The sequence below is a fragment of the Pongo abelii genome, chromosome 1 (assembly GCF_028885655.2).
Source record: "Pongo abelii isolate AG06213 chromosome 1, NHGRI_mPonAbe1-v2.0_pri, whole genome shotgun sequence".
NCBI lineage: Eukaryota > Metazoa > Chordata > Mammalia > Primates > Hominidae > Pongo > Pongo abelii.
Window position 1 is genome coordinate 224959555 of NC_071985.2, and position 71243 is coordinate 225030797.

General features: G+C 50.5%; 1 protein-coding gene across 2 annotated transcripts; it reads right to left on the bottom strand.

The window, feature by feature from the left end:
• Positions 1 to 11734: 11734 nt before the first annotated feature.
• H6PD (hexose-6-phosphate dehydrogenase/glucose 1-dehydrogenase) lies at positions 11735 to 45333 on the bottom strand. Of its 2 annotated transcripts, XM_024256785.3 has the most exons (6): positions 45009 to 45333; positions 42881 to 42967; positions 34033 to 34669; positions 32530 to 32647; positions 15918 to 16187; positions 11735 to 14724 (listed from the first exon to the last, which is right to left on the bottom strand). In XM_024256785.3, exons 3-6 carry the CDS (start codon positions 34657 to 34659, stop codon positions 13364 to 13366), a joined length of 2376 nt encoding a protein of 791 aa, XP_024112553.1. In that variant the 5' UTR covers positions 34660 to 34669; positions 42881 to 42967; positions 45009 to 45333; the 3' UTR covers positions 11735 to 13363. The 2 variants fall into 2 exon arrangements, with proteins under 2 accessions (XP_024112553.1, XP_024112544.1); XM_024256776.3 differs by lacking the exon at positions 42881 to 42967.
• Between the last annotated feature and the right edge of the window lie 25910 nt (positions 45334 to 71243).

Here is a 71243-nt window from a genome sequence, read left to right on the forward strand (position 1 = left end):
GCGTGGAAATCTAGTGGCTTGGAGAGGGAGAGTTTAGAACCAGGCTGACATGGTTTGGCTGTGTCCCCACCCAAATCTCATCTTGCATTGTAGCTCCCAGAATTCCCAAGTGCTGTGGGAGAGACCCGTGGGAGGTCATTGAATCATGGGCGTGGTTTCCCCGGTACTGTTCTCACGGTAGTGAATAAGTCTCACGAGATCTGACGATTTTATAAGGGGTTTCCCCTTTCATCTGGCTCTCATTCTTCTCTCTTGCCTGCCACCATATAACATGTGCCTCTCACCTTCTGCCATGATTGTGAGGCCTCCCCGGCCACGTAGAACTGTGAGTTCATTAAACCTTTTTTGCTTTATAAATTACTCAGTCTGGGCTGGGTGGGGTGGCTCACATCTGTAATCCCAGCACTTTGGGAGGCCAAGGTGGGCGGATCACTTGAGGTCAGGAGTTTGAGACCAGCCTGACCAACATGGTGAAACCCTGTCTTTACTAAAAATACAAAAATTAGCTGGGTGTGGTGGTGCGCACCTGTAGTTCCAGCTGCTCTACTGGGGAGGCTGAGACAGGAGAATTGCTTGAACCCTGGAGGCACAGGGTTGCAGTGAGCCAAGATCGTATGCTGCACTCCAGCCTGGGCGACAGAGCGAGACTCCATCTCAATAAAATAACAACATAACATAACATAACATAACATAAAAATAAAATAATAAAATAAAATATAAAATACCCAATCTCAGGTATGTCTTTATCAGCAGTGTGAAAACAGACTAATACACAGGGGCTCAAGATCTCTTTAAAGGAGGATTTCGGGGTCTGGTGTCGTGGCCTCCAGCCCAGGGCAGCCTTTTCTCTCTCTCTCACTGTGGGTGCCCTGCATCCCTGCAGCTGCCTGCATAACAAGTGACCCGGGGTTTACGACTTTCTCCTGACCTAAAGCTTTTCTGGGCCTCCACCTGTGCCTGGGCTATCTCGAGAGTCTTCTAAACTCTCCCTTCCTTTCTTTCTTAGGCCATCGGCTGTTATTGTGATTTAAATTATATCAGCATTTGTCTTCCATTACAAAGAAATTTGTACTTACTGGGTCATTTTATTTTATTTTTTATTAGAATATTATATATACATGTATATTTTATTTCAATAGCCAACAAGTGGTTTTTGGTTACATGATGAATTTTTTATTTGTTTGTTTGAGACAGAGTCTCACTCTGTCACCCAGGTTGGAGTGCAGTGGCGCAATCTTGGCTCACTGCAACCTCCGCCTCCCGGATTCAAGCAATTCTCCCACCTCAGCTTCCCAAGTAGCTGGGATTACAGGCGTGCACCACCACGCCCAGCTAATTTTTTGTATTTTTAGTAGAGACGGGGTTTCACCATGTTAGTCAGGTTGGTCTCAAACTCCTGACCTCAAGTGATCCTCTTGCCTTGGCCTCCCAAAGTGCTGGGATTATAGGCGTGAGCCACCACACCCGGCCCAAGGTAATTTTTATACATAAATAGAAATCCAAGGGGAGAAAACTCACCCTTAACAAACTGCCTTCCCTTTGGGGTAGAAGTGAGAAGGCAGACAAACCTTGGCTATGTGCCCCCCATAATTAAATTCACAAAGAGAATAAAGGAAGAGGACGATAGAGCAGCCCAGGCAATAAAAATAAAAGTTACCCCTCTGGACTTGCTCTCAGGATTGGCAGACATTGTTCTAGTCTCCTAGATTTGGTGGCAGCCAGCAGGCCTTGGTGACAACTCCTGCCCCAACTGAATGATGTTCTCTGCCGTGGCTCAGTAGGAAGACGCTTCCCGGGGTAGAAGCCAGAGCCGAGCAAACTGGATCCCAATCTTGGTTGGAGTCCTGACCTGGGGGCCCTGGGGGCCTGATACAGACTAGAGATGTAACACAGCGTCCGGCAATGGGTTGGCTGCTGGTGGCTGGAGCTGCGGGTTTGCCCAGTGTCAGCTCTTCCTCTCCCTGGAGCAGCTGCTCCTAGCGTGACCTGCTGGTTACGGGAGTGCACTAAGGGGTCGGGCAGACTCTAGCAGCATTGCCACTTGGCAGCTGTCATCTCGGGCAAGATGGGTGACTTAAAGCCTTGGTTTTGCATCTGCAAACTGGGAGCCTCTTACCCAAGCTGTGAGTCAGCTGTTGTGGGGGTGGTGGCCTCTTACCCTCTTGTGGTGGCAACCTCCGAGCTGTGGATTTGTCCTGCAGGAGGGCAGTGGTGGCCTTTCAGATAGTGCCTTTATCGTCTTTAAAGTCTTTGGGTTAAAATGGTGAGAGCTGGCAGGGGCAGCAGAGGGTAAGGAAGACTCTTTTGAAGATGGATGGGTGAACCCCAAATAAGGGAGTAATGCAAGACTCAAGAGAACAAAAAGCATACGGCCCAGGAAGACCGGGTCTTGATTCCTTGGTATCCCCTGGAACAGTGCCCAGCCCTGAGCCAGCAGTCAGCAGTTGTTAGGACCTGAGCCCCGCGTGCTGGGCAGTGCAGGGCTGTGTGATCAGCCTGCCTGTCCACATGCGTGACGGACAGATGGACACAGCCCGAATATGGGGCAGCCCTGGCCCCAGTAAGAGAAGGACACAGAGAAGAAGGGTGCTCCACAGGCAGGAAAACAAATGAGACGTGGTCATACCTCTATCCTCCCAGACAGCAGACAGTGCCTGGAGTTTGGGCATTAGAAATGGGGGGCAGCCAGGTGGGAGCCCACAGGAGGCAAATCGGGCACAGCCAACAAAGAAGGAACAATGAAGGACCCTGGAGAATAGTGAGAAAAAATAATGTGCCTGCAAAAATCCAGAGCTGGGGCCGGGCGCGGTGGCTCCTGTAATTCCGGTGCTCCTGGAATTACAGTACGGGGCCTGTAATTCCAGCACTTTGGGAGGCCAAGACGGGTGGATCACTTGAGGTCAGGAGTGCGAGACCAGCCTGGCCAGTATGGCTAAACCCCATCTCTACTAAAAATACAAAACAAAACTTAGCCAAGTATAGTGGTGCACATCTGTAGTCCCAGCTACTTGGGAGGCTGAGGCAGGAGAATCACTTGAACCCAGAAGGCAGAGGTTGCAGTGAACCGAGATTGTGCCACTGCTCTCCAGCCTAGGTGACAGAGTGAGTAATCTCAAAAAAAAATCCAGAGTTGGAAGCCAGGAAATGCGAAGTGATGGAGAATCAATGTCTGTATTTGTCAAAGTCAATAGACACCCACAATCAAAACTGATTCAGGGAGTTAAAAATCACATTAAAACTCATTAAGGACTTCAGACTTAATGTTTTTCCATAAACTTTTTTTTTTTTTTTGAGACAGAGTCTCGCTCTGTCCCCCCAGGCTGGAGTGCAGTGGCGTGATTACAGCTCATTGCAACCCCCGCCTCCCGGGTTCAAGCGATTCTCCTGCCTCAGCCTCCCCAGTAGCTGGGATTACAGGCGCCTGCCACCACGCCCAGCTAATTTTTGTATTTTTAGTAGAGACGAGGTTTTGCCATGTTGGTCAGGCTAGTCTCGAACTCCTGACCTCCGATAATCTGCCCGCCTTGGTCTCCCAAAGTGCTGGGATTACAGGCGTGAGCCACCACACCTGGCTTTTCATACACTTCTAATGTTAAAGAGACCTTTTGGGAAATGATATTGATTGTGTGACAAAATATATTCCTGAAGTCCAGCAATTCCTTCAGTTTCTAGTAAAATTATTAATGCACCATTGTTTATTAAGTATTAAGATTAAAATTAGCATTAAGAGGAGGATCCCATTTTTACGAAATATTTTGAATCTTCTATTTGCATCTGTGTCTTGAAGGATGTACACCTGATGTTACTGTTGTTCGTTTCTGGAGGGCTGGACTACAGTAATTTTCTTTACACACATTTCTGTACTTTTCTGCACTGTTTGAATGTGTTTGTAACAAGCATGTGTGATTTTTACAAAAATATGTGTGTCCAGGTTTTTGCCGTCAAAAAATATATATGTGTTTTTTTCTTTTAAAAAAGCAAATATAAAACGACCTCATACAGTGAATGCTGAAGGGGGCAATCTCCATGGATTAATATTCTCATCCGAGTGCTTGCTGTATTTTATTTTTTTCAGTAAAAAAAAAAAAGACATACGGAGTAGGAGGAGAGCCTGACTGATAGCATGAGCTTAGTTTGATAATTTTTCCTCCCAACGATGCTTCTTCAGACAAACAGTACTCATGAGGCTGGGTTTCCGCAGCCAGTGAGTGGGGACGGGGGAAAGGAAAGGGCTGTAGTGAGGCCTCTCCAGCGGGGCAGAGCGGTCCTAAGCTGTTGGGGGGCCCCCTGGCTGCCATCCCTGCTGCAGCGTCCGGCAGTGGGCGCTGTCCCTGGCTTTGCTCTCCATCAGCAGCCAGTGGGAGCTGTCAGGAGTGGGGGTCAGACCTTGCCCTGCTTCTGCGTGGCCCTCCTATCCCACAGTGCCAACAAGGGTGGTGGCCTGCCATGGCTGGACCACATCCATTGCATCCCTAGGCCCCCGCCCACTCTGGGCACAGGAGACCCATGTGCTCAGAACCTCCCTCCCCTAGAGAGGATGACACATGCCAGGCTCACCGCTGGCCCCACACCTGCTCAGGCCTCCACCCCTCCAGCCGCCCTGCTGACCATTCTCTTATGGAAGCCCTGAGCCCGACCCACCAGCTTTTCTTCTCCTCATCCACAGACACTGGGACTGGCGCTGTGCCACCTGCCTCAGGTCCCACTCGCAGACCCTGCCTAAACCTTTCCTGGTGACTCACCCCTAGGTCGTGAGCACTGGTTGAGCAGCTGCTGGCACAGCTTCCCCTGGTGACCAAGGAAACAGCCCCGCTCCGCCCTCCTTCAGAAGAAGAGGTCACAGGGTTTTGGCGTCCAGAGCATCAAACCCTACAAGTGTCCAGGCGACCTGTGGATGATCACACCGAGACAATCCCAGAGCTCTCCCAGCTGCAGCTAACAGTTCTTGCCTTGCTTTCGTTATTGCCATTCACTCATTCATTCACTCACACGTTCACTGCAGGGCGGCGTGTAAATTGCCAGAAACATGAAAATGAGCAGAACACGTGGGGAGTCTCTGCCTTCGTGGTCCTCAGCCCGACAGGTGAGTGGGAAGATAGGGGTAACAGAGGGCATGGGTGGAGCCGCATCCCCTCCCCTTCTGCTGGGAGCTGGGTGGCGAGGGGCGGCTGGCTGACCCCACCCGGGCTCTGGCTGTCTGTAAAGAGCTTGTAAGAGACCCTGGAGAAGATGGACTCAGGCCAGCAGCTCCTGAGCTTGTCTTCACCACGGCTTCTTTTATGATTTGTGCAACTCTTCCCTTCCTGCCCTTCCATCTGTCCCTGCATCTCCAAAACTATGGTCTATCAGGAAAACAGTTCCAATTAAGCAAGAAGAAACCGAAGCTGCACAGCAGGGGCCACCCAACTGGTATTGCCACACTGGACTGCTGAAACCCTGACACCAAACAGAAGGATCTGTCCTCTTGGTTCATGTGAATCACCTTACTTAGGTCAGTGTGGGGTTTCTGCTGGGCTTCCGGAAATACGTAACAAAGCTCCTAGCTCCAGTTTCTATTAGGTTCTGCTGCTACAAGGTAGTTTAGGCATCCAGAAATGAGGCCCGCAGGCTGACTTCAGGAGACTGGAATCAGGTCCCAGAGATGGCCCCCGAAGTGGGATCCTGGAGCTCTCCTCTCCTCCATGCTGGCCTTGTCCTCACGCCCCTGCAGTGCTGAGATGACTGCTGCAGCTCACCAAGGCCTGAGTCCAGAGAAATGGTGCCGCTTCAGCCTGAGTCCTCGGGGTCACTCTGATTTGACCAGTTTGGGCCCTGAGCTCTCCCAGATGCCATTGCTGTGGCTGTGGGCATTGGATGTCCTGATCGGCCAGCACTGGGCCACACGCCCCATGCCTGCCATTGGAACTTCCCAGAACACATGTATGGGAGGGTCCCCAAATGGGGGCTGGACACCAGGTAACCCTCCAGTGCGGCCCTCACAGACGCTGGCTGGGACGCGCAGTCCTGCCCCGCCATGTTTCTGGGAGGACTGCGGAACCACAGCCAACACCACAGAGAAGCAGGGAGGGGACGCCCTGGGCTACCCCCCGGGAAGGAGCAGATCCCCCGCACGCCTCCCATCTGAGGGACAGGCGGGGACGGTCACTGCAGCTCCGGTTTCTGGCCTTCATACATCTTCCCTTGCAGGCTCTGGGCATGTCTCACCCGTCTCTGTCCCCTCCGCCGTGGGGTCCCTGCCCAGAGCTCACCTATTTCGAATGGGCGTGCTGCTCCTTTTGCTACCTTGTGGTGTCACCAAGCCTGCGTGGGTCCTGCATGCTGTTGGTGACAACCTGCAAATCTCTAACTCCTGTACCTCAAGTGGTCCTGAAGTCCTATTTGACTTCCCCAAAACACTTACATTCCTGGAAGTGTGACACAGCTTGGAGGTAGGACTCAGGCAGGGGACAGGAGAGAAGACAAATGAAGGCATCAGGCTCTGGTGTCCTCAAAGACCCTCCCCTCCTGACATCTCCCACTCAGGGGTGAGCTCCTTCCCCTCCAGGGGACTGCCGGGAAGGTTGGGGGACTCTTCTCAGACTGCTTGGGAGTCTATGAAATGCGATCGTCCTGCCCACCGCTGTCTCTCCCATGAGGCCCACAGACCCTCTTGCAAATGGAATGCACCGGCTTGCTCAGTCAGACACACTTACACTTGCAACGGGCACGCGGCTGTCCTCGGTTCACAGCCCTCACTCACCGCAGCCCTCCCCTCCTCCAAGAACACACACAGCATGATGCTGGGGCCCATAAACCCCTACACCTCATGCCCCAAATGAAGAATTAAAGCCCGGATTTTGGCAAATCAATTTTATTGTTTAAAAAAATAAATGTTACATTTGACATAGAAAAAGACATTTTAAAAATGTTTTTAAAAGGTTTAAAAAGGCATTTGTTCTGGCCAGACATGGTGGCTCCCGCCTGTAATCCCAGCACTTTGGGAGGCCGAGGCGGACGGATCACCTGAGGTCAGGAGTTCGAGACCAGCCTGGCCAACATGGTGAAACTCCGTCTCTACTAAAAATACAAAAATTTGCTGGGCATGGTGGTGCAATCCCAGCTACTCAGGAGGCTGAGGTAGGAGAATCACTTGAACCCGGGAGGCAAAGGTTGCAGTGAGCCGAGATCACGCCACTGCACTCCAGCCTGGGCGTCAGAGCGAGACTCTGTCTCAAAAAAAAAAAAAAAAAAAAAAAGCATTTGTTCTGAATGTGCCTCATCATCCCAGGCAGGCATCTGTAAGTTTCCATTGTTTCCATAAAAACCAGTGGGGTTCCCCTCTCTGAAAAAAAGCACGAACATTCTTGCTGCTTGGCAGTGGGTGGTTCTCATGCCCACGCCTCTCCACCCAAGGGAACAGTCTCTCTGCTCCTCGCCTGGCAGAAGGCCAGACCCTGAGTCCCTAGCGCGGGGCAGAGCACAGAAACATGATCCAGATGCAGCAGGCCCCGCCCGTCTAGTTCTCCTGCAACAGCCTCTTAGCACTGCTCCAATCTGACCTGCCCGGCTGGAAACACAGTTCCCACTCCGGCACAGGTAAAGATGAGCTCCCAGGACCCAGCAGGGGCTCTGCCCCTGGGATCTGCTGCCAGCCAGCTCTTCCCGGTGGACAGAACTAGGAGGGGCAGGCTGTACCCAGCACATCTCAGAGAGATGGAGGCAAGCTGGATTCCTGATGATTTCCAGCTAATACAGGTCCTTCCTCCTGCATGCAGGCGCCCCGTAACGCTTTATAACAGGCACCTCTAGACTTCTGTGGGGGTAAAGTGAAGGACCCAAAGTGACACAGGCAGTGTCTGTTCACACTTCCACTTTCAAAGCTAACTACTAGCTGTTCAAATATACTCCATACAGCTTTCAGCAAATCAAAGTGTTTACCTCTCCCACACCAAGGGAAGAAAAGATACAGACTGCCTTTAAAGCACCTGACAGCAAGGCGAGGGTTTTAAAGATCAGCCTTGAGAATCAAAACAGCAGCAGAAGTGTCATTACTCCAGTGCTCTCCCTTCCCGTGCGTGGGTCACACAGAGACAGGCACATCCCCAGTGCTTTGCAAACAGAAGCGCTCCCAAAAGTTGGCTAGAGGGAACGCTTCGGCAAAGGGATCATCTTCCCCCTGGCTTGCTGGACTCTCAGAAATGCATCTGAAAGCCCTTGCCATCCTGTCTTGTGCTGATGACAGCATGAGCCCGGTTGCACCTTGCTCAGCAACAAGCTGCAAGATCCTCAGCTTCTCACTCATACCCCACCTCGAGCTGCTGACGGCGGCCTGGAGAACCGTGTGTGGCTGTTCCTGGATGACATTTGCTGTCACTAGTCTTCCCAGAATACCCGCTGCCCAGGGTTTCTGCTGCCTTCCCTGGTGGACAGATTTTGCAGGGAAGACTGAGGAAATGGGAAGGGGAGCTCTGCTCTAAAGCAGAAGGCACAGAAGGTGGGGTTTTTGTTTTATAGGGAGACTGCCCAGTGCACTGCAAAAGGAAAACCAAGAACAGGGAGTGCCCAACTCACCCCCTCTGCATGAGCAAATGAAGATGGACACTGGACTGTGCCGACTGACACCGGGACTCACACTTGCTGGTCAGTGGACAAGAGGTAAAAGCAGGCAGGATTATAACAGGAATAAATCTGCACTTCCAACGAGGCAGCTCCCATGACTGAGTTACAATGCTTGGAGCCCCAGAGGGCACAGTGGCACCAGCTGGGAGGTTGATACTGCATCACCGCTTCGGATGCCCTCACAGGCTCTGATTCGCTGCCAGGTGCTGGTGAGGCTGGAAGAACTTCCTTCCTTCCTATGTACAATGCAAACAGCGCTGCTTCAAGTGCTACCCACACGGGTGCAGCCTCACGGGAGAGTTGCAGAGAGGGAATGCATTCAGTTCAGCCAGCGGACGGCCAGGGGTAAGCAGGCCCTAGTGGGTCACATGGCCTATGACGTCTGGAGACCGCAGATCTTCACCCTCTGGAGTCTCATTTGCAGGGTGGATGGGTGCTAGGGTGTCGTCCAGTCACTGTGGCCACCTCACCCTCGTCACCACGGGCCTTTCCTGTGCTGCGCTCACTCTGACACTGAGATGCTGCCAGGCAGTTTTGTTTTTTTTTTTAATCAGTGGAGTAAGTTCTAAGGGAGCCCCATGTGCTTAAGATAAAAACATAGCTGGTAAAGTGGATGCAGAGGCTGCTTCTGTGAGGCTGCATATATCTTACAGGACAAAAAGTTTTGTACTTGAAAACCAAATTCTGGGAAATAGCCCTGCAGGTTTTTGGGAAGCTTCTCCCTCCCTGTCGTGAGTTCCACCTGGGCCCTCCAGGAGAACAGGGACAGGAAAAACACAAGCAAAGCAGACAGGCCCGGAGTTGGGAGCCTGAGCCCTCCATATTTTGGAATGGAACCCCTTGAGGGACTAGTCTGGAATAGCAGGCCAAACGGTAGGAAGCTTTGATTACTCTGCTAATTTGGGGGCCCAAGAGTAGGGCTAAAGCATTGTCTGCAGAGAAACGAACAGGGAAATTCAGTAAGAAGGGCCTATTTTAACTTGCAGGTGGCAGAAGAATTTGTCCCCAGATTTTGATCTAGCTTAAAGTCCCTTGATTCCTTCCCCTCTACAAATGGCAATCATGCTTGCCCTAGAGATGCTGACTGACAAGGTCTCCCAAAGGAGGGGCCCTTCTGCCATTTATGGGCCCCTAAGTGCACACATGGGCTTCCATGCAGATGGAATCATCGGTCCCCACCAGGGAACCTAGACTGTGGGAACTGCCGCCACCAGAGGACCAAGGGCTTCCAGGTCAGGAAGAGGCAAGCAGCCTGCCTGGGAACACAGCGCTGGAACCTGGAACCCTACAGACTTGGGTTCTGAGCAGGGCTGCTCCCTGGGCTGTTGTCATCACTCTTTCTTTCCTTTTTTTTTTTTTTTTTTTTTTTCTTTTTTGAGACAGGGTCTTACTCTGTTTTCCAGGCTAGAGCGCAATAGTGCAATCACACCTTACTGCAGCCTCAGCCTCCTGGGCTCAGGTGATCCTCCCACCTCAGCCTCCTGAGTAGCTGGGACCACAGGTGGGCACCACCATGCCTGGTTTTAAAACTTTTTGTAGAGATGGGGTCTCACTATGTTGCCCAGGCTGGTTTCAACCTTCTGGGCTCAAGTGATCCTCTCACCTCAGCCTCCCATAGTGCTGGGATTACAGGCATGATCCGCACCTAGCCCAATTTAGTGAAATTTAAGAAGCATTTTAAAAAAATGAAAACTAAAAAATAGAGGATATCCGAGGTCCTAAGGGTAAGAATTTCTTTATGAAAGCTGCTTGGAACACAGTTGTAAACAAATGGACTGATTTATGATGGAAGGCACGTTTCTTGCTGCAGATCATGGTCTGAAGTTTGAAAGCCACCAGCCTAGAGGGTTCTGAAAACTTCTCCTGCCTAACACAGCTGAAGGGAAAGGGGTGGGTAAGGGCGGAGGCACATGGACATCTCCAGGTTTGGACTTTTCCAACGTGATTTGCAGAAGGCACTTGATTCTGGAAAGCAGACCTTTGGCATTTCGACCCTCACCCACACTCCCACACCCACTCCGCACAGATCGGTGGTGCATCCGAGGCAGGGCTGAGTTAGAACAGGACATCCTAGACTCGGCGGCGGCAGTGACTATTATTCAGAAATGGCACATCAAGGGCCGGCCTGCCCTTCATCCTGCAGGGGTACTTGGGCATGTGGAGGCCCCTTTCTCTCTGGTGTTGCAACTGGAGAGGAGTCGGTTCCTGAAGAACAGATGGGAGAGTGCTGGGGCCAGGTACCCTGGGAGAGAGGAGGGAAATGAAAAGAAATCCGGCACAGGAGCTGCGGGTATCGTGGCAGTCAGGAGGCGGCAGTGCGGTGCAAGGGCTCCTCCACGTGGCCAGCTGTGGAACTTCCACCACGACTCCCTGTCTTCTCCTGAGCCCGCCCGTCACGTGTAGCAGCTCAGATGCTGGGGCGCCAGGAGGGCGGCTTCCCGGCTCTGGGCACTGTGGTTCTGTCCTAATGAGGGGCGCTCTCTGGGTATAAAAACAGATGTTCTGGCTCACGCCTGTAATTCCAGCACTTTGGGAGGCTGAGGTGGGTAGACTGCCTGAGCTCAGGAGTTCGAGACCAGCCTGGGCAACATGGTGAAACCCTGTCTCTACTAAAATACAAAAATCTGACAGGCATGGTGGCCGGCGCCTGTAGTCGCAGCTACTCGGGAGGCTGAGGCACGAGAATTGCCTGAACCCAGGAGGCGGAGGTTGTAGTGAGCCAAGATCTCGCCACTGTGCTCCAGCCTGGGCGACAGAGAGAGACTCTGTCTCAAAAAAAAAAAAAAAAAAAAACAGATGCTCTGTCTGGCCTGGGTTGTTGTTGGTGGCCAGAATAAGTAGTCTGAACAAGAGCCCCAGCTTGGGAACCATGTCTTAGACTGGCATTGAAAATGAAAGCCAGGATTCCTTTAAATCCATAGCCTTGAAGCGTAAACAGTCCAGAGAGAAACTGACTTCGCCATGCTCCCTCACCCAAGAAAGCCCTCTCTGAATATGTGCTAGGAAGTTTGTATCTGCCTGATCCAGAGAGCAAGTGTAAGGTGCGGGAGAAGCCAGACAGAAAAATCGACCTTAACCAAGAGTTCCATCTCCCAGTCTTAAGTTGTGGGATGTTGAACAAACAAAACTACACATGTCCTGGGAATTTTGCTTTGTGTTGTTTTTTAAAAGCATGTCAGAGCCCTCCTTGGGGGTTTCAGAAAAGCAGGTATTGCTGGTCCATGGCTTCTCAAGATCACAGTCCCCAACCTACGCTCACCGAGAAGATACCGGCTTACTTCCCCAGTCTCAGGCAGAGAGTTAGTGGTGAAGTGAGAAGTAGCAGGAGAGACTGGCAGACAGGAAGCCACGGGGTCACCAAGGGGCAGGGAGAGAAGGCCTGGCTGCGGCCCTGTCACCCGCCAAGCGAGCCCCTGAAAAGGCTGTGGCAGCCCCCCTGCCAGTGAGGCCTGGCTCCTGTCTGGTGGGAGCAGAGCCGCCTGGATGGCCCAGTGTCACTCGATGCTCCATCTCTCTCCCCGCTAATGAGCTGTCACCTCAGTGGGTGATTTAACTGGATCTTTCCTGGTAAAACAAGACGGGTTACTGAGAGCGGAAACACCCACTCGGGAGCCCCTGAGACGGAAATGACCCTCTTAAATTGGGGCTCTCTGGAATGGCCTGATTATCTGCACCCAGCGTGCTTCATGGAGGAAGGCTAGCAGGACACAGGAGCAGCGGAGGGCAGGGGTCCTCCCTGAGGAAGCTGGGGGAATGAGACCCCACCTCCCCACGCAGAGCAAGTCATCAAATGAGAAACGGAGCTCCAAACAGCGCTGAGATTTCTGGGGCTCGGTGCAGTAGCTCACACCCAAGCACTCTGTGGGTGTGCAATCCCAGCACTCTGGGAGGCTGAGATGGGAGGATCGCTTGAGCCCAGGAGTTTGAGACCAGCCTGGACAACAGAGCAAAAGCTCATCTCTGCAAATATTTTTTTTAATTAAAAAAGAAAAAAAGATTTCTGGAACCCTTTCCACAGTCTAGTCTTTGCTGCTGTATTCCTGTTATCAGCCCTCATTCTCTATAAATGGAGTCTGAGGAACAGCAAAGACACAGGGAGGAGCCTGGAATTCCTGCTGCACAGCCAGGATGGAGGAGAGAGGGATGGCAAGTGGGAGCAGGTGGAGGCAGTGAAGAGGAGGGCCAGAGGCTAGAGGTGCAGAGGTTCTAGAAGAAGGGGCAGCTGGGGAAGGAGGGGCTTGACCCCCTCAGGGTCTAAAGACAGTCCCCAGTGCCCCTGCTTTGCACGGGGCAATATACTCCCCTGGGCGCCTCTGCACCCTTCTGTCCACCAATCATGCTCTGAATGTTCCCCGGGAGCCAGTTCAAGGATCACCTCCCCCAGGAAACCTTCCCTGATTAACCTCAGCCCACCACATCTCCTCTTGTGAACGCCGGAGTTTGAGCGCCATCCCTTGTTGTGCTGGCTGATATGAATGTGTAACTGCTGGAGGTCTTTTCTTAAGACTCTCTCCTGGCCTGGATTTGAAGCTTCTCAGGAGAAGACTCCATTTCTTCCTTGTTTCTGCATCTATCCACCACTACACAGAGCTGCCGGTCAAAGGCATTGGGACAAGGCCTTGTCCTGCCCTCTCTGGGGCCTGACTGTGGGACAGAAGGTTCTGGAGAGCCAGGGCACGCTGGGCAGGTGGTGGGGCCGAGAAGGGAGGGAAGACACGGGCGAAGGAAAGCACAGGAGCGGAGCGGGCAAGGGGCACAGGCGCCCTCATCCCAGGAAGGCGTCATAGTCCATGTACCATACCAGCTGGCCGGAGTGTGGCAGGACACCCGAGATGGGCCACTTCTTGGGCTCATGGCCCACCCGGCTCACCAGCGTGGTGATCTCACGCTTCATCCTGCCCATGACCAGGACAGCCACCTTCTTGGCACGGTTGATGAGAGGCAGGCTAAGGCTCATGCGGCGGTGTGGCTGGGAGGGGCTCGTGGTCAGCACGACCAGCTGCTCGCCGTCCAGGCCGGTGGGCGACTGTGGGAAAAGAGAGGCTGTGTGCCCGTCGGCACCCATGCCCAGCAGCACCAGGTCGAAGCTGCTGTTGGCCACCAGGGCTGAGATCTCCCTGGCGTAGATCTGGGCGCCCTGGTCCTCCTCGGCGCAGAGCCGCTGCTGCAGATGCACAGGCATGGGGTGGATGTTGTAGTAGGGGATCCGGACGTGCTGCAGCAGGTGGGCCTGCAAGCCCTGGAAGTTGGACTCCGGGTCCGAGAGTGGGACGCAGCGCTCGTCAACCAGCCACAGGTGCGTGTGGGCCCAGGGGAAGCCATAGTGCGCCGTGGCCAGCTGCTGGAACAGGGCCACGGGGCTCGAGCCCCCCGACAGCGCCAGGTGGAACTGGCCAAAGCGCCGCACGGCTCGCACAGCAGTGGCCTCGATGTCATTAGCCAGCTTAGAGATCAGCTCCTCGGACCAGGCGGAGACCAGCGGGCTCTCTCGGTACTTGGCCCTGAGGACCTGGAAGTCACTGGGCATTGGGGCCGGCCCTGGCCCTGGCACCAGCTGCTCCGGCTGCTGCTGGGAAAAGAACAACCGGCCGCTACTGAACTCAAAGTCCAACAGACGGCCGTTCTCAGCTCCTCCAGGGTAGAGGCGTGGGGCCTTATGGGCCAGGCTCTCCAGCAGAGGGGTCCAGAAGTCCCAGGAGGCCAGCAAGTTCTCTGTGGTGATGAAGGAATCCTTCCGGCCATGGAAGATATGGGATAAGAGGACGGAGTGGGCGTCCCGCTCCTGAACAGGGCTGTAGGCGTAGTAATCGGACAGAGGGCTGCCGAAAAGGCGGAGCCCAGGTGGTCCCTCCATTTCCTTCCAGCTGGAGGGCAGGGAGGGCCTGAACAGGTTCCTGCTGACCAGCACGGCAGGGCTGCCCAGGTCGCCGTGGCCGATGTGGAAGACGAGCTGCCGGGGCAGGCACTGGCTCTGCGCCGCGGCCCAGTGCTTTTCGCTCTGCACACAGCAGGCCTGGTTCTTGAACAAGATCCGAGCGTAGCCCACTCTCTCGTCCAAGGCTTTGCCAGACATCAGGATGAAAGGCACGCCCTCCCAGCGAAGGTTGTCGATGTGCACTAGGACGGCTGGGGCGAGGGAACAGCAGAGGGTGACTCTCTGGCACAGACCAGGACTCTCCAGCCAGCCCTCTCCTCTCCTTGCCGGTCCCTCTGGGTGTCCCCCTGCCTCAGGGAAGCCCCTCACCTTGCCATGCTCACCCCTCACCTGGCATCTCTTCCACAACCTTCTCTTCCCAGTCCATGCTTGAAAACCGGCCTCTGGGGCTATCTCTATGGCTTTGACACTATGGTTTTGACACCTGCCTTTGTTGAAGGTCCCTCTTAGAGTTATGGTCCCCCAGGAAAGGAGAACCAGGCTGACAGCATCCAACCTGGAAACTCTAAAGGATGCCCCACAGTGGGGGCAAGTAGGGTGGGGGACCCTGACTCTTAGGTATGTGAGGAGTCAGGGGGTCCTACAGAGAAACATGCTCCCCTCCTGTTTGTGAAGCATTCAGGACGCATCCAACGCAGGGTCAGAGGTGCGGGGTGAGGAGACAGTCACCAAGCAGAGGCCCGTGGGTGGGGTGTTGGCGAGGAGGGGCAAGGCCTGGTGGCAAGAGCCAGGGGCTGACAGTTCCATGCCCAGGTTCCAAGCCTGGTTCATTTTGACGACTTCACCGAGCCTTACGTTTCCTCACCTATAAAACAGGGCTAGTGGTCCCTGCCTCGTGGTTGGTGCGTGAGGCTTCTATGAGAGGCATCTATAAAGCACCTGGTATACGGCGCGTGCTCAACAGGCAGCTGTGGCTCTTACTGCCTGGCTGCTACCTGGTGAGAAGCCAGCCTCTCCCAGAGAGCCCTGGGCCTCTGGAACTGCCCAGAGGACAGCCCTGGCACGGCACTTGGCCGCTGGAAGTATCTCCAGCTGTGGCCAGGCAAAAGGCTTGTGGCCTCACTGGGGAGACCCTATGAGGCAGGAACCAGGTCTGTCTGAGCCTCGCATGACAAACCCTTGGGAAGCATCTAGGGCTGAACTGGGGCTGACACGAGGCTATGGCCATCGGGATGTTCTTCGCCCTGAGGGCACCACCAGCTGGCCTGCCACTTTAGGCTGGTAGGAGGCCAGGGAGACAGAGGAATGCCATTGTTGCCTCCGAGCATCCTGGGGGAAATCCCACCTCAAGTCCCCTCCACCCCACCCAAGGGCGTCTGCATTTGGAAAGCTGCTCCCGGCGAAGTGGGCAGCCCAGTGCCCCATGCCCGGCCCCAGGGCCCACCTGCAAAGGTCGGCGTCAGGCTGTGGAAGCTATCTGGCTTCTGCAGCTCTCTGCGCACCTGCTCGCTGTAAGACTGGTACTGGCCCACGATGGCACTGCCCCTCTGCAGGCCCCGCAGCGCCTGGAAGACTTGAAGCTTGTGCCGCAGCACAGCCTCCGCACTGCTGACATTGTGCGGCAGCTCCATGGCCACGAGGGTGAGGACCTCCGTCAGATGGTTCTGGAGGACGTCGCGAATGACACCGTACTCCTCGTAGAAGCTGGTGCGGCCTGGTGGAGGGAGGTGGAGAAGTGGGGAGGATGTAAAGACAGGCCAGAGCATCAGATCTCCCCGAGGTGCACCAAAACCCCAGCCCGCACATTCATCCTGCATCCTCTTCCCCCAGTCCACAGGGCCTATAAAAATGGTGCACACCAAAGCCAACCTCACCACGAAAAGGAGGACAGAAGTCTTGAAGCCACCTTTGTCACTGAGAACTACCGTAAGAGAAGGCGTCAAATCCGTGAGCCTCTCCAGAAATCCACATGAAGAAAGCTCTGTTCCCAGCAAAGGCCAGATTGCCTCTGCAGATACTGGCCAGCCCCTCGCCCCGCCCTGCCTGGCCACTGCCAGTAGGAGGCTCGGCACTGTGGGGGCTATGGCACCATGGCAGGAACTGCAGCACCATGGCAGGGGCTGGGGCCCCAGAATATGACTGCCGCCTACTAGCATGTGATCTTGGGTAAGTTACTCGACTTTTGTTCCTGCATCCTGCCCTTGGATGAGACTAACAAGTGCCTCACTACCGGGCACATACCTGTGCCAGGGAATGTGCCTGGAAGTGGGAGGGAGGGAAAGTGGGAAGAAGAGAAAAGGAAGTAAACAAAATTACAGAGCAGTTGTGACAGAGGGTAATGAAAAGGCCCCTCCGAGACCTGAAGAGCCAGCCTCACAAAAAGCCAGGGAGAAAGCATCTCAGCTGCAGGGACCCTCAGGTGCCAAAGCCCCGAGGCAGGAAGGAACTTGGTGTGCTGGGGGCCAGATGGAGGTAAGCAAAGAGCGGGGACAGCGGTGAGGCTGGAGAGGAGGAGATCAGGGGTCTTGCAGGACAAGGTGAAGAGGCTGGACTTTTTTCTAAGATCAGTTGTAGGGGGGGACACTGGAGGGTTTGAGGCATAAGACGAGACCTGACCTGTACTGGGGATTGACCCCTGGTCTTGCGGGGAGAATGGGTGCAGATGCCGGGAAGGCAAGGAAGAGGCTGCACAGCTGCCCAGCAGAGACAAGAGGGCCTGGCCTAATGGGCAGTACAGGAGCTGGAGGGGAGGGAGTGGCACCCCGGAGTCAGGATTGACTGGACCTGCTGACAGATGGGGTGGGTGTGAGCAAAATGGAGGCCCCAAACATGAGCCCTGGAAGTGGGGCCTGAGCAGAGGGACGGGCAGTGGAGGCGCTCACAAACACGGGGAGGCGGAAGCAGAGGGGTTTAGTGGACAATTTAGGTGTGTTTAGGCTGAAGACCCCCAGGCGCAGATGTCCAGTTGTCAGGTGTACGGGGTAACTGTGACGATAAAAGGGAAGAACACCTGGAGAACATGGAGCAGCACGCCTGGCGTAACAACAGCAACATAACAACACCAGCCTAACAACATAACACCAGCATAACAGCAGTGCAGCAACACCAGCATAACAACAACATAACACCACCAATGTAACAACAGCAACATAACACCAGCCTAACAACACAACACCAGTATAACAGCAGTGCAGCAACACCAGCATAACAACAACATAACAACACCAATGTAACAACAGCAACATAAGAACACCGGTGTGACAACATAACACCAGTATAACAGCAGTGCAGCAACACCAGCGTAACAACACCAATGTAACAACAGCAACATAAGAACACCGGTGTGACATCATAACACCAGTATAACAGCAGTGCAGCAACACCAGCGTAACAACAACGTAACAACACCAATGTAACAACAGCAACATAACAGCACTGGTGTAACAACATAACAACACGAGCATAACAGCTGTGTAACACCACCAGCATAACAACAACATAACACCAACGTAGCAAAAGTAACATAATACCAGCGTAACAATAACATAACAACAGCAATGTAACAACACTGGCGTAACAACATAACACCAGTATAACAGCAGTGCAGCAACACCAGCGTAACAACAACATAACACCACCAATGTAACAACAGCAACATAACAACACCGGCGTAACATAACATTAGAATAACAGCAGTGCAACAACATCAGTGTAACAACATAACAGCAGCAGAGTAACAACAGCAACATAACAGCAACATAACAACACTGGTGTAACAACAACATAACAACACTGGCGTAACAACAGCAATGTAACAACACTGGCGTAACAACAACATAACACTGGTGTAACAATAACACCAGCGTAACAACAACAAAACAACACCGGCATAACAACATAACACCACCATAACAACAGCAACATAACAACACTGGTGTAACAACAATGCAACACCAGTGTAACAACAGCAACGTAACACTGGTATAACAACAATATAACAACACTGGCGTAACAACAGCAACATAACACTCGTGTAACGACAACATAACAACACTGGTGTAACAACAACATAACACTGGCATAACAACAGCCACATAACACCAGTGTAACAACAACATAACACCAGCTTAACAACAGCAATATAACACCAGCTAACAGCAATGTAACAACACCGGCGTAACAATGTAACAACACTGGCGTAACAACAGCAACGTAACAACACCAGCATAACAACATAACACTAGCATAACAGCAGTGCAACAACACCAGCATAACAACATAACAACAGTAACATAACACCAGTGTAACAACAACATAATAGAGTAACAACAGCAACATAACAACACCAGTGTAACAACAACATAACAACACTGGCGTAACAACAGCAACATAACACTGGTGTAACAACAAAATAACACCACTGTAACAACAACATAACACCAGTGTAACACCAGCGTAACAACAAAACAATGCCAGCATAACAACATAACACCAGCAACATAACAACACTGGTGTAACAACAATGTAACACCAGTGTAACAGCAGCAACATAACACTGGTGTAACAGGTGTAACAACAACATAACAACACTGGCGTAACAACAGCAACATAACACCAGTGTTAACAGCAATGTAACACCACCAGCATAACAACAACATAACACCAGCTTAATAACAGCAATATAACACCAGTGTAACAGCAACATAACAATACTGGCATAACAACATAACAACACTGGTGTGACAATGTAATAACACTGGAATAACAGCAATATAATACTGGTGTAATAACAACATAACACCAGCGTAACAACAACATAACAACACTGGCGTAACAGCAATGTAACAACACTGGCATAACAGCAACGTAACAACACTGGCGTAACAACAGTGTAACAACACCAGCATAACAACGTAACAACACTGGTGTAACAGCAACATAACACTGGTGTAACAAGTTGTAACAACAAAACCAGTGTAACAACATAACAACACCAGTATAACAACAACACAACACTGGCACAACAATGGTGTAACCATACAACACCAGTGTAACAACAACATAACACTGATGTAACAACAACAACAACATAACAACACTGGTGTAACAACAGCAACATAACAACACCGGTGTGGCCAGGCGTGGTGGCTCATGCCCGTAATCCCAGCACTTTGGGCTGAGGCAGGCGGATCACGAGGTCAGGAGATCAAGACCATCCTAACACGGTGAAACCTCGTCTCTACTAAAAAATACAAAAAATTAGCTGGGCGTGGTGGCGGGCGCCTGTAGTCCCAGCTACTTGGGAGGCTGAGGCAAGAGAATGGCATGAACCCAGGAGGCAGAGCTTGCAGTGAGCTGAGATCGTGCCACTGCACTCCAGCCTGGACAACAGAGCAAGACTCCGCCTCAAAAACACAATCAAAAAACACTGGTGTAACAACAGCAACATACCACCAGCAGCATAACAACAGCAACATAACACCACCGGCATAACATCAATGTAACACTGGCATAACAACAGCAACATTAACACTGGCATAACAACATAACAACACCGATGTAACAACAGCAACATAACACCAGCATAACAACATAACAACACCAGCATAATAGCAGTGCAACACCAGCATAACACCAACATAACAACAGTAACATAACACCAGTGTAACAACAACATAACAACACCAGAGTAACAACAGCAATGTAACAACACCGGTGTAACAACAACATAACAACACTGGCATAACAACAACATAACAACACTGGTGTAACAACAGCAACATAACAACACTGGTGTAACAACAACATAACACTGATGTAACAACACCAGCGTAACAACAACAAAATAACGCTGGCATAACAACATAACACCACCATAACAGCAACATAACACTGGTGTAACAACAATGTAACACTGGTGTAACAACAGCAACGTAACACCAGTGTAACAACATAACAACACCAGTGTAACCATAGCAACATAACACCAGCATAACATAACAACACCAGCATAACAGCAGTGCAACAACACCAGCATAACAATGTAACAACACTGGTGTAACAACAACACCAGCATAACAGCAGTGTTATGCTGGCATAACAGCAGCAACATAACAACATTGGTGTAACAACAACATAACAACACTGGCAATAACAACATCAACATAACAACACTGGTGTAACAACAACATAACACCGGTGTAACAATGTAACACCAGCATAACAACAACAAAACAACGCCGGCATAACACTGGCATAACAACAGCAACAACGGTGTTAACAGCAATGTAACAACACCAGCGTAACAACATAACACCAGCTTAACAGCAGCAATATAACACCAGCATAACAGCAATGTAACAACACTGGCGTAACAACACTGGCATAACAGCAACATAACACTGGTGTAACAACAACATAACACGAGCGTAACAACAACATAACACGAGCATACATAACAACAACATAACACTGGCATAACAGCAATGTAACAACACTGGCGTAATAACAATGTAACAACACCAGCATAACAACGTAACAACACTGGCATAACAGCAACATAACACCAGTGTAACAACAACACAACACCGGCGTAACAATGGTGTACAACACCAGTGTAACAACATAACACTAGTGTAACAACAGCATAACAACAACATTAACAACAACAACATAACAACACCGGCGTAACAACAGCAACACAGCAACACCAGCATAACAGCAATGTAACACTGGCATAACAACAGCAACATTAGCACTGACATAACAACATAACAACACTGGCATGAGAACGACATAACACCAGTGTAACAACAACATAACACTGGTGTAACAATAGCAACATAACACTGGTGTAACAATGTAACAACCCTGGTGTAACAATATCGGTATAACAACGTAACAACACGGGCGTAACAGCAGCAACGTAACAACACTGATGTAACAACACCAACATAACACCACCAGCGTAACAACAGCAACATAACAACACTGGCATGACAACACTGGTGTAACAACAGCAACGTAACAACAGTGGCATAACACCAACGTAACAACACCAGCATAACACCAACGCTGACAGCAGCCCCGGCCCGCGCTGGGCCTGCGCCGCTCCTCCCCATACTCACAAAGACCCTGCACGCAGGCACTGTGATCACTCCTGCTCTGTGAGTGAGGAAGGAGGCAGGTGACCAGGCTGGGGGGGCAGAAGCAGACACTGCTTAACCACGAGCTCCACTCCGCTCCCTCCTCTGAGGCTCAACCCCAGTGAGCACTGATTATTGGTGACTCCAGTATACAGGACAGTCCCAGAGCTCAGGGTTCCAACGCGTACCACCTCACAGGAGAGTTCCAATGCCCAAGTCTCCTCACAACTTCACCTACAGAGAGAGCTTGGCCTTAGACACGAGGAGCCATCGTTTCTCAAAGGCTTCTGCACGCAGGACCCCTAACCTGGGATTCGTTTGTTCACCCAGCAAACTCCCACTCATCGTTAAGGGCTCAGCTTCTAGGAGCTTTGGCCTGCCCCTTCTGAGGGGCCCTGGCTTCTCCTAGCCCAGCTGACTGTAATTCAGGCTTGTTTCTCTTTCTTCCCCGCTACAAGGGAGGGGAAGAAAGGCTTGTTTCTCTTTCTTCCTCACTACGAGGGAGGCTCCATCTGAATGGTATCTGCCCTCTGCTGCATCCCTAGCCCCTAATACAGCCCTATGTTCAGACAGTGGACAGCAGAGAAAATGAAGATCCACACATTGTCATGGATAAACCTCCAAAACGTAATGTGGTGAGAAAGCAACATGATTACTTTGATAAAATAAAAATTAATTTGAAAATAGGATATAGGCCAGGCGGACTGGCTCATGCTGGTAATCCCAGCACTTTGGGAGGCCAAGGCAGGAGGATCACTTGAGCCCAGAGTCCAGGAGTTCAAGACCATCTTGGGCAACAAAGTGAGACCCTGTTTCTACAAAAAATTTAAAAAAAAAAAATTAGCCAAGTGTGGTCCCAACTATTTGGGAGGCTGGGGTGGGAGGATTGCTTGAGCCCAGGAGGTCAAGGCTGCAGTGAGCTGTGATCGTGCCACTGCACCCCATCTAGACAACACAGCATGAGACCATATCTCAAAAAAAAAAAAAAAAGAAAGAAAAAAAGAAAAAGAAAACAGGATATAAAGTGACCAAAATAAACAGAGCTTCAATAAATGAAAAATACAATTGGAAACTAGAAATTCAGTAGATGGGCCTTACAGATGAGAAACAGCTGTAAAGAGTCAGCTAGCAGAAGACAGAGCTGAAGCGATTCTCCCAAATGCTGGACACAGAAACAAAAAGATCCATGCTCGGACACATACAGGATGACTCTTGTTCAAAATTAAACAACAGGTTGTTTAGGGAACCAGGCGTGCATGGAAACACAAAGAGAAGCGAGGGAATAATCTATCCACAACTTGGAAGCGTAAGATGAGGAAATAGGTCAGAACGTGGGGAGGGACACGCAGGAGAATCAAATTCTTTTTTAAAAACGGGTGGTAGGTGCATTGCTGTTTGTTATCCCATAGTTCTGTATCTCTTCCATGCATTCTGTAAACTTTAAATTTACCTAGTATCTAGTTAACATTTAATTCCAACAGACAAAAAGCAGCAGATTCTAAGTTCAGGCGTGCCGAGCCCAGCATGCTCCCTCCCAGCAGCCACTCTGGGTCCATGGCGCCAGTCCTGAGCACCTGCCCTGACTGGGTTGGTGGTGTGCACTCTCGGGCCAACCAGACAGCAAGCATGTCCAGGTCACGGCTGGGGGAACAACCTGCCCTGAATCCAGCCCGATATGCCATTCCTGACAGCAGCACCAGTGCTGGGGGGCAAGAAATGAAGCCGGCAGCCACTCGTAGGAAGGCACCCTGTCCCCGGCCATAGCAACCAGGAGCTGGAGGGTGCAGCTCTGTCCAGGGATACTAAACCTTGAAATGAGCAGGAAGTCCAGCCCAACTGTGCCAACCAAAATGCCAAGAGTGGTCCCCACTGGGAAAACAATGGCTGAGTTCCCCCAGCTCTGTAGTGTTGTGGCCTTCAAATTTCTTGTGCTATTGTTGAGAAGACATCCAGAAAAAGAGAAACTGATGAAGCAATGTTTGTGGATCGGTCCATTTATCCTCAGAATAACAACATATAAGGAGGCCCTTCTATTTCCCCTATTTAAAATATAAGGAACCTGGAGTTCAGAGAGGTTGGATAACTTACCCAAGGTCACACACAGCTGGTAAAGAGGTAAAAATAGCTTCAAACCCAGGCAGTTGGACCCAGAGCCTGCAATTCTTACCACCAAAACATTTCCCTTTTAATTACCTACTACTCAACCCTACAACAGAATGGCGTGAAGTTGAGTGGCGTGGGCACCACTGGCCTTTAGAAACAGAGCACAGTGAAGAAGCTGGCTGAGCTTCTGGAAGGAGGGGTCTAGGGCAAAGCTCAGAGATTCCAATGCCTACCGGGGCCAGCAAAAGCGAAAAGGATGGAGTAAGGCTGGTGTCCCTCAGAGGTACAGTTAAGTACCTCAGCTGCATTCAGATGGTGCCTCACAGGAGTGTGGGCCCAGGGTGACCAAATCTTCCAATTCTCCTTTTCAGGAGAATGTAAAAAGACAATTCTTCCCTTCCCCTGCAATAATAGAACAGGAAAATTAGGAATATCTTGTATTTGAAAGGCACCTAAGGCCTGGCACAGTGGCTTATGCTTGTAATCCCAGCACTTTGGGAGACTGAGGTGGGCAGATCTCCTGAATCCAGGAGTTCGAGACCAGCCTAGGCAACATGGCAAAACCCCATCTCTACAAAAAATACAAAAATTAGCCAGGCATGGTGGCATACACCTGTGGTCCCAGCTACTTGGGAGGCTGAGGTGGGAGGATCACTTAAGCCTAGGAGGTCGAGGCTACAGTGAGCTATGATTGCACCACTGCACTCCAGCCAGGGCGACAGATCAAGACCCTGCCTCCAAAAATAAAAAATAAATGAATAAATAAATAAGAGTTCTTGGCCTCAAACAGTTAAACAGAGTCATGATCCTCCAGCAGCCCCACTCCTGGGTTTATACTCAAGAGAAATAAAAATGCAGGTCCACACGAAAGCTTGTACATGAACGCTCATTGGAGCATTATATGTAACAGCCAAAAAGTAGAGGCAACCCAAATGTCCACTAACTGGTGACTGGATAAATTACGGTATATCTATACAATAAGATATTATTCAGCAGTAAAACGAAATGAAGTGCTGGTACATGCTAGAACATGGGTGAACTCTGAACACAGGATGCTAAGTGACGGAAACCACACACTGTATGATCCTATATGTACAAAATATCCAGAACAGGCAACCCCGCAGAGAGAATGCATTTCTGTGGTTGCCAGGAGCTGGTGGGGGGGGGGGGAGTTAGGGGATGACAACTAAGGGGTACAGGACTTCCTTTGCCGTGATGAACATGTCCTAAAATTGATTGTGGTACTGACACACAACTCTGTGAATACACCAAAGCTCACTGGCCTGTCCACCTTAACTGGGTAAAGTGTAGTAGGATTTATGAGTTACAGCTCAATAAAACTTTTTTAAAAAGGTTTTAGAACAGGGAAGCAGAACCACGAAAGGGGTACTTCAGGAAGATGAAGCCGTCTGCGACCTCCAAGATGAACAAGATGGGACTGGTGGTAGTGAAATCAACGAGGCAGCCTTTGTTGCAATCAAAGGAAGTAACAAAGGTAGGAGGGAACGAAGTCACAGTGAACTGCAAAGAAGTTGTTATAGCAGATGAATACAAACTACTTGGTGATTGGCTGGATCCTTGAATGGTGGTACAGAGCTGTGATCTGCAGTGTGGTCTCTGGAGCCAGGCTGCTCCAGTTTATTTTATCTTATTTTATCTTATCTTATTTTGTTTTATTTTATTGGAGATGGAGTCTCCCTCTGTTACCCAGGCTGGAGTGCAGTGGCACGATCGTGGCTCACTGCAACCTTCGCCTCCCGGGTTCAAGCAGTTCTCCTGCCTCACCCTCCCGAGTAGCTGGGATTACAGGCACACACTACCAGGCCTGGATAATTTTTGTATTTTTAGTGGAGATGGGGTTTCACCATTTGGCCAGGCTGGTCTTGAACTCCTGACCTCAAGTGATCCACCTGTCTCGGCCTCCCAAAGTGCTGGGATTACAGGTATGAGCCACCGTGCCCAGCCTGCCCCGGTTTAAATACCGGCCCTGCCATCTTTCAGCCCTGTGATCTCCAGCAACTGACGTCACCTCACATGCGAACAAGCAACAATCCCCACACCTCCCTTACAGGGCTTCTGTGGGCCTGAAGGAGTTAATATCCACACAGGGCTTGGAACAGTGGCTAGCACGCAGGAAACACTGATAAAGACTGGTTGGAATTTTTCTTATGACGGATGCTGTAAGAGAAGGGCTACGAGCCTGGTCACTCAGAGAGCACTGTTCCCATTTGAAATAAAGAGGTTAGAAAACGCAGTTGGTATTTCATGAGAAAAATGCAGTGATGGTTTTCATTCTAAATCTGCTGAATCTGAAGGGATGGTGCAACACCCCATGAAACAATCTAAAAGGCGGCTGGAGGTATAAACTAGGGCCTGGGGAGACAACGCACACTGGAGATAAACTGGATTTCATCAAACCTGAAATGCCATCAGTGGCGGAAGCATCGCTGTTTTATAACCCCTAAGAAAGAAAAGGGTTTCCAGTTCCACTATGTCACCCCATTAAGGACAAATCCAACTTCGGAGACGTCCAAATATGAAAAATATGCGTCTTCCAATCAATGAATTACAGTGGATTTATATGTCAACAGCATAGTTAAAGCTTTAAAAACAGATGAATTTTTGATGAAGGGAACACAACAGAGTCCCTAAAAGCCCTGTTATCTGCTTACTATTCATTAATGTAGCGAATCCCTAAGCAGCCCCTTTCCTATTTTTATCCTCTCTCAATTCTCAAAAAGAATGCATTCCACGGGTTTACTACCTGCTGGGTAAAAGAGAGCTTCCTTTATTCCTTAATTTCAAGCTTCAGGGGGTGCGCCTGTGTTTAACACAGCCTGTAGATTTATGGACTTTGCCTGGTTGGCTCCAGCTTTCCCGAGTTTAATGCAGCAACCGGGACTGTGGCCTGGCACCTGCCCGGGAAGAGGCCATGCAGCTGAGTGCAAGGACAGGAGGCGAGGGGCTGGCCCTCCTGCTGATGTTGATCTTTTCTAGTTACTGCCCATTATTGTGGACTGATTTCTCCTAAAAATGATCTATATTGGCTCCTAGTATCTTTTCCCAGGTTGAAAGTTGAGGGTTGAAATGCATCAGTATATGAAAAGGATAGAGAAAAGCACAACCAGGGTGGACACTGGGAGGAAAGACCCCCTGTAAACTTGGCTCCCGCCTGTGCACATCCAGAGCTCGTCCAAGGTCAGAGGATGACAAAGCAGGGGGGGCCATGGCTGCACCCGCTGGCTATACTGCTCAGTCTCATAACAGAGAGTAACAGCTAGAAAGCACTTCTCCCCTTTGGCCCCGTCGTTCCACTGCCGAAGTATATACTTAAAGGGAATATATTTTTTAAAATGCTCATAAATGTTCTCGAATTAGATAGTAGTTGCATAACTTTGCAAATATATTAAAACCCACTTAATTTTATATTTTAAAAGCGTAAATTTTGTGGTATGTGCATTGTATCTCAATTTTTAAAAAAGCTCACAAAGTACTATCTAAGATAGAAGCTGGGGAGATGGGGCACTCCTGTAGTCTCAGCTATTTGGGAGGTTAAAGCAAGAGACGATCACTTGAGACCAGGCGTTTCCTGGGTAACATAACAAGACTCCATCTCTAAGATAATAATAATAAAATAACAAAAAACTAGAAACAACCAAAAAGCTTAATAAAAGAGTTTATAACACATATTCTGTGGTATGAACAGAACTGAACAGAAATATAAATATTAAAAGGTATATATTGTGCAGTCTGCTAATACATAGAGATTTAAATACATATACGACTGTGTGTGTATATGTGAAAGAGAAATATGACATAAAGAATGGATATAAAAGTATGACAGATCAATTACAGGATTTATATAATAATCCAATATAAGTCACGTGGAACTCAGACACACTGCAAGAACACTGCCGCTGCCTCTCCTTGTAAACTTGGAAGAAGAACAACACTTCCATTTGTACCGTATTTCCGTGTGCATTATCTGATTTAATTCTTAAAACTACCCAAGAGAGAGAGGTACCGGAGCTATCAGCATTGTATAGATGTGTGCTGAAGGTCACAGCCTTCAGAACTGGGACCAGAAACCCCTTCCTCGTTGCTTCCACACTGTGGGAAATCCAGGTTTTCTCAACAAAAATAGATTCAAAAAAAAAAAAAAAGACAACTAAGAGCCAGCTGCAATCCCTATCAACACCTTCTGGGATTACTAAAAATAAAGAGAGGTGAGGGCCAAGGAGAGCGCAGTGTGCTTGCTGATGCTCTCTCTGGACAGGAGATCCGGCAGCTGCCCTGGGTTCACCTTGCAGACATCTCTGCAGATGTGGCGGGAAGGGGAACCGGCCCTACTGAGCGAGCTCCTGGCCCCTTCTGGCACACCAGGCTGGAAGGCGGGACAGCTGGTGTGTGCCTGGAAGGACCCTGGATGCCCTGGTCCCTCGGTGAGAGGCATTGAACGGTCACTCCAGCCCTCAGAGGTGGGCAAGCATCAGGCTCCTTTCCCCATGTCAGGACAGGGACCCTCCCAGCAGTGACATCCTCAGGAAGTCTCCCTCCTTCTTTCTAACAACAACAACAACAACAATGGGCCTTCTACACAGAGGGGAAACTAGGGCAGCAGGGAGACTGGCCCTGAGTGCGTTCCAGGAGGGAGACCAACTGCTGAGGGCCTGGCCAGCTTGGGAGGCTGTGGAGCTCAGTGGTTAGAGGCTCGGGCTCTGAGGTGCCAAGACCTCAGTTCCAATTCCAGCACTCCCGACAGAAAAGGCAGCTGGACCCAGACAGCTGAACACAGCCCATTAATCACATGGGCCCGCCTGTCTGCAGAGCCCTCCCGATGCCATGATGAGGGCCAGCCAGGGTCATCTCTGGGATGAAGGAGGCTCAGTGACTCTCCTTTTATGGCCCATGCTGCTTCGAGACCCCAGCCAGGGTACCCAGGGTGGCTGTGACTCTCAGGGGCTCACAGACTGGGACGCACAGGAGGAGCACCCCAGGTCAGGCTGAGAGGGAGCTGGGTACCAGATCGCGTCTTCCTTTCCTCCTCCCCACCCCCTCCGGCCTGTGCAGCAGCCTTGACTCTGCAGCAAACTCCTCTGGGCCAGAGGCTGCAGCAGGAAAAAAAAAAACCACTCACCCAGCATGGAGGATGGAGGGGAGGGAGCCGGGGAAGCCGGCCTCCACCCACTTAGATGCGTGTGATGCGGGTGGGGGAAGACATCCCAACGACCTTGCAGCTCAGAAGTCTCTTTCCTGGGGCCTGCAGCAGCTCTGGACCAGGAACACTCCATTTCCCAGGCCTAGCTTGCAGCCCCCTCCCTTCCCAGCACTCAGGGTGCTGGCTTGGGTTACGCAGGTGCCACTCCTGCCTAGGAGTCAGCTAGGGTTGCACCACTGTGGGGGTGGAGGGCAGCTGGGATCCACTGGAACCCTTGGCAGGGCAGAGCACAGGGTAGGGAGTGAGGGAGAATGGCCTGTGGTGTGTGTGGGGTGGGGAGTGGGGGAGAATGGACTGCCGTGCACTTTGCCCCTCTGCTTAGTAGTCAGACCGCGGGGCTCTGAATCCTGCCTTGGAAACGTTCTGCCCATGCTGAGCCCCACTGCAGCGGCACTCGCCTGCCAAGTCCACCAAACTCCAGTAGGAGGCAGCATTTACTCCTGCCTGTTTCCCGCCCTCAACCGGGGCAGCAGTGGCAGCCTAGGCCTTGCTGTGCTGGGCACAGGGCTCCTGGCCGTGCTGGGGTATGCTGCAGGTCTGCGGTGGCTGTCCCCTCTTTCCAGTCTGAACCACAGGCGGGATGCCCCTGAAGGACTGGCTCCAAAGCAGGACCCAGAGAGGACAGCACAGAGCAGTGCTTGGGCCAGCAGGGCTGTACCAGGCCACCTTCTTGGGATGCAGAAAGAATGTGTCCTCTGGCACACAGGCACACAAAATTGAGAGAGATAGCAAGCAAGCTCATTCTGTTGCCAAAGCACCCTGTGTCCAAGGCCCACTTGCTGGGGGGCTGGGCTCAGCAGCAGGCAGTCCCTCCCTGCTACGAGCTATCAAGGACCTGTTTGTAAATGGCAGGTAAACAAGCCAACCAGTGAGGCCCAAGCCCCAGGACAGTCGCAGTCCTGCTGGCCACCTCTGACAAGGAGCGTGGACTGAACTAGCCCCACTCTGGTCTCACTGCGACAGGCTGCAAGCCTCCAGGACTAGTGGATCTCCCACTGCCTGTCCTGTGCTGAGGCTCACTTTGCCCCTGGGCTGAAGGTGCAGGGACCAGCTGTACTAAAGGCCTTGGACTCTGGAGCTTAGGAGCAGCGGACCCTCCCCCAGAGCCCCACATGGCAGGCAAGGCTGGGCCTCCTTTAGTCCCCACAGCTGTGACAACAGGGCTCCACGTGCCTCTCCCTCCTGGACCTTGAGGACAGCCAGCCCAGGTTGTTGTGTTGCTGTTCAAACCCAACATCCTCAGACTGTCCCGGCAAACAGACCTGCCCAGAGCTCCACCTGTCTTTCTTTCATATCTTCCGTGTTTCTTTCTTCAAAATCCGAAAGTACCTTTGCTAGGATAATCGGGCCTGCAATCTGCCTGGTCCCTGGCTCCACGGGACCTACGAACAACCCACAAATGACACGACATACCAAGAAGGAAACAGGGTGGGAGGGCTGGAAGAACTAAGAGGCAACAGCACCAACAGGTAACTCCAGACATCATGGCTCTTCCCCAGCCCAGGGTGGGGATAGGAAGGAGTTGCCAGAAAGGGGAGAGGAGTCCTGGTCTCCCAGCCTCGCTGGGGATGGGGCCAAGTCCAGGTAGAGAAGTGCAGGCGCCGGCCCGCCGGCTGCAGCAGGGGCAGGACCCCCTCCCATTCTGCTCCAGGCTCTCTGCACCAGGTGCAGGTCACTTCTCTGAAGAGGAAGCAGGCATAGGCCCAGCACACGTGCCTGCTGGGAGATCAGGCACAGACAGGCACAGACAGGCACTGGGGGGAAACCCACAGCCGGCGCCCTGGCTGAGGACTGGAAGGGAAACTTGGAAGGGCTGGAGGATGATTCCTTGAGACCCATGAAGGCTCACTGCAGGGGGCAGGGCCTCTTTTCTGCTGTGGGTTCTGGAGTAGAGAAACCCAGTGCCTTCTCGAGCCCAGAAATGTCCTTCAAGGCCTGGCTTGGGAAGTCCTGCCTGGCCTCCCGCCCACCCCCCACATTGTCCCCCCACCACGCTGCCTGCCTGCAACACCCATCACTCATTTTGTTTTCTTTTTCAGAGACGGAGGCTCACTATGCCGCCCAGGCTGGTGTCCAACTACTGAGCTCAAATGATCCTCCCACCTCTGCCCCCGAGTAGCTGCCCCCGAGTAGCCGGGTGTGCCACTGCGCCCAGCTCCATTTTGGAGTTTGTCCCACCAGCCAGTGTGATGAGATCATCACCCCTCCACAGCACCCGTGAATCTGGGCAGTATTAGGGAGCCATATCTGAGAGGCTGAGTTTTGTACCTCACTGTGGCATCTCGGCCCTGCAGAGAGCTTGTGGCACTAAACACACATTCAGAGAGGAATGGAGAAACAGCTGAAGAGAGAAACCAAGGGGCGGGGGGGAAGAAAAAGAGAAAATGGCCCAGAGAAAGAGCAAGGTAGAGAGAAAAAGAGGAGAAACCTCCTGGCCCATCCCTGCGTCCAGGGCTCTGGGCCCTGCCTGTGGCGGGCATGCGCTGGTGGGGGCAGTGGCCTCGGGTGCTCCCACTGCAGCTGCAGAAAGCGACCGTGGGGATGAGCTGGCCACTGACGCAGCACTGGCAGCACAGGGCAGTGGCACCAGGCCTGAGTGCTGGGGCCAAACTATTGCCCCCAGGATCAGGCTCCACCACCTTCTACTGTGGGGCTGTGGGCTCGCCACCATCTTCATCTGTAAGGACGCTAATAACAGCGCCCACCTCACCTGGAGGCGGGGACCGGGGACACAGTAAACTTCAGGTCTTATCATTACTGGGCAAGAGCCAGTGCTTTACATCTTCATGATCAATACTCCAAAACTTTGCTACCATCACAGAATGCCAGGTCCCAAAGGGACCTTAGCTGTCCTCATCGACAGGACGTGCTCATCTCACAGCTGCAGGGAGTGACATGCTGAGGCCACCCAGCTGAAGGCAGCGGTGGGCGTGACGCAGGGCCCCCCGCCTCCCGGGTGTATACTCAGTGTGTCTGAGGTGTGCAGCAGTACGGGAGAGGCGGTGTCCTCCTGAAGCCTACAGGCTGGCAGGAGAGACAGGGTGGACAAGGACGAGGCAAGGGTAACACCGTGCAGGGCAGGGGAGGGAGGTGTGTGGTGCCGTGAGGGTGAGGGGAGTGGGCCTGCAGGGCTCAGAAAGGCTTCCTGGAGGGCCATGGAGCTGAGAACTAACAAGCGAGAGAGGCGTCAGGAGGTGGGGGGACACGAGGGGGAGTGCCCCAGGCAGGGGGCGCCATGGCTGCAAGCACCACAGTCAGGGAAGCCCTCACGCAGCTCCCATGTTCTCTACGCACTCAAAAGCTCAGGGGACCTCAGGCGGACTCCAGCCTCTACTGCGTGCCAGTGGTTTCCCGCCTCTGTGCCACGTCTACTTCTCTGAACCATACGCTCCCCACGGGCAACAATGGCTACTTGGACTTTGCCAGTCAGCACCCTGGGGTTTAGCCCGGTTCAGAGCTAGGCACATGGCAGGCTCAAAGGGAGACCACACACCCACAGAAAACCTCCCTCTGAGAAGCGCCCCACGCCTCACCGCAGACAGCGGGCAGGCAGAGGCTAGGGGACCGAGCGCGCAGGGCCACGCACACACCTTCGGCATCCACGGTCTCTTTCATGACGATCTCCACCCGCTCCACGTGTTGCCGGTTCCAGAGGCTGCCCAGAGCCTTGCGGTTCTGGTCTCGGAAGGGCAGGATCTGCGCCACAGCCTGTCGGAGGGAAGACTGGGCGTGCTGCAGGATCCTCTCACGATGAAGGAGGAACCCTGACTCCCGGGAAGGGCTCTGACCTCTCTATTCCCTGCTCAGAGCAGAAGATGCACGATCTCACAGGCCAGTAAAAGTTCCAAAAACTTGCAAGTGACCTCCAAAGGGTTACCAGATTTGTATTTGCCAAGAAAAAAATAGTCAGAATTACCTATCTTCTATTACAATCAATTTTTAATAAAATAAAGATAGGTTTAACACCAAAAATGTAGCAAGAAAAGCTCTGAATTGAGCACATTCTGTATTTCTTCTCATCTAGCCATAAACAAGTGAAAACCTCCCCAGGACTGGCCCAGTTCTGAGGACCACTACTTAGGAATCCTACTATGGGCAACTCCAGGCAGGGTGGGATGGAAAGCCATGTCTCTGTCCTCAACAACTGCCTATGCCCACCCGCACCATGTACCAGAACACAGGGCTGCTGTGCTCTCTGCCAGGGTTCCTGGGGCAGGATGCCCCCAAGGGCCTCCAAGGCATTTTGAGTGAACTGGTCAACGGACATGTGTCACCCAGGAGGTTACCCCATGCTCCTGCCCAGGGCTTAAGGTCCTACTGCTCCCTGGTTTAAGCTCTTGTTGCCAATCTTCTGGCTCAAAACAGAACTCAGGAAGAAAAACATTTTGAAAAAAGGTAGATGGGGCAGGGTGCGGTGGCTCACGCCTGTAATCCCAGCACTTTGGGAGGCCGAAGTGAGCGGATCACTTGAGGTCAGGATTTTGAGACCAGCCTGGCCAACATGGTGAAACCCCATTTCTACTAAAAATGCAAAAAATTAGCCAGGCCTGGTGATGCGCGCCTGTACTCCGAGCTACTTGGGAGGCTGAGGCGGGAGAATTGCTGGAACCCAGGAGGTGGAGGTTGCAGTGAGCCGAGATCATGCCACTGCACTCCAGCCTGGTGACAGAGCAGACTCTGTCTTAAAAAAAAAAAAAAAAAAAAAGGTGGACAGGTGCAGGAGAAGGAAGCTCGTTCTAATTCCCACAGCACACCCAACAGGAAGCCAGATCCAGACACCAGAGTTGCTGAGCTACCTCTACAGAGGATGCAGGGCAACCGTGAGAAGCCAGAGCCCAGACTGGGAAACAACGAGAACGGGGGCTTTGCAAAGGACAAAAGAGGCCAGACACATGGACAAGGACCCAACGGTCCTGCCCTGCTGCTGTCTTTCCTTTACCCCCTCGCCTCCTGCCCACCTTCAAGGAGACCATGGGAGCTCCGAGTTCACAATGCCTTGGGGCCTAGCTCCACAATGAGCGAGTGGCCTTGTTGCTGGGGTCTACCAGCGCCCAGCTCACCCCAGCCCTGGCAGGCTCCACACTGATGCTCACCTGCTTGCCTAAGTAATGGTCCACCCGGTACATCTCCTCCTCCTGGAAAAAGGTCCCGAGTTCTGTGGCCAGCTGCTGGGCTGAGAAGTGGTCATGGCCAAAGGGTTTCTCAAGGACAACCCGCAGCCAGGTGCCCGGGCCTGGCCGGCAGCTGCTGTTGATGTTGCGGGCAATGTCTTCATAGGCGAAGGGTGGCACCGAGAAGTAGAAGATTCTGCCAGCCTCCCGGAGGCCTGCGTGCTGGAGCTGTGCCTCGATGTCCTTGTTCAGGGCCTGATAGTCCTCAGCCGTCTTCAGTTGGCGGTACCGGCTCAGCTGCAGGAACTGATCCTTGTGCTCTGCACAGTGACTGGGTGCCATGTCCTTGGGGCAGGAGAGGGATTCCAGGGCCTTGGCCATGAGCTCTTGACCCTGCTTGGGGGCTGTCAGAGCAGCTCCATGGAAGCTAAAACTGTGACCCCTCCCTGCTTCATCCAGGTACAGCTGGAACAGTCCCTGCCATAAGTACTTCTTAGCCAGGTCCCCAGTTGCTCCCAGCAGGATTATGGAGACATGTCCCTGGAGCTCCTGGGCTTGTAGGCAGCCCAGAAGGGCCAAGCACATCGCCACTATGAGCATATTCCACATGCCTGGGTGCCTGGGGTGCACAGAGAGACAGACAAGGAACAAGGAAGGATCAGACATGGTTCAGGTGGCTATGATGTGGAAACAAACACTTCTTGCCTGGCAAGAAACCACCACGTTTCTTAAGAAAATGTTATAGGCCCACAGCTTGTCCCTCCCTCCTGACAGCTTGGCCTCTGTTCCAGGAAGTCAGTGGGTAGAGAGCCTGCCCTGTAGACAGGGACTCTGCCTGGGAAAGTTAGGGGCCACTTGCTAGAGATGAACCACTTTGCTGCCAGCAGCATAGGAAAGTGGCAAAGGCCACCAGGGAGGGCCGCAGGCCTGGGAGTGGAGCTGTCCATTTTATGACCAAGGCCGGTCTCCTCCAGGAGCACAGGTCACCTGGACAAGCAGGGCAGCCCCAGCCTAGGTATAGTGGCAGGTCCTCAGGCGACAGTTGGAACAGTGAGAGGGTAGGACCACCTCCTCTCACCTGTCACTTGCCTCTTCTCCATGTCTACTGGGCTCCAACTACCAAATGATGACTAATAACTGCTACGGCATAGTGACAGAAAACATGGACTCCAGACTAACTGCCTGGTTTGAATCCCAGCTCAACCCCTTAGTAACTGCACAATTATTTAACCTGGCTGTACCTCAGTTTTCTCACCTGAAATGGGGGTAATAGTGGTACCTACACCAAAGAGTTGTTATAAGGATAAAAGGAGTTCATGCTTGTAATGAGCTGAGGCCTGTACCTATCACCTATTAAGCACTGAGTGGTAGGTGTCATCCTGGAAGAGTGATATCAGCAAATGCTTAGTGCTGGCACTAAGTACTTATGTGTATTAGAGATCAATGAATCCAGACAAGAATCCTGAAAGAACCACATGGGGTGGGTTCTGTGACAGTCCTCCCATTCTGCAAATGGAAAAGCTGAGGCTCGGGTCAATGAAGGTCCCAGGGTAAGAAAGCAGGGGAGCTGGGACTGACTGTGCAGCCACTACACGACATGCCCAATGACCTCTCCAGTAAATCTGCCTCTTGACCCTGACGTCAGACCCCCTCCTCCCACCGCCCCCTCCGCCTCTTCCTCATCTCTCTCAAAATCCATGTCCAAGAGGGTCCTAGTGAGTGACCAACCCAAGGTGAGGACCACCAACAGTGTCTGAGCCAGTGGCTACAACCTCCCCCAGGTAAGCAAACCGCCTGGGCTAGTGTTCAGCCTAAACTGAGGCGCTCACATGCATAAGAAGTAGAGGCCTAGGGTGGGTCACAAACACACCAAGTATTTGTTTGTTCTGGCCTTCTGTTCTAACCAAGGTCGTAGGGCTTCCTGCGCTGAATTCTTCCTCCACAGCTCTGGCTCTCTAGCTTCCAACCAAGGCCAGTGTTGGAGGGAAGGGAAGAAGGAAGTGAGGGGGAAAGTCATCATGGCCGGCATGCCCACGGGAACTAGTCAGAAATCCACGGTGGAAATGGGGCTCAGCCTGCAGGTGGGAGCAGTGACGAAGGAACTGAATGGCTGATTTAGCGCCTATTATATGTCAGGCATTTTACCAGGTAAAGGATTAACAAAATCTTTAACAACTTTAGGAAGCTATAATCTGGTAATACAAATGGGGAAGTTGAGGTTTAAAGAGATAACTTACAAAAGGCCCCACAGAACCGGCCCAATGACCTCTCCACCATCCCTATACAGAGGGGACCAAATCTGCCTCTTGACCCTGAGGTCAGACCCCCTCCTCCCACTGCCCCCTCTGCCTCTTCCTCATCTCTCTCAAGATCCATCTCCAAGAGGGTCCTAGTGAGTGACCAACCCAAGGTGAGGACCCAACCACAGAGTCTGAGCCAGTGTCTACAGGACACACGACACGTCCATCACTGGAGCTTTAACTAGAGGATCAGGGCCACACGGGTGGCTCCCCAGCCTTCTTCTCCCACTCTCCCTGTATCTGCCCTCACCCCTAAATACACACACGGACCACAGGACCATTCTGCTTTTTCCTCCTGCTTTCCAGTCCCTGTCCTTGGCCCTTCAAGAGTTTTTTCCTCAACCAGCAATCGCTCGTCTGGAGGGAAGGAGAAGCTGCAAGGTCAGTGCAGGAGAGAGGCAGCGAGAAATCTGAAGCCCAGAGAACAGCCTGGAGAAGGAGGAGCCGCCAGCTGGCAGGCTGCGCTTCAGAGCTGCTGATCGGATCCTGGTAGCCAGGGCTCTGGACGTGCCTGGTACAAAGGGAGGAGCTAAGCCTCCAGAGTGCTGGCATGGGCAGGTGGGGGAGCCCCAAGGGCCAGCACCTCTGCCCCCGCCCCAGAAGACTGCAGACAGCTGTGATGGATGGCCACCTGGCCTGAACTGACTCGGCCCTCTCTTTAATCCTGTTCTGACTCTGAGGTTTGCCACAGTCCTCCCTGACCAGTCCTGTTCTGGGTCCCCGGTTCTCAGGTTGGCCTCCCTTATCTGTTATGTTGCCAGCACTCCTTTAAACAAATCCAAGACATTGGGTATTACAACATGATTGCTTACTCTGTGGTTGCAAAACAACTAGAAAACAACTCTTTCCTAAATGGGTGTGGGTAGTATGCGTGGGTATTTGTTTTTTTATTATTATTTTTTAACCTTTACAGTGTTTCTCAAACTTTAATGAGCATTTGAATTTCCTGGGGATCTTTTTAAAAGGAGATTTTGATGCAGAAGGAAGGGGACCTGAAGTGCTGACAGCTGGTCCAAGAGCACACTTCGAGTAGCAAGACTCCGGAATACTGAGCAGTGAGTACCAGAGCAATGATTCTCATCAAAGGAGGGCATCAGAACAAACACGCGGGCCTCGCCTCCTGCTCCCTTTCTCAAGACAAAGACATTCTGATCCAGTAGGTGTAGGGTAGGTCCTAACACAGGTATTCCAAAACAGTCTCGTTTCATGTGCCCATCCCCTTGTAAAAACTGGTTGTTCCTGAATCCAGTAATAATACCTATGTTAACCAAGTAGTCAGCGTGTGCCCGATGACTTAAACGCACCTTTCCAATCGTTCCTCACAACAGTCTTGTGGAGGGGGTTCTGTGAGGAGTCTCATTCTACAGACGAGGAAACTGGGAGGTGAAGGAAACTGTCAAGCCACAAAGCCTGGACCCTCAGTCATGATGCTAAACAGCTTCCTTAGTCAAGTAGAAGGAGGAGGCATTTGGGTCCAAGGACCTGGGATCAAGAGTACTGCCTAGCTTCGTGATCTAATTAAGTCAGCTAATTAGGCCAGGCACAGTGGCTCATGCCTATAATCCCGGCACTTTGGGAGGCCGAGGCAGGAGGATCACTTGAGCCCAGGACTTCCAGACCAGCCTGGGCAACATAGCGAGACCCCCATCTCTACAAAAAATATTTAAAAATTAGCTGGGAGTGGTGGCACATGTCTGTAATCTCAGCTACTCAGGAGGCTGAGGACTGCTTGAGCCCGAGAAGTCCAGGCTGCAGTAAGCCATGATCGCACCACTGCACCCCAGCCTGGTGACAGAGCAAGATCCTGTCTCAAAAAAAGTAAATAAATAAAATAAATAAATAAATCAGCTAATTAAACCAGGGAGATGCCCTCCACCTTTCCATAACGGCGGGTAGGTGATTAGAGCCTTAGCGTCCACATTTCTTCATCTACAAAACAGGGCAAACACCATCAACCCAAGGCGGTAGGTGATTAGAGCCTTGGCGTCCACATTTCTTCATCTACAAAACAGGGCAAACACCATCAACCCAAGGCGGTAGGTGATTAGAGCCTTGGCGTCCACATTTCTTCATCTACAAAACAGGGCAAACACCATCAACCCAAGGCGGTAGGTGATTAGAGCCTTGGCGTCCACATTTCTTCATCTACAAAACAGGGCAAACACCATCAACCCAAGGCGGTAGGTGATTAGAGCCTCGGCGTCCACATTTCTTCATCTACAAAACAGGGCAAACACCATCAACCCAAGGCGGTAGGTGATTAGAGCCTTGGCGTCCACATTTCTTCATCTACAAAACAGGGCAAACACCATCAACCCAAGGCGGTAGGCGATTAGAGCCTTGGCGTCCACATTTCTTCATCTACAAAACAGGGCAAACACCATCAACCCAAGGCAGTAGGTGATTAGAGCCTTAGCGTCCACATTTCTTCATCTACAAAACAGGGCAAACACCATCAACCCAAGGCGGGGGTGGGAGGAGGGGCAGTGAAGACTGAGATGATACATGTGACAAAAATGCTATAGAAATGTTAATTAATTAATCAAATGCAAAGTTCCTCCTGGCCCCCAAGGGTGGTATAATACCATTGCTCTCAGGAAAAACATTGTGAGCCTCCCGCCTCTCCTGGGGCTACAGAGCCAAGCCCTGCAGACAGCACTGGAGAACCAACCCTGGTTCCTAACTCAACACTCCCGACTAGTCTGGAAGCAGCAGGAGGAAGGCTGGCTTGGTCATCCTCCCTGCTGCCCTGACAGGGAAAGAAGCAGGCCCAGAGAAGCCCAGTTAAGTCAAAGTCAGGGTCAGGGGGACCCCAGCCTCTGGAGCAGAGGCACCCACGGCTCCAAAACATCTCCTGGGCTCCAGGCCTCCTCCTCATGCTGCACGGCTCTGCTTCAGAAGGTTTTCTTCTGAAGCACTTCTCCCCTCTGCCTCCTTGCCTGCTCTGAAAGGAATGGGCTGTGAAATAAACCTTCCGAAATTACATACTTGAAGTTAGCCAAAGAGCATGGAAGTAGCCTTCCAAAGGCTTATCCAACTACGAATCACTTTTCAAAACATTAACAAATCAATGAGAAAATCTTTAGTGAAAAGTTTGAGCAGCTGTAAGGGGAGGGGGCATTAGACTGGGAACTCGAATGTGTGGTGGCTCTTGTCTGGGCCCTGCCTCTAAACAACCACATAACCTTGAACAAGTCATTTAGCCTGGCTGGGCCTCAGTTTCCTCATCGAGGAAATGGGAGGGTGAGATAAAGGATCTGTGTGGTCTTTTAGTGTCCCTAAGTCCTGTTTTCTGAGGAAAGGTGATCCGCACCCTATTATCTGGGAACTGCCCTCCACTTTTCTATAAGGCAAATGAGTGCTTCGAGCCTTGACCTCTGCAGCCAGGCAGGGAAACAGAGAACTAAAATATGAAGCCAAGAGCTGAGAACTGTGCGTCATTCAGCAGTTAAGACAAAAACTCTTGAAGCTATGACTTACGTGTGTGGAGGATGCAATTTCATTTACAATTCTTATTTAAGATACTTGCCAGAAATACACTCACTACGAAACAAAGTGCTGTGGGGGCATCCTGTAGGGAGGTGGAAAAGGCCTTCTTCTGTTGGCTCATCTTAGAGCCAGGGCCGACTGCGGGCACATGAACCCAGTCCTGGGTACCCTTCACTGTCTCCAACTCTAATCCTGAGAGGCTCCTACGAGTCAACCTGGGAGAGACTTACCAGTTAAAAGGCTCTGCTAACATCCCAGAAGGTGGGGGCCAGGGGGTTTGGATCAGAATGCAGGTTCCGGCCTTTGTTCTCCCACAAGTGGAAGAGGCGTGCAGCTGTCCCCAAACAGACCCGGCACTGCAGACCCAGCCTGTGCTGAAGCTCCAGCCGCAGAGCGTTTTCTGGTAAACCACAGGAGGAAGCAGTTCTAATCCTCTATGCCCAGCAGAAAAGGGGTGGGAGAGAGGAGCTGGGAGGTAAAGGTCAATGTCTGCTTGCTGCCCTGTTCCCTGTCCCAGCTTTTGACGTTACCTTGTGCGCCAGGCAGGAGGAAGGGAAATTTTCTTCAAATCATGACCCATGAGTTTGGAATTTTTTAAAAAGAACATGTGGGAGTAAAACAAAAGTTCAAACTAAAGATCATTTGAAACTAAAGCACAAGGTGATGTGCCAGTCTTTTTACAATAGCCAACCCAAGGGTTGTGTTTTTGTTGTTTTTTGTCTGTTTGTTTTTTGCACTCTTACTGTTCTGGTCCATTTATGCTGAACCCATCAATGCAGATAAAAATCAAGCCTGCTATCAATGACCTCTGATCTGCATTCACTGCCCTCAGGGCCAGAATGAGGACAAAAGCTTCCAGATCGGGCTCTGGGGTCCCTGTTACTCTCTCATCTCAGAGAATCCTCATTCCCATCTTTAGGTACCTGTCCTGTAATCCCAGCACTTTGGGAGACCGAGACGGGAGGACTACTTGAGCCCAGGAGATTGAGACCAGCCTGGGCAACATGGCGAAAACCCGTTTCTACTAAAAATACAAAAGTTAGCTGGGTGTGGTGGTGGGTGCCTGTAATCCCAGCTACTTGGGAGGCTGAGGCAGAAGAATTGCTTGAACCCAGGAGGCAGAGGTTGCAGTGAGCAGAGATTGCACCATTGCACTCCAGCCTGGGTGACAGAGTGAGACTCCATCTCAAAAAAAAAAAAAAAAAAAATCATTAAATAAATTAAAAAGAAAGGTAATAAATACTCAAAACTCATTACTTCCTAATCATCTGACTACGTTTCACTAATATCTATGCTCTTGATATTATTTATATCCACTGCATCTATGAGGTGAAGATATTCTATTATAGTGTATTTGAAGTTGGCCAACGTCAGAATATTTACACCACAGATATAGGCAAAGGCTATAAATCAGGTTCCCCACTACCAACCCCACCCCTCAGAGTCAGTTGGTAAACATTACCAGCACACAACTGCCTATCTGTCCAAGTCTTTATTTACAGCCCGAACTTCCCCTAAACTCCAGACTCATGCAGTCAATTGCTATTCTGAGAGCATGAGTGGGATGTTTGCCAGACTTAATATGTACAAAACTGAACTGATTTCTCTCCCAATCTGCTTCCAATGTAGCTTCCCCCATTCTCAGTAAATGGCAATTCTATCTTTCCAGGTGTTCAGACCCAGAAACCTTGAGGTCATCTGATCTGTCAGCAAATCCTGTAGTTTCTATCTTCAAAATTTATCTAGAATACAACTGCTTCTCACCACCTTCCACCACTCCACTCCAGTGCCAGCCACCGTCATCTCCGTCTGGATTACTACAGGAACTTCCTAATTGGCCTCCTCTATCTGGACCCTCTATGGCTGAGCCTCAACATGGCTGTCAGTGACCTTTTTATAGCTCCAGCTGGATCATGCCATTCCTCTGTGCAGACGTCTGCAGAGTCTACACATTCTGGCCTCCCACCCATTACCTCTTTGATCTCTTCTCTTGCCATCCTGCCTATCTAGGCTATGGCTGCCCAGCCTCCTGCCTCAGGGCCTTTGCACTTGTTCTCTCCGCCTTGCCGACTCCCCCATGTCCCCCACCAGGTCCACGTGGTTTACTCCCTAACTTCAGTTCTTTGCTAAAATGTCATCTTCTCAGTGAGGCTTACTCAGACCACTCTAAAATTGTAAACCGCCCACCCCCATCCTCCTCTCCTGCTTTATTTCTCCCCACAGTACATCGCTTTCTAATATACTGTATGATAATTACATTCATTTTGCCTATTGTCTGCCATTCCTTTTCCCAAGAGTGTGTGTGCCAATGAGGACAGGGACTTTTGTTTGTTTTGTTCTCCGCAGTACCTCCAGTATCCAAAACAAGGCCTGGCATACAGAAGGCGCTCTATAAATATCTGCTAAATGAACAAATAAATCCCATTTGCACAGGACCACTGTCATTTCTGCATCTGAAATACGGCACAAAGGAATATATCTCTAATGGTGACTTCAAGCACTGTGACACAGCACACATTAGCAGCAGCTTACTACTTGGAACAACACTTTTAATAATAAAAGAGCTATTTATGGAGTATTTAACTATATGCCAAATGCTAGGCTATCAGTGTGACATGCATCACACCATTTAAATCTTGCCACAACCATATGAGGTAGGTAACATGATTATCCCCATTTTAGCAGGGAGTAGAGAGGAAACTAAAGCAAAGAGAAGTCAAATAACGTGGCCAGGCGCAATGGCTCACGCCTATAATCCCAGCACTTTGGGAGGCTGAGGCAGGAGGATCATTGGAGGTCGGGAGTTTAAAACCAGCCTGGCCAACATGGCGAAACCCGTCTCTACTAACAATACAAAAGTCAGCCAGGCGTGGTGGCAGGTGCCTGTAATCCCAGCTACCTGGGAAGCCGAGGGAGGAGAATCACTTGAACCCAGGAGGCGAATGTTGCAGTGAGCTGAGATCACACCACTGCACTCTAGCCTGGGCAACAGAGCGAGACTCCATCGCAAAAAAAAAAAGAAGAGAAGTCAAATAACTTACCAAAGGTCAAGCAGCTAGAGGTGACAGGATTTGAATACAGGCAGTCTGGTCCCAGAGCTAACCTTCCTGTAAAATGTGACTACATCCCTGAATGGCAAAATGTAAAACACTGTATTAGTATAGATACTGAACAGTGGTTTAAACTAGACAGGGTGTTTCTCTGCTCCATGAAGTCAAGCTGTTCCGAACACTAACTGCGGTAACCAGCCTCGGCCTCCCGGGTCCGCTTTGCCTTTCACAGTTCTTCCTTCCGACATCAAGACATCACACATAAGCCTCAGTTGCTTTGTTGAAACCTGGAAGACCTTCAAGGGCTAGTTTTTGGAGAACTGGTTACGTGAGAATATTCTGGATTCAAATCCCTGCCACTCAGTAACTATGTATCCTCAGACAAGTTATTTAACCTCTCTGTACCTCAACCGCAGAATAGGAAAACAAATCGATGGGAAGCATGTAAGGCACTTAGCACAATGCCTGGCATACAGTAAGCACCCAAGAAATCCTAGCTGCTTTTTTTTTTTGAGACGAAGTCTAGCTTTGTCACCCAGGCTGGAGTGCAGTGGCACGATCTTGGTTCACTGCAACCTCCGTCACCAGAGGCGGGGTGGTTCAAGCAATTCTGCCTTAGCCTCCCCAGTAGCTGGGATTACAGGCATCCACTGCCCCCATGCCCAGCAAATTTTTGTATTTTTAGTAGAGACGGGGTTTCACCATGTTGGCCAGGCTGGTATTGAACTCTTCAAGGGACCTACCCGCCTTGGCCTCCCAAAGTGTTGGGATTACAGGCGTGAGCCACTGGGCCCGGCCAGAAATGTTAGTTTCTATCATTAAACCATTAGCATCACGAATGAAGTCCTTCTTGCTAGCTTCTTGAACTGCTGTTAAAACCAACTAACCAGCTGGGCGCCGTGGCTCATGCCTGTAATCTCAGCACTTTGGGAGGCCGAGGTGGTGGATCACCTGAAGTCAAGAGTTCAAGACAAGCCTGGATAACATAGTGAAACCCCGTTTCTACTAAAAAATACATAAAATTAGTCGGGTGTGGTGGCACGCGCCTGTAATCCCAGCCACTCAGGAGGCTGAGGTGGGAGAATCGCTTGAACCCAGGAGGAGAAGGTTGCAGTGGGCCGAGATCGCGCCATTGTACTCCAGCTTGGGCAACAAGAGTGAAACTCCGTCTCCCCCTCCCCAAAAAAAAAACAACCAACCAACTAACCATCCACCACAGAAAAAATGCCAAGGAAAAACTCAGACAGCTTTTCATGACCTTCCAATCATAATGACGAAAAATGAAAGGGATATGATGCATAATTTAAAATACGCTGTCTGGGCGTGGTGCTTCACACCTGTAATCCCAACACTTTGGAAGGCTTCAGCAGGAGGATCGTTTGAGCCCAGGAGTTCGAGACCAGCCTGGGCAACATAGTGAAACCACTGTCTCTACAAAAGGTTTAAAAATTAGCCAGGCGTGGTGGTGCGCGTCTGTGGTCCCAGCTACCCAGGAGGCTGAGGCAGGAGGATGGCCTGAGCCCAAGAGGTGGAGGCTGCAGGGAACCGTGTTTGTGCCACTGCACTCCAGCCTGGGCCAAGCAAGACCCCATCTTTTATAAAAAAGTAAAAAATGAAAATAAAAAATATGCCCATGTGACACCAGTTTTCCCTCATCTGCTGCCTTTCATGAGCCATGGGCCTGTTGGGGGTACAGGGGGAGTGGGCAAGGACACTTCTTTCCAGAAGTTCTCACTTCTGGCTAAGCTTTCAAGGTTGGGTGAGCTGATTTTCAGAGATCCAGAGAGGTTTGCCTCCAGAAAACCGTTCACTGGATCCGGGTACGGGAAACGCTATGTGAAACCCGAGGGCCAATCAATGCCAAAGATTAAGCAGGTCCCGGGGAAAAGCACGGAGTTCCCCCTCTCCTGGAACTCAGTTCCGGGAAGCCCACGGAAAGGACAGCTCGGCCGCTCGGGGCGACCCTGGAGGGAACCAGGCCGCCTCCTGAGCAGTCCCAAAACCGCCAGCCGCAGGCTCTGGGGCTCGGCGCGGCCTCGGGCCCGGTGGCAGCGCAGGTTGGAGGCGCTGGGGCCGGGCGGCGGCGGGGGCGGCGGCGGGGACGGCGGGGGGCGCTTACTTCCTCTCGCGCGGTGGCGCAGGCCGCTCCTCCGGGTCACGACCGGGGCGGCGCTGAGGGCCGGGCCCGCTCCGCAGGGCTCCCCTGCGCCCCGGGCCGCACCTCCTCTTCCGCAGGGCCTGTCACCCCTACAAGTGCTCGTGTCACGCGGCCACGCGCCTCACGACACGCCTATACCGCCCGCGGAGACCGCGGCGGCCGCAGGGGAAGGCGCGAGGCCAAGTCCAGCCCGGCCGGCCGCCACCCCGCCCCAGGCCTCAGGCCTCCGGCCTCCACGGCCTTGCGCGCAGCTAGACTGGGGCCCGGGCTGGGGGCGCGCGCGGCGGGGGCGGGGCGGGGGCGCCGGCGAGGCCACGCCCCCCGCTGGCGGCCGCCGGGGCGGGGCCTCGGAGCTTCCGGGACGAGGCGGTGGGTCCGCTCCGAGCCTCCGCCCCCGCCCTTCCTTTCGGCCCCCTGGTGGCCGTGCGTCCTAGAGCTGCCCTGCCGCGTGCGAGACGCGCGCGGGACCCAGAAGTGGCCGAGGGACGTGGTTGTGTAGTGGAGGGGACCCGGGGTGCTGGCTGCTCCCTACGATCTGGCACCCGCTCTGGGACTCCCCAGGCCTCGCTTTTCCCCATCTGTAGAATGAGCGGCTCGGTCCTTCCCGTCTTCAATATCCAGAGTAGGGATTTACAAGTCGGAGCGCACACGCTGGCCACGCCTCCGCGCACAGCTTCAGATCTCTGCCACCCCTTATCACTTGTGTGACCTTGAGTTTAGTTTCTTCATCTGTACAGTGGGGACAATGGGAGTACCTGCCTCCAGGGCTGTCTGGCACTTGGGTGCTTAGTAAGCGAAAGCTTGGACCCGTGTGACAAATGGAAGACTTTGCTAAGACATGCTAAGCGAGCAAATGGAATCAGGGCTTCTCTGTAGGGTGAGAGGTATTTAAGTGAGAAAACGGGATCAACTGCCTCTCAGAGCACTCAGTCCCCTTCCTGTCCCCCACCATTATCAGGCAGTAGGTGGCCCTCACCCTGCTCCCCAACCTGCTCCCCACTTTTTCTTTCTTTTCTTTTTTTTTTTTTTTTTTTTTTTTTTGAGACAGGGTCTGGCTCTGTCACCCAGGCTGGAGTGCAGTGGCGCTATCACAGCTCACTGCAGCCTCCGCCTACTGGGCTCAAGTGATCCTCCCGCCTCAGCCGCCCAAGTAACTGGGATCACAGATGTTCGCCACCACTCCTAATTTTTCAACTTTTTGTAGAGACGGGGGGGTCTCACTTTTTTGCCCAGGCTGGTCTCGAACTCCTGGGCCCAAGTGATTCTCCCACGTTGGCCTCCCAAAGTGCTGGGAGGAGATTCTGACCTGAGAGAGAAAATGTGCTGCAGCTTTTTATTTCCCGATGGTTCCATTAGAGGTGGGAGCGTCTGGAACTAGCAGAGGGAACTTGGCAGTGGCCAGCAGGACTGAGTGGGGCCAACAGGCATGATTACCACACAGGATGTTAGGCAAGGGGTTCCGGGAAGGCTGGGAGCTGAGGGGGGCTGGGCCTCACTGTCACCAAGGCCAGGGGCCATCCGGGCACCCGCAGAGGGCTGCCAAGCCTCGGCAAGGATTTAGGTCACACTGAGTGGGCCTGGCGGAAGGGGGAGCCAGGGAGCCAGGCACGCTGGGCTGCCTCCACAGCTGGAAGTGAGCAGGAGGGCTTAGGGCAGGAGCGGGCCAGAGCAGACTGGAATGATGCCGGGACTCTTGGCCTAGAGCCCTTCCCATGTTCTGTGACCCTGAGTGTGTCAGGCACCCACATAGCTCTGAAAACCGGGGCCCAGGAAGGCACAAATAGAAGTGGGCAGGTGTCCAGAGGCATGACTGGGGGGTTGTTTCCCAGATCTCCATGTGGCCATCAGAGGGTGATCTGCTACCTTGAGGGCTTCTTTAAAAATAGCCCCAGGCCAGGCCTAGTGGCTCATGCCTGTAATCACAGCACTTTGGGAGGCTGAGGCAGGTGGATTCCCTGAGGTCAGTAGTTTGAGACCAGCCTGGCCAACATGATGAAACCCCATCTCTACTAATAATACAAAAAAAAAAAAGCCAAGTGTGGTGGCGCACCTGTAGTCCTAGCTACTCCGGTGGCTGAGGCACGAGAATCGCTTGAATCCAGGATGCAGAGGTTGCAATGAGCCGAGATCGCGCCATTGCACTCCAGCCAGGGCAACAGGGTGAAACTGTGTCCAAAAAAAAAAAAAAGCCGGGCACAGTGGCTCACACCTGTAATCCCAGCACTTTGAGAGGCCGAGGCGGGTGGATCACCTGAGGTCAGGAGTTCGAGACCAGCCTGACCAATATGGTGATACCCTGTCTCTACTAAAACTACAAAATTAGCTGGGTGTGGTGGTGCATGCCTGTAATCCCAGCTATTCAGGAGGCTGAGGCAGGAGAATAGCTTGAACCTGGGAGGTGGAGGTTGCGGTGAGCCGAGATCGCGCCATTGCGTTCCAGCCTGGGCAACAAGAGTGAAACTTGGTCTCAAAAAACAAACAAACAAACAAAAAAACAAAAAAAACAAAGCCCCAAACCAAGTCAGTTGTAACCTGCTTACTAAGAAAACGTCCACCTGATTAGGTAACATTGGGGTGGGGTCTGAGGAGGGAATTAGCCTAGGGTGTCACAATGCCCTCCCAACCCTATGTCCACTCCCACACCACCCTGAGATGTTTCATTTCTCTGCCTGTCTTTCCTCGCCTTACCTTCACCTCAGTCTCATCCTGCCTCTGAACCTTCCAGTTTTCTCTGGGCAATGAATTGCTTTGCTTTCTTTCCATCATGAAGACGATTAGGTCGTACTAAGCCCCAGTCATCCTGGTGTGAGAGTACTGCCACCCAAAACACAAAAATCGAAAACCTTGTGCCCCTGGGCCCTGGCATTGGTTTCTGCACCTTTGCCTGTCTGAAGCTTTTCTTGTTTCTGTGCTGACCGCAGCTACAAGGGACCAGGTGTGCCCAGAACCCCGTGACGGAAGCCGGGAGAATGAAGGAAGCCGGGAGAAAGGAATGATGCTCCATGGATGGGCCTAGGGGTGTCCTGTGACCAGAATTCTGTCTGTGGTTTATCTCATGCTTTATAAGGAGCGCCCTGGGGGTCTATTTATGAAGTGGATTTTTGGGGATTTTTCTTCCTAGCCCTTTAACTGTGGGGTAGGTAGAAGTCAGGGTGAATTCAGCCTGCCTTACAGACAAGGAAAGTGAGACCCAGAGAGATGAATGACTCACAGAGATGCCTGTGGAGTTAGAAATAAAATCCCATTGCAGTTTCTATTTTCAGGTGTCACTCCCTAAGGCAGCTCTGTTGGCTTCCTCTTGCTTCTCGCAGGAGGTGGGGAGGGAGGGGAACAGGTAGAGATTTTTCGGCCATGAGTACATCTTTTCATCCTCAGACATGAGGAGCCTCTTTTTAAAAATTTGTATTTTATTTTTTGAGACAGAATCTCACTCTGTCACCCAGGCTGGAGTGCAGTGGCACGATCATAGCTCACTGCAGCTTCAACCTCCTGGCCCACATGATCCCACCCCTTAGCCTCCTGAGTACCTGAGACTACAGGTGCATGCCACTATGCCTGGCTAATTTTTTTCTTTCTTTTTTTTTTGTAGAGCTAGGCCCTCACTATGTTGCCCAGACTGGCCTCTAACTCCTAGGCTCAAGGTATCCTCCCACCTCGGCCTCCCAAAGTGTAAGGATTACAGGCATAAGCCATTGTAACAGACCTTTTTTATTTTTTAAGATTAGCTTCCTAAAGTCCACATAAAGTAGTTATGTAATGGTTTCCATTGTTGCCATAACAATATACCACCATTTAGTGGCTTAAATAACCCAAATTTATTATCTTACAGTTCTGGAGGTCAGAACTTGGGGCTTACCAGGCTAAAATAATGGGTCAGCCTAAATTCCTATCTGGAGGAGCCATTTCTGGTCAAGGCATAATTCAGGACCTTGTGGTTTTAGGACGGAAATCCCCGTTTCCTTGCTGGCTTCAGCTGAAGGGCATTCTCAGCTTCTAGAGAGTACCACACTCCTTGGCTTGTGGCCCCTTTCTTCCACCTTCAAAGCCAGCAATGGGAGATCCAGTGATTTCTCTCTCACCTGTACCCTTTTCAGGGCCATCTCTCTGACCCAGCTGGGGAAGGCTCTCTGCATTTTTTTTTTTTTTTTTTTTGAGACAGAGCCTCACTCTGTCACTCAGGCTGGAGTGCAGTGGCGTGATCTCGGCTCACTGCAACCTCCGCCTCCCGGGTTCACGCCATTCTTCTGCCTCAGCCTCCTGAGTAGCTGGGACTACAGGCACCTGCCACCACGCCCGGCTAATTTTTTGTATTTTTAGTAGAGACGGGGTTTCACCATGTTAGCCAGGCTGGTCTCGATGTCCTGACCTTGTGATCCACCCACCTTGGCCTCCCAAAGTGCTGGGATTACAGGTGTGAGCCACCACGCCTGGCCGGGTCTCTGGCTGGGTCTCCGCTTTTAAAAACTCATGTGAGCCAGGTTTGGTGGCTCACGCCTGTAATCCCAGCACTTTGGGAAACCGAGGCGGGTGGATCACCTGAGGTTAGGAGTTCGAGACCAGCCTGACCAACGTGGTGAAACCCCGTCTGTACTAAAAAAAACAAAAATAAGCCGGGTGTGGTGGTGGGCGCCTGTAATCCCAACTACTCGGGAGGCTGAGGCAGGAGAATTGCTTGAACCCAGGAGGCGGAGGTTGTAGTGAGCCGATATTGTGCCATTGCACTCTAGCCTGGGCAACAGAGCAAAACTCAGTCTCAAAAAAAAAAAAAAAAAGGTTAGCAGGATGACATGATGCGTGCCTGTAATCCCAGCTACTTGGGAGGCTGACACGGGAGAATAGCTTGAACCTGGGAGGCAGAGGTTGCTGTGAGCTGAGATCACACCACTGCACTCCAGCCTGGGTGACAGAGCGAGACTTCGTCTCAAAAAAAAAAAAAAAAACCCTCATGATTAGATTGGGGGCATTTATATAATCCAGGATAATCTCCTTATATCAGGGTCCACACGCTTAATCACATCTTGCAAAGTCTCTTTTGCCACTTAAGGTAACAGACACTAGTTCAGGCATCGGGGCCTGTTTTTTTGTTGTTGTTTTGTTTTGTTTTGTTTTGTTGAGACAGAGTCTCACTTGGTCACCCAGGCTGGAGTGCAGTGGCACAATTATGCATCTGTGACCTCGTGCTCAAACAGCCCTCCTGCCTTAGCCTCTCCAGTAGCCGAGACTACAGGCACACACCTGATTTGCTTTTTGTAGTGACAAAGCCTTACTCTGTTGCCCAGGCTGGTCTTGAGCTCCTGGGCTCAAGCAATCCTCCTGTCTCAGCCTCCCAAAGTGATTACAGGTGTGAATCACTGCACTCAGCTGGACTTTTTTTTTTTTTTTTGAGGCGGAGTCTCTCGCTGTCATCCAGGCTGGAATGCACTGGTGCAATCTCGGCTCACTGCAACCTCCGCCTCCTGGGTTCAAGCTATTCTCCTGCCTCAGCCTCCCAAGTAGCTGGGATTACAGGCACCCGCCACCATGCCCAGTAAATTTTTTTGTATTTTTAGTAGAGGCGGGGTTTCACCCTGTGGCCAGGCTGGCTTTAAACTCTTGACCTCAAGTGATCCACCCACCTCAGCTTCCCAAAGTGCTAGGATTACAGACATGAGCCACTGCACTTGGTTCCAGCGGGACATCTTTAGTCATTGTTCTGCCTACCACAAATTATAAATTTGCAAATTCTCAAACCCTCTTGATGATCTAGGATTTTTATCACAATTTTTATTTTTTTCTTGAGACGGAGTCTCGCTCTGTGGCCCAAGCTGAAGTGCAGTGGCACAATCCTCACTGCAACTTCTGCCTCCTGGGTTCAAGTGATTTTCCTGCCTCAGCTTCCCGAGTATCTGGGATTACAGGTGCCTGCCACCACACCCAGCTCATTTTTGTATTTTTTAGTAGAGACGGGGTTTCACCATGTTGGCCAGGCTGGTCATGAACTCCTGACCTCAGGTGATCTGCCCGCCTTGGCCTCCCAAAGTGCTGGGATTATAGGCATGAGCCACTGCGCCAGGCCCACAATTTTTCATAATAGCTGTATTGAGAGAAAACTCACCTACTATGCAACCTACTCATTGAAAGTGTGCAATTCAATGGTTTTTAGTGTATTCACGGAGTTTTACAACCATCGCCACAATCAAGTTTACAATATTTTTCACCCCGACAGGAAACCCTGTACCCATTAGCAGTCACTCCCCATTTTCCCCCCACCCGCTAGGCCCTAGGCAATCACTAATCTATTTTCTGTCTCTATGGATTTGCCTATTGCAGACATTTCATCTAAATGAATCATACAATATATGGCTGTTTGTGGCTAAATATGTTATATATAGACACAGGCATATATGTGTGTCTATGTAATGTTTTCAGGGTTCATTCGTGTTGTATCGTGTATCACTGCTTCATTCCTTTTTTTTTTTTTTTTTTTTTTTTTTTGAGACAGAGTCTCACTCTGTCGCTCAGGCTGGAGTGCAGTGGCCTGATCTTGGCTGATTACAACCTCCGCCTCCCGGGTTCAAGTGATTCTCAGCCCTCAGCCTCCTGAGTAGCGGGGATTACAGGCATACGCCAGCATGCCCAGTTAACTTTTGTATTTTTAGTAGAGACAGGGTCTTGTCATGCTTGCCAGGCTGGTCTTGAACTCCTGGCGTCAAGTGATCTGCTTGCCTCAGCCTCCCAAAGTGCTGGGATTATAGTCGTGAGCCACTTCACCTGGCTGCTTCGTTCCTTTTCATTGCTAAATCATGTTTAATTTTATGAATATACACCACATTTTGTTGATCCATTCATTGATTGATGAACATTTGGGTTGTTTCTGCTTTTTACTGTTATGAATAATGTAGTTATGAATATGTGTGTATATGTTTTTCTATAGATGTATGTTTTCATTTTTCTTGGGTGTATACCCATGAGTGGAAGAACTGGGTCAGCTGGTAATTCTGTTTTTTTTGAGACAGTCTTGCTCTGTCACCCAGGCTGGAGTGCAGTGGTGCAGTCTCGGCTCACTGCAACCTCTGCCTCCTGTGTTCAAGCAATTCTTCTGCCTCAGCCTCCTGAGTCGCTGGGATTACAGGCGTCTGCCACTATGCCTAGCTAATTTTTTTTTTTTTTTAGTAGAGGCAAGGTTTCACCATGTTGGCCAGGCTGGTCTCAAACTCCTGACCTCAGGTTATCCACCTGCCTCAGCCCCCCAAAGTACTGGGATTACAGGTGTGAGCCACCACGCCTGGCTCTTCAGCTGGTAATTCTGTTTAGCCTTTTCAGGAACTGCGAGACTGTTTTCCAAAGTTACAGCACCATTCTCTGTTCTTACCAGCAGTGTACAGAGGTTCCAATTTCCCCACATCCTCACCAACACTTACTATTGCCTGACTTTTTTTTTTTTTTTTTTTTTGAGACAGAGTCTCGCTCTGTCGCCCAGGCTGGAGTGCAGTGGCATGATCTTGGCTCACCGCAACCTCTGCCTCCCAGGTTCAAGCGATTCTCCTGCCACAGCCTCCCAAGTAGCTGGAATTAAAGGCGTGTGCCACCACGCCCGGCTAATTTTTTTGTATTTTTAGTAGAGATGGGGTTTCACCATGTTGGCCAGGCTGGTTTTGAAATCCCGACCTCAAGCGGTCCACCTGCCTTGGCCTCTCAAAGTGCTAGGATTACAGGGTGAGCCACCACGCCTGGCCCCTACTTTTTTATTATAGCTATCTGAGTGGGTGTCAAGTGGGAGTTAATTGTCATTTTGCTTTCATGTCCCTGATGGCCTGTGGTGTTGATCATCTTTTCGTGTGTTTATTGGCCATTGAGTGTCTTCTTTGGAGAAATATCTGGTCAAATTCTTTGCCCAGTTTTCTTTTTTTCTTAAGAGAAGGAGTGTTTTTTGTTTTTGTTTTTTTTTTTTTTTTTTGAGACAGGGTGTGGCTCTGTCATCCAGGCTCAAGTGCAGTGGTGTGATCTCCACTTACTGCAACAGCAGCCACCAAGGGGGCTCAAGCCATCCTCCCTCCCACCTCAGCCTCCGTGGTAGCTGGGACCTCAGGTGCGTGCCACCACACCTGGCTGATTTTTGTATTTTTTGTAGAGATGGGATTTCGCCATGTTGCCCAGGGTGATCTGGAACACCTGAGCTCAAGTGATCCACCCACCTCAGCTTCCCAAAGTGCTGGGATTACAGGCGTGAGCCACTGCACCTGCCCACATTTTTCAGGGGTTTTTTTGTTGTTGTTGTTTTTGTCTTTTATAGTTGTGTTGTTAGAGTTGTTTATACATTCTAGATACAAATCGCTTACCAAATGTATGATTTGCAAAAATTTTCTCCCATTCCGTGGATTGTCTTTTCACTTTCTTGATGGTGTGCTTTAAAGCTTAAGTGTTTAACCCCCATGATGTTCAGTGTATCTATTGATTTTTGTTTAATCCTGATGATGTTCAGTGTATCTATCTATTTATTTATTTATTTATTTTTTTTTTTAAATTTATTTTTGAGATGGAGTTTCACTCTTGTTGCCCAGGCTGGAGTGTAATGGCATGATCTTGGCTCACTGCAACCTCCACCTCCTGGGTTCAAGTGATTCTCCTGCCTCAGCCTCCCAAGTAGCTGGGATTACAGGCATGTGCCACCACACCCAGATAATTTTTGTATTTTTGGTAGAGATGGGGTCTCACCATGTTGGTCAGGCTGGTCTGGAACTCCTGACCTCAAGTGATGCACCTGCCTCAGCCCCCAAAGTGCTGGGATTGCAGTATGAGCCACTGCACCCAGCCATCTATTGATTTTTGTTGCTTGTGCTTTTGGTGTCATAGCTAGTAAAGGCTTTGCCCAATCCAAGCAAAATCATGGAGATTTATGCTTGCATTTTCTTCTTCTAAGAGTTCAGTGGTTTTGGCACTTGCATTTAGGTTTTTGATCATCTTTAGTTAGTTTTTGTAAATGATGTGAGGTAGGGGGTCCAACTCCCTTCGTTTGCACGTGGATATCCCATTGTCCACGGGGACAGCCCAACAATGCAGGCTGTTCCGGGGTGTGCTCTGAGAGCCTTTGCTTGCGTAGACATCCAACATGGTAGGCCCAAAGTGCCTCCCTGGTCCAGAAGGTAGACCCTGGAAGACCAATGCCTGGCAAATAACAAGCCCTCAAAAACTGTTTGTCAAATGAACATGGTGTAAGCTAGGGAGCCTGAGCCACCGAGTCCAGGTGCTGGAGTCTCCTTCGCTCTACAGAGGCTCCAAGGGACTTCAGCTTGGCCACAATCTGTTGGTGCCCCTGGGGAAAAGGGACAAACTATCAGTGCTACTACTTCCTGAGCCGGATCTCAGGAGAAAAAAGCCCCAGATTTTGTTCTGAGGCTGCCTAGGGGAAGGAGAGTCGAGGGAAGAGAAGAGAGGAGACTGGGGAGCAGCCGGCCTGGATATGAACCAGGACAGGGGACCTTGAGTAATGAAGAGGGAAGCTCCTGTACTCAAGGTCGATGTTTCTTGCCTTAAGCTTCAAGAGGCAAAGGCAGGGAGAAGCTCTTGGCTGGCAGATAAAATGAGAAGATAAAAGTGCTGGCAGCCACCCCAGACATCTCTGCACCAGCAAAAGCTGCATCATCTCCTTCGGGCCAAGTAGAGACGCAGCCTGGGGACAGGCAGGCGATGGATGAGCCTGGGGTCTGGGGGAAGGACAAGGAACCCTCAGAGGGGAAATGTGCTGGTCAGCAGGACCTCACCAAACAGCCGCTGGCTTACCATTGGCTTCCCCAGGAAGCAGGCGCTGTCTGCCTTTCCCCAGCCCTGACACTGCAGTGGGCTGGTCTGGGGCCAGAAGTTTGGAAGCCTCTGGTGAGGCGGTAGCTCCCAAGTGGCTGCAGGGTCACAGCAGGAGACAACCCTGCATTGGTCCAGCCCTGGCACCTCTCCGCTGTCCAGTCCTGAACGAGGTAAGACACCCCTCATTCATGCAACCAACACCATGCACCAGGCATGTGCCAGGCTCGGGGGCACAGCAGCGAACCAAGCCCCTGCTCTCAGGGAGCTCAGATTCTACTCCAAGTAGGCAGGCATGGTGGGGAGACAGACAATAAACAAGTGAATCGTGACAGAGAGTGGCAGATGCCACAAAGCACATAAAACCAAGTGATGGAAGAAAATGTCTGACTGGGTCCTTAAGGGTGGCCTCTCCAAAAGGTGACATTTGACTGAGACTAGAGGGAAAGAGGCCAGTTGTGCAAGAGCTGGAGGAAGAGCATTCTGGGTGGACAGAACAGCAGGTACAAAGGCCCTGAGGCGGGAACTGGCTTGGCTTCATTGAAGAACGGGAAGGAGGCCAGCACGCAGAGCACTGAGCTCAGCGCCCAGGAGCAGACTGCAGGGCTGAGACCAGCAGCACCTCGTAGACCACAGTAGGAACTGTGGGGTTCACTCTAATTTGTAACAGAAGGTTCTAGGGAATTTTAAATGAGAGAGTGACGTGATCAGTTTTCGCTTTAGAAAAGTCCTTCGGGCTCCTGGGTCACAGGCCTAGAGGAGAAGCACGTTGGTCAGGTGTGGAGGAGTCTCTGGGAGGGTCCGATGGGCTTGCTGCACAGCGCCGTGGTCTTTTAAAGTGATGGCTTTATAGGCCAGATGCGATGGCTCACGCCTGTAATCCCAGCATTTTGGGAAGCTGAGGTGGGCAGATCACCTGAGGCCAGGAGTTCGAGACCAGCTTGATCAACATGGTGAAACCCCGTCTCTACTAAAAATACAAAAAATAGCTTAACATGGTGGTGCACACCTGTAATCCCAGCTACTCGGGAGGCTGAGGCAAGAGAATCACTTGAACCCAGGAGGCGGAGATTGCAGTGAGCCGAGACGGCGCCACTGCACTCCAGCCTGGGTGACAGAGTGAAACTCTGTCTCGAAATAATAATAATAATAAATAAGTGAAGGTTTTATTATTATTTAGGTTTGGCAAAGCCCAGCAGATCAGGATACAAATGCCATTGAAGGATAATTGTTTAGACTCACAGACTCCAAGAAGAGAGAACACGCTTGGCCAGGCGCGGTGGCTCATACCTGTAATCCCAGCACTTTGTGAGGCCGAGGTAGGCAGATCACGAGGTCAGGAGATCGAGACCATCCTAGCTAACATGGTGAAAACCTGTCTCTACTAAAAATACAAAACATTAGCCAGGCGTGGTGGCACGTGCCTGTAGTCCCAGCTACTTGGGAGGCTGAGGCAGGAGAATCGCTTGAACCCGGGAGGCAGAGGTTGCAGTAAGCTGAGATCATGCCACTGCACTCCAGCTTGGTGACAGAGCGAGACTCCATCTCAAAAAAAAAAAAAGAAAAAAGAAGAAGAAGAGGAAGAGGAAGAAGAAGAGGAGGAAGAAGAGGAAGAGGAAAAAGCAGAAGAAGAAGAAGAAGAGGAAGAAGAAGAGGAGGAAGAAGAAGAAGGCGAAGAAGAAGAGGAAGAGGAAGAGGAAGAGGAATAAAGAAGAAGGAGAAGGAGAAGAAGAAGGAGAAGGAGAAGGAGAAGAAGAAGAAGAGGAAGAGGAAGAAGAAAAAGAACGCCACACCTAGGGAGTCCTCTCGGAAAAGCACCAGAATGGGTCGCGGGGGTAGAGAAAGCAAGGGGCAAATGTGGCAGAGCCCTGATTGTGGTTTCTGTGGAAAGACTGGGTGAGGCAGGGCAGGCTGGCTTAGGATTGGATAGTGTGGACGATTCCGGCAGGCTCTGGGCAGAGGGCTGTCCCCAGCCATCCGGCCCCTGGCCTGGGTTGACCAGGGCAGGTGGATGGGGGCCATCCGGGGAGACCCTGGTTGAGGAGGTGATGGGATGCAAGCTCTGAGTGGGTTGGCATGAAAGGTAGGCTCCCAGGCAAGGCCTTTACTATCTCTAGAAACTGGCCAGCCCTGGGAGAGGCAGTCCCGCAGGGTCAGCAAGGCCCCAGAGGTCAAATCATCAGAAACACAAGGTTAACACACAGAGGACGTCTGTGTTCTATGGAGAGAGGTTAGGGAGACGAAATGGATGGGATTTGCTGATGGATTAGATGTAAGTGACCAGGGAAGCGGTATAATCAAAGATGATGCCTTGGCTGGACGTGGTGGGTCACACCTGTATTCCCAGCACTTTGGGAGGTTGAGGCGGGCAGATCACTTGAGGTCAGCAGTTCAAGACCAGCCTGGCCAAGCTGGTGAAACCCTGCCTCTACTAAAAATACAAAAATTAGGCCAGGTGTGGTGGCTCATGCCTGTAATCCCAGCACTTTGGGAGGCCGAGGTGGACAGATCACGAGGTCAAGGGATCGAGACCATCCTGGCCAACATAGTGAAACCCTGTCTCTACTAAAAATATAAAAATTAACTGGGCGTGGTGGCACACACCTGTAATCCCAGCTACTTGGGAGGCTAAGGCATGAGAATCTCTCAAACCCAGGAGGCAGAGGTTGCAGTGAGCCGAGATCGTGCCACCAGGCCTCCAGCCTGGGTGACAGAGTGAGACCATGTCTCAAAAAAAAAAAAAAAGAAAAAAAAATTAGCCAGGCATGGTGGTATACACCTGTAATCCCAGCTACTGGGGAGGCTAAGTCAGGAGAATTGCTTAAACCTGAGCTGAGATGGTGCCACTGCACTCCAGCCTGGGCAACAGAGCAAGACAGTTTCCAAAAAAAACAGAAGAAAAAAGAAAAAGATGCTGTCTCGGCTTTTGGCTCAAGCGGTTGAGTCCTCCCATTCTTTATTTTTTATTTTTCATTGTTGTTATTTATTTTGTGTCTTTTTGGCTCCTCCCAATTCTTGAAGCATGTCTCGGGGAGCCAGGAGACATGGCTATGGCCAGGGAGCTTCAACTCTCACAGAAGAGCCAAGCTTCAAGTGGAGCAAGCAGGCCAGGTGAGGCAGCAGCATTAAGCTCCATGAAGCATGAGTGTACCTTGCCCTAAATAACAGATATGCTGCTAAAAAGTAATGCAGAGTGCAAAAATTCATATTCACCATTTAGAAATACTATTTCCCCCATGTACTTAAATTATCATTTCAGCAACCATGATTTCTGGTTAGCATTCCCTTATCCAAAGCCCAGGATGCTGCCATGATGAAAGTCTCTGTTACTATAGCCCAGGGATCAAATGCTTCAAGAAACAAATCTTATTTGTGTTAGAGGATCGCTTCATAGGAATTTAAGACAAGCCTTTAAAAAATATAGACTCTTTTGACCCTGTAAATTATTGCCTTCTAATATTTTTTTGTTTTGTTACAGACTCTTGCTCTGTTGCCCAGGCTGGAGTGCAGTGGCACAGTCTCGGCTCACTGTAACCTCTGCTTCCCAGGTTCAAGCGATTCTCGTGCCTCAGCCTCACCAGTAGCTGGGATTACAGGCGCGTGCCACCATGCCTGGCTAATTTTTGTATTTTTAGTAGAGATGGGGTTTCACCGTGTTGGCCAGGCTGGTCTCGAACTTCTGACCTCAGGTTATCCACCCGCCTCAGCCTCCCAAAGTGCTGGGATTACAGCATGCCCAGGCCTGTTTTGTTAGATCTCATTTTATTAAATTCAATTTTATGTAACAGTAAATAACTGTTACCATTTTTTTTTTTTTTTTTTTTTTTTTTTTTTTTTGAGACAGGGCCTTGCTCTGTTACCCAGGCTGGAGTGCAGTGGCATGATCACAACTCACTGCAGCCTTGACCTCCTGGGCTCAAGTGATCCTCCCACCTCAGCCTCTTTAGTAGCTGAGAGTAAAGGCATGTGCCACCATACCCAGCTAATTAAACAAATTTTTTTGGTTTAGACGGGGTCTTACCATGTTGCCCAGGCTGGACTTGAACTCCTGGCCTCAAGTGATCCTCCCGCCTTGGCTTCCCAAAGTGCTGGGATTACAGGCATGTACCGCTGCACCCAGCCTATTAATGTTTTTAAAAATCAAGAATAAGAAAACAGAGCACCAATATAAAACACAAAGTAGGTGCTCAATAAAAAATGTTTTTGTGATTTGTTTTGATGGCACAGCCTCCACAAAAGGCAGAGCTGGTGATGTTTTTATTAAGTCTATTCCAAAGCCACAAAAGAGCTCCCTGCCTAGAACATAACACTGACCTGGTGAGAGACTAAATGAACTGGGGATATTACAACACCTAAAGGTAATGCTTTTGAATTCTTGCTAATTAAGAGGTCACGCAGCACCTACTGTGTGGATGGAGCTGTTGATTGCTGGCGAGAAATTTGGTTGTGCGGTTTAGAGCAGGTGAGGAAGACCTTGTGGGGCTTTCTCAACCAGCCTCCTTGCACATTGGAGCATTCCAACCTGTCAACTGAAATTCACACACACAAAATGATCATATGGCACCTACAAACATCATTGTTACTGTTTTTCAGCCTTTCTTTTTTGTGGGGAGTGTCTTGTCAACTAGACTGTAAACACTTTGCAGCCAAGATGTTTGGGAGCTACTATCTTTTTTTTTTTTTTTAGAGACGGGGTCTTGCTATGTTGCCCAGGCTGGTCCTGAACTCCTAGACTCAAGCAGTTCTCCCACCTCAACCTCCCATAGTGTTGGGATTATAGATGTGAGCCACCACACCAGGCCACACTACTGTATCTTATTCATAGAGCCCTCCCCAGCACCCAGCACCAGGCTCTTCTTCTACGTATTTGTGGGTTCAGTGGGTGAATGGATTAATACCGCATAGTTGTCACCTAGCCGATCTTTGTCAGATCAGTGATTATTTTTTACTTATGCAGAAAGTCACATTTGGTTATGCATCAAAAGACACCATCAAGAAAGTGAAAAGACAACCTGCAGACCGGGAGAAAATATTTGAAAGTCATGCATCTCATAAATAATTAATATTCAGAATATATAAAGAACTCCTACACCTGAACAGCAAAAAATACAAACAACCCCATTCAAAAACTGGCAAAAGACTTGAGTAGACTTTTCCAAAGAAGATATACAAATGGACAGTAAGCACATGAAAAGATGCTTAATATCATTAGTCACTAGGGAAATGCAAATCAAAACCACTAGGAGACACCATTTCATACCCCTAGGATGGCTATGATAAACAACAAAAAAGAAAATAAAAAGTGTTAGCAAGGATGTAGAGAAAATGGAAACTTCCCTCATTGCAGATGGGATAGTAAAGCAGTACAACTGCTGTGGAAACAGTTTAGCAGTTCCTTTAAAAGTTAAATATAGGCCAGTCTTGGTGGCTCACGCCTGTAATCCCAGCACTTTGGGAGGCCAAGGCAGGTCAATTACCTGAGGTCAGGAGTTTGAGACCAGCCTGGCCAACATGGTGAAACCCCATCTCTACTAAAAATACAAAAATTAGCTGAGCGTGGTGGTGTGCGCCTGTAATCCCAGCTACTCGGGAGGCTGAGGCAGGAGAATTGCTTGAACCCAGGAGGCGGAGATCATGCCACTGCATTCCAGCCTGGGCGACAGAGCAAGACTCCATCTAAAAAAAAAAAAAAAAAAGTTAAATATAGAATTGCTGTGTGATCTGGCAATTCCAACCCTAGGAAGAATTGAAAGCATGGACTCAGATACTTGTACATTAATGTTCATAGCAGCAATATTCACAAAAGAACAGCCCAAATGTCTGTAAATGGGCGAGGATAAACAAAACATGGTCTATCCATACAATGGAATATTACTCAGCCATGAAAAGGAACGAAATTCTGACACATGTTACAACATGGACGAAACTTGAAAACATGATAAGTGAAAGAAGCCAGTCACAAAAAGACAAATATTGTTTGACTCCACTTATGTGAGATACCTAAAATGGGCAAATTCATAGAAGCAGACAGAAAGGTGGCTGCCAGGGGGCTAGAGGACAGGAAATGGGAGTTAGTGTTTAATGGGGACAAAATTTCTGTTTGGGAACATGAAAAGTTCTGGAGATAGATGGTGGTGATGGTCATTTACCACTGTAAAAACACCACCGCTGGCCGGGAGTGGTGGCTCACACCTGTAATCCCAGCACTTTGGAAGGTTGAGGTGGGTGGATTGCTTGAGCTCAGGAGTTGGAGACCAGCCTGGGCAACGTGGTGAAACCACGTCTCTCCCCAAAATATGAAAATTAGCCAGATGTGGTGGCACATGCCTGTGGTCCCAGCTACTCTGGAGGCTGACTGGGAGGATTGCTGGAGCCCAGGAAATTGAGGCTACAGTGAGCTGTGATAGTGCCACTGCACTCCATCCTGGGCGACAGAGCGAGACCCTGTCTGAAAATAAAATAAATACATAAATAAAACACAAAAATAAAACAGGGCCACTGAATTGTACACTTAAAAGTTATCAAAATCGTAAATTTTATATTTGCATATTTTACCATAATAGAAAAATTACTAAAAAGAAAAGACGAGCCAGGCGCAGTGGTTCATGCCTGTAATCCTGGCACTTTGGGAGGCTGAGGCGGGCGGATCACGAGGTCAGGAGTTCGAGACCAGCCTGACCAACATCATGAAACCCCGTCTCTACTAAAAATACAAAAATTAGCTGGGCGTGGTGATGCGCGCCTGTAATCCCAGCTACTCAGGAGGCTGAGTGAGACCGGAGAATCGCTTGAACCAGGGAGGTGGAGGTTGCAATGAGCCAAGATCACGCCATTGCATTCCAGCCTGGGTGACAGAGTGAGACTCCGTCTCACAAAAAAAAAAAAAAAAAAAAAAAAGGAAAGACGAGTCACAGTTGGGGCCACATCCCATAAATGAGAAGCTACGTGCCACTTGGCTGGTGCAGTGTCATTTAACTCAGGATCCTGTCTGGCTCTCCCACCTCCTGGGATTAGGAGGAGCCCAGCCACCAGCCGGCCATCCTTCTGCATTTGTATGGGAAGGGTTAGACACACAGAGGTTTTAATCACCGTGGCTGACACCTATCAGAGCTGGGATGGCAGCCAAGTCCACACGGTGAAAACACGAGCTTCTTCAAGGGCCCAGGTCTCGTCTCCATTTCTGTATCCCTCTCAATGGCTCAACAATGCCTATCCCATCTGCAATTTATTGTAAAGGGTAATTACGTGTCAGCTTAAGTCAGACACTTGGCCTTCATCACAAGTCCAGTTTGGGAGAAGGTTAAGAACATTTAAGCCGGGAACGTCTGTGGCTCATGCCCATAATCCCAGCACTTTGGGAGGCTGAGGCAGGTGGATTGCTTGAGCCCAAGAGTTCGAGACCAGCCTGGGCAACATGGTGAAACCCTACAAAAAATACAAAAATTAGCCAGGTGTGGTGGCGCATGCCTATAGTCCCAGCTACTCAAGAGGCTAAGATGAGAGGATCATTGAGCCCAGGAAGTCGAGGCTACAGTGAGCTGAGATTGTGCCACTGCACAGAGCAAGACCCTGTCTCAAAAACAAAACAAAACAAGAAAAACACTTAAAAGGCATATGGCCAGGCACAGTAGCTCATGCCTGTAATCCCAGCACTTTGGGAGGCCGAGGCGGGTGGATCACCTGAGGTCAGGAGTTTGAGACCAGCCTGGCCAACATAGTGAAATCCCGTCTCTGCCAAAAATACAGAAATTAGTCAGGTGTGGTGGCACTGGGAAGTCTGAGGCAGGAGAATCACTTGAACCTGGGAGGTGGAGGTTGCAGTGAGCCCAGGTGGCGCCATTGCACTCCAGCCTGGGCGACAGAGAGAGACTCTGTCTCAAAAAAACAATAATAATAAATAAAATACAAATAAAAGGCATATGAAAAATTCAAATGTATGCCGAGGTCTGTTCCCAGAACCCATGCAATTGGGTAGCATGCCAGTGATGTTCTCCTAACTCTTCTAGAATTAAGCACCCCACAGATGAGGCCCCAAATGGGCGCATCTGTACTAAGTTCCAGGACACTGGGTAATGTTAGTGTGAGGTTCCCAGGTACCTGAAACCCACATAACAAATAGAACATTAATGAGTGCTACAGTTAGAACTGGCTTCACACACGCAGGTATTTAGAAGTGAGACAGGAAGTGTAAATGGAGCCCTAATTAATGGATGTGCTAATTGTGCTTCCCTGAAATTGGGAGATTAACCCTGGCATATTTTTAAAGCTTTTTTGTAACTGGTACATTGAACAAGTGGGACTCATTGGGTGTAGAAAACACTTCATCTTCCCCCCACTGCCTGGTTCAAACCTGTTCAAATGCTCTTATTCATGCCTTGCATGAGATCTAAGGCAGGCCCTTGACTCTGCTGGCCCCTCTCTCCAATCAGGATCTGCAGTGTGCAGTCCCAGGCCAGGCACGGTGGCTCACGCCTGTAATCCCAGCACTTTGGGAGGCCGAAGTGAGCAGATCACCTGAGGTCAGGAATTCGAGACCAGCCTGGTAAACATGGTGAAACCCTGTCTCTACTAAAAATACAAAAATTAGCCAGGTGTGGTAGCATGCACCTGTGATCCCAGCTACCTGGGAGGCTGAGGCATGAGAATCTCTTGAACCCAGAGGCGGAGGTTGCAGTGAGCCGAGATCACGCCCTTGTACTCCAACCTGGGTGACAGAGCAAGACTCCATCTCAAATAAATACATAAATAAAATAAAATAACATGTGCAGTGCCATGTAAGTGTCAATCCCCCCAAATGACAGCTTCTCCCCACCCCCAGCTCCTGGTGGGGAGGCGGCTGGGTGTGGGATACTGTTTTCCCTGTGGGGCATCACTTTGCTTGCTAGCTGCACTTTCTGGTGGTTTCCTAGGCTTACAGTGGAGAAGGAAGAAGACACAGGGAGAGAGCAGGCGCGGTGTAACTGGACGGGTAGGTCACAGGCTGGCTTTGCTATCCCCTGGGTTTGATAGGAATTTAAACTTGTTGCATGGGAACTCTTTTGGGGTATTTTTTGTTTTTGTTTTTTTTGTTTGAGATGAAGTCTCACTCTGTCGCCCAGGCTGGAGTGCAGTGGTTTGATCTCTGCTCACTGCAACCTCCACCTCCCTGGTTCAAGCAATTCTCCTGCCTTAGCCCCCGCTAGTAGCTGGGATTACCGGTGCGCACCACCACCACCACGCCCAGCTAATTTTTGTATTTTTAGTAGAGATGGAGTTTTGCCATGTTGGCCAGGCTGGTCTCAAACTCCTGACCTCAGGTGATCCACCCGCCTTGGCCTCCCAAAGTGCTAGGATTACAGGCGTGTGCCACCGTGCCCGGCCTCTTTCTGTTTTTTTTATTGAGATAGAGTTTCACCCTGTCGCCCAGGCTGGAGTGCAATGGCGTGATCACTGCAACCTCCACCTCCCAGGTTCAAGCAATTCTCCTGCCTCAGCCTCCGGAGTAGCTGGCATTACAGGCACGCACTACCGCGCCTGGCTAATTTTTGTATTTTTAGTAGAGACAGGGTTTCACCACGTTGGCCAGGCTGGTCTGGAACTCCTGGCCTCAAGTGATCTGCCCGCTTCGGCCTCCTAAAGTATTGGGATTACAGGTGTGAGCCACCACACCCGGCCCTCAGGGTCTTTCAAGACTCCTTTAACACAAGGATCTCACAACTGCTGTTCTTTTGATTCCAGTGAAAACACCTCCTGGGGCTGGCCTTTAATTTGTAATTCCACCTCCAGCTCCTGGAGATGAGGTGTTAGAGTACAGAACTCTTCCTCTAAATTCTCCTTTCGCTCCAGGTGGTCTGGTTGGGAGGATCTCAGGCTCTCCCAGCCCTGCACCTGGTCCACAAAATCTCCCACCTTGGACGGGCTGCTGGGGAAGGAATGTGACCACCCGGCTGCATTAGCCAGGCGCCTCCTCTCCACCTTCAGGTCTTTTGGGTGGGAGGTGCACGCCAGCCATTTTGTTCTGGGCCCAGGGACATGTGCCTTCTCTCCATGGGGACCCTTAGTCAGCTATCAGCTAAGCTTAAGGGGGAAGCAACCCTTCCCACCCCACTCTGCTCCTCCAGGGTTAGGGGAGGCACACTTGCAAGACACTAACCCCTTTCTGTAAAACCACCTTCCCTAATCACAGACTTTCTGGATCCTTTTTCTTTATCTTTCTTTTCTTTTTTTTTTTTGAAACAGAGTCTTGCTGTCACCCAGGCTGGAGTGCAATGGCACAATCTCGGCTCACCACAACCTCAACCTGCCAGGTTAAAGCAATTCTCTTGCCTCAGTCTCCTGAGTAGCTAGGATTACAGGTGTGCACCACCATGCCTGGCTCGTTTTTGTATTTTTAGTAGAGATGGGATTTCACCATGTTGGCTGGGCTGGTCTCGAACCCCTGACCTCGTGATCCACCCATCTCAGCCTCCCAAAGTGCTGGTATTACAGGCGTGAGCCACCATGCCTGGCCTTCTTTTTTTTTGTTGTTGTTTTTTTTTTTTGTTTTAGACAGGGTCTCACTCTGTCGCCCAGGCTGGAGTGCAGTGGTGCAATCATGGCTCACTGTAGCCTTGGCCTCCCAGGCTCAATCAATCCTCCCACCTCAGCCTCTTAAGTAGTTGGGGACCACAGGCGCATGCCACCATGCCCAGGCTAATTTTTGCATTTTCTTGTAGAGACAGGGTTTTGTCATGTTGCCCAGGTTGGTCTTGAACTCCTGAGCTCAGGCAATCCTCTTGCCTTGGCCTCCCAAAGTGCTAGGATTAGAGGCTTGAGTTACCACACCCAGCCATCTGGATCTTTTTTCTTTAAAGTGGTTGTTGAGCTAATGGATGCAAACCTGTCCTTTGACCCCTCCTTTGCACATTTGCCCTGTTGACCACACCTCACTCTGGTACTACTGGGAATAGTTGGTGTCTAAAGTCTGGGCCCTCAACTGAAATGAAGTCCAAGACCCCTGTTAACGCCCCGTCACACACGCTTTTCATGACCCATGGATTGAGTTGCTAAGCAAGGATTTCTTTTTTTCATATTTTCACAGTTTGTTTGGCCTAATACTAAATCTAAAAGGTGAAATATTCTCAGCAGAACTCAAGGGAACCAGGTGAGTCACTAAGCAACTTCAGGAGGCCCAGAAAATTGCTCAAAAATACAAGTCACCGTTAAGACTCTAGCAGCGAATAAAGGTCTTCATGGTCCCCATGGTGAATCAACAAACCAGAATTCTCCTCCGCTGGATGAATTTTGTCAGCAATATTCGCCATCCCAGGGGTGCCCTGCTTCCAGGCACTGCAATACGGGTGTGGTCTCTTTCCTCGCCTAAACTAATTACAAAGGACCCGGGCATCTTCTCGGAGCATCTCAGCACATATTCATCACCTCGGCAAACAAGCATGACAGGTACCCCTTACCCATCGCTTCCTCCTCCCACCCTAGCAAGGTGCCTGGCCCATGGTAGGATCTAGACAAAGCCCGACTTGAATTACAACCTAAGGATGAAGTGGGGAGATCCTCAGAGACCAGGAATTTATTCTTCAAGGACTTTACTCTTCTCCTTAAAAACATTCTTCTTAATTAGATTTTGGATATTAAAAAAATCAATCTGCTGCTTTATTTTATTACTCTTCTGTTATATTAGATTGTGCTCTTGGTGGCTTAGAACTATAGTGAGTGAAGTCAATAAAACAAAATAGCAAGCGCATTAAAATTGCCTATATTTTTTAAAGAGTGGATCCCTAACATCCTCCATTAGAAAGGGCCAGGCTTCAGGCCGGTGTGGTAGCTGACACTTGTAACCTCTGGGAGGCTAAGGTAGGCTTGAGCCCAGGCGTTCGAGACCAGCCTCGGCAACATGGTGAAACCCCTTCTTTACCAAAAATGCAAAAATTAGCCGAGTGTGGTGGTGCACGCCTGTAGTCCCAACTAGTCCCGGGGCTGAGAGGGGAGGATCACTAGAGTGGGGGAGGTGGAGGTTGCGGTGAGCTGTGATCAGGCCACTGCACTCTAGCCTATGCAACAGAGTGAGAACCTGTCTCAAAAAAAAAGGGGGCCAGGTTTTCTAATCTACAAGGTAAGAGGACATTGCATTTTATTGAGGCTACTTGCCTGGCCAATATCCATTCTCCTGTTCTTCTTTAGTAGCAGACCCTTGATTTTATTCAACATGACAATGTACATAGTTATAGTCCTACATTTCCAAGCTTCTGTTGCAGCTGAGAGTGGCCATGTGACTAAGTTCTGGACAGTAAATATAAGAAGTAAAATATAAGTAAAAATAAAGTAAAATAAGTAAAAATAAGAAGTTGTAAGATAGAATTTACCAAAAAGGGGACAGATGGCTGAAACGTGCTTTTTTTTTTATAGTCTTCTTCCCCCTACTGCTTGCTTTTTGCTTGGGATGCTGATGTGACAGTTGGAGCTCCAGCAATTGCATTGGCTCATGAGGCAACTGTTAAGGTTAAGGATGGTAGAAGAGAAAGGTAGGAGAAGTCAGGGTCTCTGATGATGCTGCAGAGCCACCATAGCAGTCAGGGAGCTCTGACCTCTGGAATATTTTTATGTGAAAGAGAAATAAACTTCTACTTTGTTTAAGACTTTATTTGTGGCATCTCTAATTTATAGTTTTGATTGGTTACATCTGTTATAAAGGGTCATTTAGGCATGACCCATTTTATTTTATCTGTTTTGTAAGGATGTCTCTCTAAAATGCATGGCATGCTCTCTTGGTCCCTTAAACTGGGCGTAAAGTGAGCATTGGGTTTCAGTAAGCAAGAGAGCATGGCATGCATTTTAGAGAGACGTCCTTCCAAAATGGCTAAAATAAAATGTGCCGTGCCTAAATGATCCTTTAGCATACAAGGTACCCAGTTAAAATTTTTTCTTTTTTTTTCTTTTTTTGAGACAGAGTCTCGCTCTGTCACCCAGGCTGGAGTGCAGTGATGCGATCTCGGCTCACTGCAACCACCGCCTCCCAGATTCAAGCGACTCTCTTGCCTCAGCCTCCCGAGTAGCTGGGATTACAGGCACACACCACCATGCCCAGCTAATTTTTATATTTTTAGTAGAGATGGGGTTTCACCATGTTGGCCAGGCTGGTCTCAAACTCCTGACTTCAGGTGATCCACCTGCCTCGGCCTCCCAAAGTGCTAGGATTACAGGCGTGAGCCACTGTGCCCGGCCTAAATTGGAATTTTAGATAAACAACAAATAAATTCTTAGTAAAAGCATGTGCCAAATATTTCATACTTATACTAAAAAAAAAAATCAGTGTTTATGAAATTTGAATTTAACAGGGAGTCCTATAATAATATTCGCTACATCAGCCAGCCCTAACTGAGCAGACTCTTTTTCTGCGGTGTCCTACAGTCCTGTGCTAGTGATACATACAGAGCCTATTAAGGCATATACAACGCTTAGTCCTTATATGAAAAGGACCCGGATTGCCATGTTTTTCATTCTTATATTTGTATTCTGCTCTTTATTATGTTCCTGTCTCTTCTTTGGTCGTTAGTTTACCAATTGCCTCATGTGCTGAGGCTCGAAGGGTGCCAGCCTGCCTGTTGCCCCCTCCCCATTTGTGACATGCCCTGGTAGTCTGTGGTTGAGCAGTGCTCAGAGCTCGTGCCTGGAGCTGAACCCCGGGTGGACTCTGGGTCCCCCGCTTTCCGCTCTATGACCTCCGGTGAGTCATTTGACCTGTCTGAGCTTGGGTTCCCTCCCATGTAACAGGAGGGAGAGTCAGAGCTGCTTCGTGGGTTACGTGAGGGTTAAATATGTTTAATGTGGAGAATATGGCCAGGCAGCGCTTGGCCCTTAGTAAGCACTGAACCAATGGGAGCAATTGACCTGCGGTGGGCTTAGCAACCGGATACCAGGCTGCATAAACAGGATCTAAGGAGAGGTCTCGATGAGTACAACATGAGCAACAGGGAGGTTGAGGTCCCTGGGAGGAAGGGGTGGGAGGGAGGCTGAGAGCTGGGCCCTGAAATCCGAGGCCAGAGGAAGAGTGCGGTCCCAGCCAGCCCAAGACGGGGAGGCAGTGGGGGCTTCCTTCCTTCCTTCCCTCCTTTCTGAGTGGATTGCATGGGGCTTGTTAGGGGCTGAACTGTGGCCCCCCAAATTCATATATTGAAGCCCCAAATTCATATACTGAAGCCCCCAAATTCATATATTGCATCACCCCAATATTCATATATTGAAGCCATAATTCAATATTGAAGCCCTAACCCCCAGTACTTCCAAATGACTCTACTTGGAGATAGGGTCTTTAAAGAGGTCACTGAGCAAAAATAAGGTCGTTAGGGTGAGCTCTAATCCAGTCAGACTGCTGTCCTCATAAGGAGAGGCGATTGGGACACAGACATACGCAGAGGGAAGGCCCTGTGAGGACACAGGGAGAAGGTGGTATCTGCAAACCACGGAGAGGCCTCAGGAGAAACCAGCTCTGCTCGTATCTTAACTTGGCTTTCCAGCCTCCAGAGCTGTGAGGAAATGAGTTTCTGGTGTTCCAGCCCCCCAGTCTGTGGAACTTTGTTTCTGTGGTCCTGGGAGACTCAGAGAAGGTGGTGGAAAGACAGCCACAGGCCAAGTGCCCGGAGCGGTCATTCATTCCCGTATCCAGCAGATAGTACTGTTGTTTATTGATGCCAGGTGCTCTCTTGGGCACAGGTTGTTTATTGATAAGGGAAGCCGAGGAGGCCCTACCCTTACAGTGCTGTGTTTCTTTTTTGTTTTTTTTCTTTTTTGTTTTTTTTTTTGGAGACAGGGTCTTCTTGCTCTATCACCCAGGCTGGAGTGTAGTGGCACAATCATGGCTCACTGCAGTCTCCCACCTCAGGGTTCCCGAGTAGCTGGGACTATAGGCATACAACACCATGCCCGGATGATTTTTTATTTTTATTTTATTTTATTTTTTTTTGAGATGGTGTTTCGCTCTTGTTGCCCAGGCTGGAGTGCAATGGCGTGATCTCGGGTCACCACAACCTCCACCACCCCGGTTCAAGCGATTCTCCTGCCTCAGCCTCCCGAGTAGCTGGGACTACAGGCATGCACCACCACGCCTGGCTAATAGTTTTGTTTTTTAGTAGAGACGGGGTTTCTCCATGTTGGTCAGGCTGGTCTCGAACTTCAGACCTCAGGTGATCCGCCTGCCTTGGCCTCCCAAAGTGCAGGGATTACAGGCATGAGCCACCGTGCCCGGCCATTTTAATTTTTTTTTTTTTTTTTTTTAATAGAGATGGAGTCTCACTATGTTGCCCAGGCTGGTTTTGAACTCCTGAGCTCAAGCAACCCTCCCAGCTCAGCCTTCCAAAGTGCTGGGATTACTGGTGTGAGCCACCGTGCCTCGCCTACAGAGCTGTGGCTGACAGGCACACGTGCATTGTTAGAGAAGCCAGAGACACACACACAGCAGATGCGGTGGACAGGGACTGGCTGGGAAGCGGGATGGGGAGCAGAGATGGCATCTTCTTCTAGAGAAGACATCAGATGATGCCTGTCTGAGGAGGGAGCGCTGGGCTGACACCTGGAGGGGACAAAGGGCCAGGTGGACCTTGTGAAGGACCCAAAGGCAGCTGGACTTGCTGGAGTCGAGCAAGTGAAGGAGAGGGGGGCCCGGAGGAGGCTGTGGGCAGAGGACAGCGGGCAGCAATTGGACCTCTTAACTCCATGGCGTTGGGGAGGGGTCTGCGCTTCATTCTAAGACAAGGGGCAGCTCTGAAGGGGGCAGAACTGCAGAGGGGTGGGCTGCCCAAGTCAGCCCATCCACCCAGCCTGCGTGTCGGGAACGGCAGCGGTGACTTCTGTGAGCCGTGGTCTGGGGAGTTGTCATGGGGGCTGTGGGAGGCCAACTGTCACTTAGGGGGGAATTAGAAGTCCCCCAGTGGGCCGGGCACAGTGGCTTACGCCTGTAATCCCAGCACTTTGGGAGGCCAAAGAAGGCAGATCACTTGAGGCCAGGAGTTCAAGACCAGCTTGGCCAACACGGCGAAACCCTTTCTCTACAGAAAATACAAAAATTATCTGGGTGTGGTGGTGGGTGCCTGTAATTCCAGCTACTCGGGAGGCCAAGGCACATGTGTCACTTGAGCCCAGGAAGCAGAGGTTGCAGTGAGCCGAGATCCTGCCCCCGTCCTCCAGCCTGGGCCACAGAGCGAGACTCTGTTTCCAAAAAAAAAAAAAAAAAAGGAAGTCCCCCAGTGGTGCAGACCATAGGGTTGCCTGGAATTGGTGAACAATTCCACCAGGCACAGATGGAGAAGAAAGGGAACGTATGTCTTCCTTCCTTCATTTACAAATCTTTACGGAGTCCAGCTGCATTCTGGGCACTGTCCTGGTGCTGGGACAACGCGGGGAAGAGACAGCCGACTTCTCTGCCTGGGGGACAATTGTGTTCTCATGCAG

What these genes read in the sequence shown, in the direction of transcription:
- H6PD (XM_024256776.3), bottom strand. Translation starts at nt 34,659, where the DNA reads ATGTGGAATATGCTCATAGTGGCGATGTGCTTGGCCCTTCTGGGCTGC. An exon ending in ACCATTACTTAGGCAAGCAG is followed by an intron (nt 32,648 to 34,032) that starts GTGAGCATCAGT and finishes TCCCTCCGACAG; the next exon opens with GCTGTGGCGCAGATCCTGCC. An exon ending in CCTGACGCCGACCTTTGCAG is followed by an intron (nt 14,725 to 15,917) that starts GTGGGCCCTGGG and finishes CCCTCGCCCCAG; the next exon opens with CCGTCCTAGTGCACATCGAC.